The following is a 72089-nucleotide window of genomic DNA, read 5'->3' on the forward strand; positions in this document are numbered from 1 at the left end:
TGTCGTATCCTTGCCTTGTCTCTTTCTTTTCCCACATGCACAGTTGCAACAGGCACTCTGTTTAGCTTGAAATGGTGGCCTGTATTTACCAACGGTAGGTTGATTAGAAGCAACAGATTTAGAGTTCAAGGGGTCGTTTGTTTGTTCAGAAGAACTCTCCTTGTTCTTATCCTCTGTTACTTTGCCTGCACAAAAAGTAGCATCATTAGTATCTTCAATATTAATAACTCCGCCTGACACAAATCCAGCTCGTTTGCCATATCGAAGATGTGCCTCCCTGTCAATTTCTTCATGTATCATAGGTATGGATGTGAAGTTATAATTGAAAGGTGGAGGAACACTATCATACCCGAGACCCATGTTTTGATTATCTTTAAATTTTAATTGGGTTTCAAATAAGGACTCGACTGTTTGACTTGACGCAGTATAATTTTTGAAACTGACATCTGTTTTTCCACACTTAATTTTTAAAGCGTCAAGTTCTTCAGTTACAGCAGCAAGTTGTCTCTTAATATTGTCATAATTTTCACACTTGTTGCTATACTCTTCCTGAAGTTTCCTAAAGTCCTTGGTTTTTGCTTCTAATTCAGCCTTCAATGGTTTCTGTCCTTTCTTAAGTTGATATCCTTCATATCTCAGGTCCTCAACTTCTCTTTTAAATAAATCAATTTGTTCCCGAAGAAATTTAAACGTAGCTTCACAAGCTGGAGTACATGTAACTTCAGTGACCGGAATGTTTTCAGAACTCATTGTTTTTCTACACTTCAAAGCATCAAACTCTACAATTACATCAGCAAGAATAAGATGATTGAGATCTTTTGTCTTCTTGATGATAGTCACGTTCATATCCCACGATTTCAGAAGTGAATTCAGTAGCTTTTTGTTTATCTCAGATTTGGTCAAGAAGATCCCAGCTATATTCATCTCAGTAGTAAGTGTAGTAAATCGCTGTAACTGAGTTTCGAGGGTTTCTCCAGGGATATAATCGAAAATGTTGAAATTTTGTCTTAACATATCCTGACGACTCTCTTTCATGTTTTCAACTCCCTCGTAGACCTTAAAATTAAAAAGCACAACTAGAAGCTAAGATAAAACTTAAACGTCAAATTTAAAAATGCCTTTTTTTTAAGTCAACCTTAAAAGTCAAATTTAAAAGGTCAAACTCAAAGTCAAACTTAAAAAAAGTCAAACCGAAAAGCTAAGTTTGAAAATTTAAAAGTAAAACGAGAAAGTCAAAATTTAAAATCAAAGGTCAAGCCTGAAAGTCAAAACTATACGACCCATGACCTAGAATTGGGAGCCGTGGTCTTTGCCCTGAAAATTTGGAGGCATTACCTTTATGGTACGAAGTGCACCATCTTCACGGACCACAAGAGTCTCCAGCACATCTTGAACCAGAAAGAGTTGAACATGAGGCAACGAAGATGGGTTGAATTATTAAACGATTACGAGTGTGAAATCAAGTACCACCCATGCAAGGCCAACGTGGTAGCTGACGCATTGAGCCGGAAAGAGTACTCTAATCGTCGTACGAAAACTCTCTCAATAACCATTCAATCTCACCTAACCACTCAAATTGCAGTAGCCCAGTCAGAGGCCATGAAGACGGAAAATAGAGCAAGCGAAGCATTGCGCGGAATGGAGAAGAACCTAGAGGCAAAGGAGAAAGGAGTATACTATTTCATGAACCGTATTTGGGTCCCTAAATTCGGAGGATTTAGGGAGGTAGTCATGAAGGAAGCTCACAAGACGCGATACTCCATCCATCCCGGCTCAGACAAGATGTCTTCGGATATCAAACAACACTATTGGTGGCCTAACATGAAGGCGGAAATCGCCACCTATGTTAGTAAGTGCCTTACGTGTGCCAAGGTAAAGGTGGAGTACTAGAAGCCCTCAGGGTTATTGCAGCAACCGATAATCCTTGAGTGGAAATGGGAGGGGATTTCTATGGATTTCGTGACCAAGCTACCCAAGACGTCGGATGGACTAGACACCATATGGGTAATAGTCGACCGACTGACGAAATCTGCCCATTTCCTGCCAATAAAAGAATCCTACAAGATGGAGAGATTGACACGTTTATACATTCGAGAAATCGTGAGACTCCGCGGAGTACCAGTGTCTATCATCTCGGATAAAGACAGTAGGTTCACTTCACGTTTTTGGCAATCACTCCAAAAAGCACTAGGAACTCATCTCGACATGAGCACCGCTTATCATCCACAAACGGATGGTCAAAGTGAACAAACCATTCAAACGCTCGAAGACATGCTTCGCGCATGTGTGATAGACTTTGGGAAGTCTTGGGATACCCATTTACCCTTAGTCGAATTTTCGTATAACAACAGTTACCATTCGAGCATCAAGGTCGCTCCTTTCGAAGCACTATACGGGCGTAAGTGTAGATCACCGTTATGTTGGGCTGAGGTGGGTGATATCCAACTAGCAAAAGCACATACGTCGGACAAGGCGCTAACGGGACCGGAGATCATTCGTGAAACCACGGAAAAGATCGTTCAAATCAGAGCTCGATTACAAGCATCGCGCGACCGACAAAAGAGCTACGCCGATAAACGGTGAAAGCCCTTAGAATTTCAGGTCAGGGATCGAGTACTATTAAAAGTCTCACCCTGGAAAGGAGTTATTCATTTCGGAAAACGGGGAAAACTGAACCCACGATACATTGGACCTTTCGAGATCGTCGCCCGAATAGGTCCAGTGGCGTATAAACTGCAACTACCCGTAGAGCTAAACAGTGTACACCCCATGTTCCATGTCTCTAATCTAAAGAAGTGTCTATCGGATGAAACACTCATCATTCCCCTTGACGAGATCGAAATCAACGAGAATCTCCTATTCGTTGAAGTACCGGTTGAAATCATGGACAGGGAGGTGAAGCGTACTAAGCAAAGTCGCATCCCGATCGTGAAAGTACGGTGGAACACGAAGCGTGGGCCAGAATTCACGTGGGAACGCGAAGATCAAATGAAGCAAAAGTACCCTCACCTATTCTAGCATTCTCAAATCTAGCTTTCAAATAGAATTTCGGGACGAAATTCCCTCTAACGGGGGGATGATGTCAAAACTAGAAATTTTGTGCCTTGTAACTACAACAATTTAGTAAAAATTATGAATCAAAGTCTTAAGAGCATGTATGATGCTTACTTTATGACAACAAAATTTGCAATCTAATACTCCATACAAGCATTACGAATAGTCAACAAGCAAATGGGAAACCCTAGAAGTTCTTGTTTAGGTCCACTTTGGACTAGGACTTCCTGATTGGACCCAATGGACCAATAAGCTTCCAATTTGACTATCTTGGGCTTAGAATCCTTAAATGGGCTCTAATTGGACCCACTTTCTTTTATTTCAACATTTTGGGCCATATTGGGCCTAGAATGAAATACATTCAATATTATGAAGCACTATGGACCATAATTAACCTAAACTAGCCTAACAAAGTATAAAAATCACACTCATATTTTTAGGGCCAACAATCATTCAACCTAACTCTAATGTGGGCTTAGAGGCAATAAAGCCCAAATTTCTCCTTATTCCTCTCCATTCTCGGCCCAAGGCAAACCCAAGAAGAAGGGTTGACTTATGCTAGCCACCTCATTATTATGTTGTGGGTATCTAAGTTATTAGTCATCATACATCCAAGCCTTACTCACATTCCCATGCACACTCTCTTCTCCCTCTTTTTCCTTCGGCCAAGAGCAAGAAAGGAACACACACACCTCACAAAACTTTCTCTAAATTACTCAAGGATCATCCCCTCTCTCCATCCAAAAATCTCGAAAATTTGGCTTGAAGCCTAAGGATCTTCATAAAGAAATTCATCATCTAAGGTAAGTTAATGTCTAACTTATGATCTAACTCCCTCCACTTCATCAAAATCTCTTCTAAATTCATTCAATCTTGTGATCTTTCACCTTAGAAGCTCCTTAAATTCGAGATCTTCCAAGGAAAGGTTGCTAGGGCCGAAAGAGCAACGAACTCTTCTCTTTTCTTCTTCAAATCAAAATCACAACTCAAGGTGAGCTTCATACCCTCTATTTTTCGGTTTTTATAAGTTTTGTGGCGGGGAATACAAGCCAATGTGTAGATCTATGAGTATATGTATGCTTTGTATGATTTCTATGTTTATTTACATGTTCTATTGTGATTATGGTGTTGGATCTAGTCCAAAAGAACTCAAAACCGAGATCTACCTTATGTTGAATGAAATAAGTATAAATCATATTATTTCATACAAATCAACTCTAGAAAAATAACCAAGTTGGTTAATATGAACTCTTTGGGCTAAAAATCCCATTTTAGGACTCAAAATGTTAAAAATATAAGGTTAAAGGGCCCAAAATGAAAAAATACAAATTATGATGGATGAAATGAGTCAAAACAGTTTCAACAATGTATTTTCTGGAAATATTCTCTTTTGAAGGATTAAAATGTGAAATTTTAAGCATAATGGGCCAAAAATGAACTTTTCGGCCCAATAAAGCCCAAATTGCGAGATTTTCAAATTAGAGGGGCTGAAACTGTATTTTTCTGTAAAACAGGGGACTACTAGTTCCCCAAGTCCATTTCAAGGGTTAAAAATACTTTTCATATTTAAAAGGGACCAAAGATGCAAAAAATTTCTATTTTGGGCCAAAAGTGTAAAAATTGCGAAAATAAAGGTTTCAGCCGAGAAAATTTCATTTTGAGGGACTAAAACTGTTTTTCAAATAACTTTGAGCTGAAAAATACCTTTTCTACAAGTTGTGATACTAAAGTGTCAAGAAAAATGGTTTAAGGACTAAAATAGAAATTCTTTTATACAAAGGGTCAAAAGTGTAAATTTATCCAAAAGAAAGGGGCTGCAAAAAGTAAAATTCTAATGTTTTAAACAGTAAATCCGACATGATGAAATACTAGTACCTCGACTATTGGCGAAATATAATACACCTTCAACACCAAAATCGTTATCAAACGAATTGATTCGGTCTCGAATCAATAACGAATCCGAAATTAATAACACGACGATACTTCAATACACACACGGAAATCTCGGGAATTCAATACACATGCGAAAATTTCGGGAAGTCAATACACACGTGGGAATACACCAAACGTCGATACACCGTCTTTGGGCCCGAAAGTTTCAAATCGTGCTTGTTGGGCCTAGCTAGCCCAATGACATGATCTTTAGGCCCGAAGGAAACTCGCTTACATGTAGTTGGGTCTTATATGACCTAATTCCGTGTAAAAGGACTTTCACAGGCTTTGTGCTGTTGGGCCCCAAGGGTCCTCTGGTACTGCTAGTAAAGTCGAGAATTCACCAAATGCGAGTCGGGCTAAGGGCCCTTCGCATTCACGATAGCCTTGAACGACTTATGGAAATACCGGGCGCTTCGCACCCTCTTTTTCTCCTCGGTTGTGGGGCTATGAGAAGTCAGGGTGGTTCGATTAATTGAATAGTACAAACGACACCTAGGGGATCGTTTGTATAGTTGTAAACTAGTCGTTTTCATTAATGCGTGTTTATAACAATTCACAATCCATAATTAATCCAATGTCACCTGGACTCATCAAATACACACGTCGTAACGGTATAACAAAATATAAAACACTTGATTCAAAGTATTAGGAAGACATCGGGTTTTCCTAGGGTTTTCAATTAATACACCTACGAAATGCATACCGAGTTTACAAATTGTACTTTTACATTTATAGAAACAAACAAGCATACTTACGGATCTTCACACTTTTTATACTATGCTCTTTTCCGAAAATATCGGATTTTCTGGTGATTTTCAAAACAATACAAACCACTATATTTCAAACATTACTTATGAACTCACCAACATTTCATATGTTGACGTTTTTCAAAATACTTGTATTCTCAGGTAACAGGTAAATCGAAAAGGAAAAATGTACTCAGTAACGTCTTGCTGTTGTTTTAATTAGTATCGAACAATTTACTTTTGGGCATGTCATATTATGGATCAATGTACCGAATGTAAACGCTACCAGTTGTAATATTTCAATGCTTGGTAATGTATGATGTTATGTTTCACGTATATTCATTGTGATGGTATTCAATTGAGTCACAATAGCCCTCGGACGTTTCCACCATATGGTTCGGGGGTGTGACACAACACGGTTAGTAGGAGAAGGACTCCGCGAGTCTGTGCCATGACTCGGCGAGTCCAGTCAACTGGAAGTTGATTTTGACCCAGGAGTTGACCTTGGACTAGGGGTGGGTCAGTCATCTGACCTAAGGGTATTTATGAGTGCCTAATCTATGTTTATGATTTATGGCCGTAGGATTACCGGTTCAGCAGTCAGGCGCTTAGCAAGCAAACTTTCAGCAGCTACTTTTCGAGGTGAGTTACCTTCCAGTAGCAGTGGGTCTACGGCCACAATGTCGGCCCACCAGTAGGAGTTGTATGATTAGATGATTGTCTCTATGATATTCATCTAGGATTGCTACTACCTGTGATATGTTTATCTGCTAGTATGATATGATGCTATGTGCTAGTGATAGTAGGGGAGATAGTCCACAGATTACCGGTCGATAGGGCCGAAGGGGAAGTCATGCCCAGCCATGCTAGATAGATTATGCGATATGTGTTATGTGGTAATAGTAGGGGGTGAAATAGTCGCCAGCATCCGGTCGAGAGGACCGAAGGGGAGACCAGCACCCAGATATGCTAGTCAGCATCCGGTCAAGAGGACCGAAGGGGAGACCAGCACCCAGATATGCTAGTCAGTATCCGGTCGAGAGGACCGAAGGGGTAGGTCGGGCACCCAGATATCCCTGACAGTATATGTATGTTATGTGGTTATATGGTATGTGGTACATTGGGGGTACTCACTAAGCTTCGTGCTTACGGTTTCCAGTTGTTGTTTTAGGTGCCTCTTCAGCCAAGGGGAAGGAGCTGACACGGTAGCGGCATATCACACACACTCTCTTTGTTTTCCGCACTATGAGATATTCTAGGATTTGTACTCTGACAATATTATGTTTTACGTTTTGGTTTACAGTTACGAGACATGTTTTTATTAAATGATATGATCATATGGCATTTTGTTACAAACGTTTTGCAAATCACTTAAATACAAAATGAAATTTTTGGCCCGTATTTTGGGATGTTACAGTAACTCACCTCGAAAAGTAGCTGCTGAAAATCTGCTTGCTAGATGTCTGACCGCTGCACCGGTAATCCTCCGGCTGTAAATCCATAAACATAGATTAGTCACTCATAAATACTCTTAGGTCAAATGAATGAACTACCCCTGGTCCAAGGTCAACTCCTTGGTCAAAGTCAACTTCCAGTTGACTAGACTCGTCGAGTCATGGCATAGACTCACCGAGTCTCTCACCTACTATCCCAGTACTAACTCACACTCTTAACTCACTTCTTGGGATGATTAGACCGACTCGCGATCCGACCCGCCGAGTCCCACGAGCAGATCTCCTACTCGCTTCCAAATCCTCACCAGAGCATCTATCTTGAGGATTTGGGTTTCTGGGACTATTGCTACACCTTAAATTGCTAACTTCGCGTGTAGCTACAAAGGGTTGGACCATCTACACTTAAACCCTTCTTAACTCAGTAACAGTTCATATGACTCGCCGAGTTTGAAGACCAACTCGTCGAGTTCCATGCAATCTTCATAGGACTCGTCGAGTCGTTCATCCAACTCGTCGAGTCTAAGACCATGTGTGACAACCCGAAATTTCCATTCTGAACAAACCATATCAAGCCATTAGAGGTTAGAACAGTTTCAATGAAATTCCAGACTTCGGGTATAAGTTTAGCAGTTTTTCAGGATTTACACTTAAGAAGATATCAGGAGAGTGGTTGCACTAGGTTTTTGTGCAACACTGTTATTCCAATACTCGGGGATATTAGAGTTCATTCCGAGAATAAAATATTTTCTGCCCAAAAATCTCAGGACTATATATAGAAATCTAAACCAAATAATTCATTAGTTACATTTCCAATTAGAGAAAAGCCAAATTCTCTCTCACGGATCTTCGGGTTTTTATCCCAAATCATGAGTACTTCAATCTATTTGTATTATATAGCTTAGATTGTAGTTAATAACATCAAAATAACGACAAAACAGCAAGATCTGTGAGTTTACTCCCCAAGAACACCTTGGAGAGTAAACTACTTTTCAAAAGCCAAATGATGCCTAGTCCTTCCTTAAGCCATGAAACTAGTTTGGACTTGTACACTAACGAGTTTAGGGACAGAAAACAAACTCAAAGCAACAAGATTTGAGAGTTTACTCCCCAAGAACATCTTGGAGAGTAAACTCCATTTTAAGGGCCAAAAGTGTCCCAATGTCCCTAAAAGCCTTGGAAATGAACCTTGAGACTACCCATGACATGTTTAGACATCCAAAACAAATAGAATCAAGGGTTGAAAGTGAGTTCACGGCCAAGGAAGTTCTTGGGCCGTGAACTCCATGTTAGGGTGTCAAAATGCCCTAAAAGCCACCCTTAAGCCAAGAGACTAGCATAGCTTTTTACCTTGATGTGTCTAAGACTCAAAACATCCAAAATACCAACACCCACAAGTGTTTACGGCCGCAAACACATGACCAAATGGTCTATGGGCCGAAAACTCAAGTTAGGGGTGTTTTGGTGCCACAAACACTTCCTAAGGCTTAGGCATGAATTTAGAATGCTTCCTTATGACCTTTAAGACCCTCATAAACATATTTGGACATGAGTTTACAGTTGTAAACTCATTTGGGCCGTGAACACCCCAAAAGTGCCAAAAGAAGTGGTCTTTCTCATCCTAGGCTAAAGCTAATGTCCCTAAATCATTCCCTAGCATTCATACTTGCACTAACCCATGAGTAACCATGAGTTTACGGCCGTAAACTCCCTTGGGCCATGAACTCATGGTAGTAAACTCATATGTGTGCCTTATACCTTCCTATGTTGAATCGCATGTGATTCCAACACTTGAGCAAGGTGTTTCCTAGTCCCGGAAGGTGTTATCTTTCATATAGTTGTTTATAAACACTATATTCATGTCATTATGTGTCCTTAAATATCATTTAGGACTTATTGTGTCTCGGGACTTCATTCATGGAACTTCTCATCCATACACGTATACCCGCTAGAACCACTCACAACAGGTGAGTTCATACCCCCTTAATCAATGTTTTAAATGATTTTAAATGCTTTAATGGGGGGAATACAAGCAGAAAACAGTATGTTATTAATTCAATCTTATGTATTTTTTAACTGTGTTTTCACTCATTAGATTTCACATATTTCAAAAGGTGACACATGAAATGGTTTTCTATCTTAAAATTCCTTGATAACAAAAGTATTAGTTTTGAAATGTTTATTAAAATGACATCAAGTCACTCTTAATTATTGTTCAAAACTCCTAGATATCTTGCAAAACCATTATTTTTACCTTCTTGAACAAAACTACACTTATACGCATATGTTCTTATATATGTATTGATGTTATAGTTTCCATCCTTCGTTCAGTTTCCCACACCCTGGTGTATCGAGGGTGCATAAATCTACTTGAACAACCAATTACTTTCCAGTTAATTATCATAGGGATAGTTAGAAGAAACAAAACATTATTGCTATTACAAGGAATCACACAAGAGTCAGTTCATTCATGAGTCTATACCAGTACCTTACATGATACATGAGTACAATTACTTAGGATTACATGATACATGAGTATGTTTACATAGCTACATTTATCTGAATACGCTTACATGAATACCATACAGGAGTACTATTACTTAAATACATTATTCGATATTCACTTACCTGGATACTTGTACCTAGAGTTATTAGGAAGATTTATTCGTACCTTCTGTGTAAATTTTCCTGCCTATCCCTGTTCGACGGGATGTCTAGACGGGACTAACCATTCCGGAACCCAGCTGTTAGCAACACTGGGTGATGAACATCTACGGATGTCTAAGGTTATCACTTATATTAGGAAGATTTATTCGTAAATTCTGTGTAAATTTTCCTGCCTATCCCTGTTCGACGGGATGTCTAGACGGGACTAACCATTCCAGAACCCAGCTGTTAGCAACACTGGGTGATGAACATCTACGGATGTCTAAGGTTGTTACTTATATTAGTAGTCAGTTACGGGACTAACCATCCCTCCATCCTGCTGTTGCAACAGAGGATGAGATGAAAATCTTCGAATGATTATTAGGTTAACGCTTGTATTAGGAGTCGGCCACGGGACTAACCCTTCCTCCAACCTGCTGATGCTACAGAGGACAATTGGACAATCTTCGGATGTTCATTAGGTTATACATGACGCTTTCTGCGATGGCGTGTTAGTCCTGATAACCAGGGATAACACTTACATGGTTATATTTTTCCTATATACTTTATTTTGTGATATATTCACATAAACGATGAGTTAGACCAAGTCCTTTTATTACTAGTCAATAGAAAGGAAAAACTATCATTTTACTTACAGAACATTTAGGTCTTGGTAGAAGACTATCATATCATTTTTCCTATTTACTTTATTTTGTGAGATATTCACATAAACGTTGAGTTAGACTAAGTACTTTTAGTACTAGTCAATAGAAAGGAAACACTATCATTTTACTTACAAAACATTTAGGTCTTGGTAGAAGACTATCATATCATTTTCCTATTTACGTTATTTTGTGATATATTCACATAAACGATGAGTTAGACTAAGTACTTTTAGTACTAGTCAATAGAAAGGAAAAACTATCATTTTTACTTACAAAACATTTAGGTCATGGTAGAAGACTATCATATCATTTTCCTAATTTACTTTATTTTGTGATATATTCACATAAACGATGAGTTAGACTAAGTACTTTTAGTACTAGTTAATAGAAAGGAAAAACTATCATTTTACTTACAAAATATTTAGGTCTTGGTAGAAGACTATCATATCATTTTTCCTAGTTACTTTATTTTGTGATATATTCACATAAACGATGAGTTAGACTAAGTACTTTTAGTACTAGTCAATAGAAAGGAAAACTTATCATTTTACTTTGTCATAACAAAACATTCGGGCCTTAGTAGAAGACCACATTTCATACTTATATCAACTGTTCTACTTAAAGATTTATACGACATTCTTAACAGCATTCCAAAACAGGACAATAACACCTAAATACTTATGAATTCACCAGCTTTAAAGCTGATACTCGCTTTCAAAATAACTTGTATTCTCAGGTCATCAGTTAGACAAGTGCGATGGCCAGGTTTTTGAGAAGATGGAGCACAGACAAAACTCGCCTTATTTTGATTATTCATTTTAGTGTTGTACATTATGAAAGAACACACATGTATTAAAACTTTACTTTTAATGCAATGGATGATGTTGTTGCTTGTTTACTACTTTACACTGTTATGATACCTCACATGACGTCCTCCACCCCGGAACGTTTCCGCCGTTCTTGGTTTTGGGGTGTGACAGATTGGTATCAGAGCATTGTTTATAGTGAATTAAGTATATCAACCCATAAAAGATATACTAACTATAAACACATTGAGATTTAAACACTCTATCTAAAAGTTTATACTTTTAAATAATAAAACATTTAACAAAGTATACGTGCCTGCATTCATACTAAAATCTGTGTCACAATGACAAGAACAAAAGTATTGAGATTGTTGAATATCACAGGTAAACTCGGGGATGTATGGTCAGTCTTGGGAGTGGCATAGCCTGATCAACTATGATGTTCCGAGGAGTGATTAGCACATGCCCAAGAATAGTTGTGATATGGCAACAAATCTAAAAACTTACCATCATTACCACAATGAGAACATTATAACAGAACCTAAGTCTAAAAGACCATAGGGGTGTTTTGTGTTACTATAATTACTTTATACTTGAGAACTAAAATGGAATCTTCATTCCTAAGTTGATAATTGCTAAGTGGATACGCTAAAGTTATATGTAACTAGGATGTTATAGACTTAGAATCGGTGAAATTTTTGATTTACCCCTATTCCTTGTGAATTTGGAGTTGAGGTCACTTATTTGAAGGCCTATCATGTGTTGATTACATATAACTGGTATGCACTTTAAAAATAGCGATGGAACTAATGAAGATTTCCTAATTAATTATCTAGATAGTTCGTCTAAATATTTATTTTCTTACCCCAAATTCTCGCATAGATAATATGGCTGGATTCCATCCCCACGACAACCTGTTCCTTCCGAATGCGGTTATTGCTGGATGGTTTGGAGAAGAACCAGTTAATGATCATCCAATCCCTCTGAATGATCACCATGTTGAAGACCTTTCAGACGATGCCATCTCCGAACCCAAGGTTGAGAACCTACCCCAGGCAGCTCCCTTTCCGATTCCTAACCCTCGTCCGGCTTTTCATGGCCCGACGCCTGAGTGGGTGGAATGTTTAGAAACATGGAGCCAAGGACAAGATCAGTCCATGCCATTTAATGCTGACCGAAGCTTCTATGACCTGAGCAATGGGGGCTCAGCAGACAGAATCATGCCAATTCTGATCCGAAGAGTTGCCCGAAACGAAATCCAGGGCAGGACAGCTCTATAACGTATCGCAGAAGTTGATACAAATAGAGGAATGCATATGCTTCGCACCAGCCGCCTGGAACATGCTCGTGAGAGGTCTAAGAGAGACCATGAAACCCTGCTGCAAGCACTGGCTGAATCACGAGCCGAAGTCATGGAACTTCGAGTACGCCAGAGAGTGTACGAAAGGCACCTACTTGATGTGGAACGCCAACTGGCTGAACTGAGAGTTCACCAGAGGGATGACCGTCGCTAGTAGTAGATACTTCACTTTATATTCCTTGTTAGAAAGGAATCGTGTTCCTGTCTATGCCCGATGAGGCATTTTCTATGAAACTATCTTGTACTTTAAGTACTTTAGTTAGGTCTTTATACTTAGGAACTATCCTCTGTGGATATGATGTAAGACCTTTTTACAAGGTCATTTTCCCGAACTTGTACGTCATGAATATCAAAGATATTGACAGTCAGCTAACTTCTGTGTCGTTCTTTATTCGAATACTCTTATCATACTTTCATTAGATTCTATTTGAAACATGCACTAGTCAAGTCATTGGACTATAGCAATTTAACTCTGGAGACATCTCCGAGTCTCTTTTAATGGTTGGATCACGTTATTCGCCAACCAACGATACCTCGGCTAGAACGACAAACATCTTAAGACCATTGCATGAACTTACTTCCAATCTTTGCTAGGACTGCATCATAGGGATGTAGGTCAAACCTTCGTGAACATACATCCATTCCGTACTAGGACTGCATCATAGGGATGTAGGTCGAACCTTAAAGAACATACTTCTATTCTTTACATGAGCGATCGAACTACGTCTAGGTTCAACCATTCTCTCTCACAAATTCATTTTCTTTCGGTGTAACAGAATCATGTCACCCAAGAAAAACGATCAGCCCATCAACCAAACACCAACTCTTCAGATTGATGCAGCTACCTTTCAAGCTGCAGTCTCGGCTGCCGTGTCAGCTATTCTGACCCACCTGAACACTAACAACGCAAGTTTTAGCGGGATTGTTAACAATCATTCCAATCCAAGTAACAAACGGAAGTCTTGGAATAAACCTAAGGACAAGTCGCTTCGAAGGGCGAACAAGAAACAACCACCAGTAACAACCTTCACAGCCACGACATCAGCACCTCCAACTACCATCCCTTCGGGCATCCCAATGGTCCCTAAACCAGCCAAGCTTTATGCTGGAAATCTCCCAAAATGCATTAAATGCAGTTTTCACCACCATGGACCTTGTAGGGAGATGCAGTTCTCACACTGCAACAGGAAGGCGCATACAGCCCGTTACTGCAAGACTCCAACAGCTCAGCCTGCCCAAGTGCCAAACACCAGTGTGAACCAAACTTGCTACGGTTGTGGCAAGGTAGGTCATTACAAAAGGAACTGCCCAAAGGCAGCAAATGCTGGCACACACGGCAGTATGCTACCGACCACCGCCGCAGGAGAGTCTACTCCGGACCCACATTAATGTAATTTAGGCGTTTCGTTGTAACTGACTTATGAACCATCCCAAAGCTAGTGCAACCAGAGTCTTATCTTTTGCGAGATCCCGTCCGTTTAAGAATGCTCGTGCTGCGTATACTTGTCTTTTGTAGTATACCTTGTTTGCAGCAATAGTCTTGTAGTAAATCCTAAGTTCAGTAACTCTGTTAATGGTTGCACTGTTTTGTTTTGTCTGTAACGCCTTATGTTCAAATCTAATGTCTTTAGTTTCCATATGTTTCCAACTTTATCAAACGACTCGAGTAAATTTGATCCTCGCAATACCAGCTCCATACGTGCACCTCTTTCTCAGTAAACGTCTTTTAGTGAAGCCGCCATATCAGAACTCCGAGGTACTCGTGCATGAAGTACCTATTAGTTCCTTTCCTTTCCGAAGGAATCCCCACAGTTTACTCATGCAATACGTCAAGTTCAATTCCAGGATTCATGTGATTGATCTATCACTGAAGAATGTATACATGAGAGTGATATATAATCAATGTTCTACAGGTTTAGAATTGATGATTCCACTTTAACTTCTTTTCCCTCGATGGGATGTGAGATTAAGGAAGAATCAGTTATTCGACTACCTTTTCAGTCTTAATTATATACGACTCGTATACACGAAATTGTGATCATTGAATCACGTATGAATTCTAATATGAACTTTAGGACAGAGACTGTCCAGGAGTACGAGTAATTACATTGGCATAGGAACAAACTTAGAACCCAGTAGGACTCTTATAACCAGATCGCCTTCAGTCTAAACACCTACGGAAGATCCAAGAAAAGCCCGGACAACACAACGAACTAGTCGACAATAGAATTAGAAGACCAGGCTTCTCACCCTTGAGAGCTCCGGTCTTATTATTACCAGAAGTCGACGGAGTGCATCTTATGTACCTCGACGACCGGAGACTTCATTAAGATTTCCTTAGAAACCGTTGTCTCTTCCTCGCATAGACGAGTTGATTGAGCAACCACAGGGAGAGTGTTACTTTCAGAAATGCACCTGAGATCCGAATATCACCAGTTCGAGTGTTAGGGAAGGATGTCCTAAAGACTACCCTCCGAACTCGATGCGGACACTTCGAGTCCGTAGTGATACCCCTCGGATAGGACCAATACACCCATAGTATTCATGAGCTAAATGAGTAGAGTACGCCTTTCTTACTGGGATCAGTTCGTCATTTCTCCATGAATTGACTTACTTATCTACCCTCGTAGTAAGAAAGAACCCATGGAAACATTAACCTCGGAGATACTTTTCGCAAAGTTCTCTGAACATGAGTTTTAGAATTAAGAGTCAAATTTCTTGAGACACACTATTAGTGATGTGGAAATTCTTGAGTACTCTGACAAGTTATCCAAAACCGTTGGGAATTTGTCGGCACCGTAGTCACCGACGGAAAATTCGCCAAATTCTAGGTCTTAGAGACCTACTATCATAGTCCATTCGGATAGACCTACTATCATAGTCCATTCGGACAGACCTACTATCATAGTCCATTCGGAACTCCCCACAAACTTTAGGAACCCTTTCGACTTTGACCCAGCAAGGGATGGCCCTTGACTAGGAAGTAAGCGAGAGGAAGAACCTTTGGAATTCCAAGTGAGAGACCAATTTTTTTAGGAAACCTCACTCTGGGAACGACTTAATACGCTTCGTAAAGTGTGGAAAGCTAAATCCAATATAGTTAGGACCTCCGAGATTCTTACCAGAATCGGTCCTACATCTCACAAATTAGACCTACTCCGCGAACTCAATAACGTACATTTTCCCCTTCGTGTCTCGAACATGAAACAGTATCTTTCCGTTAGGACTTTCGTAATCCCTCTCGAAGAGATCGAGATTTACGAGATCCTCACCTTCGTATTAGAACCGTAGTGAAACTCGACCGAGTGGCCAAGCGGACGAAGCAACGCCGTCGCCCATTAGTGAAGGTTCGTTGGAATACCAACTGAGAACCCGATTTCACTTGGGAGCGCCATAGCAAATCGATTAGGAAGTTTTCACCTAACGACTCGATCATTTATACCTACTTCCTTATCTAAATTCTAATTTCGGGACAAAATTCCCTTTAACAGGGGGATGATGTGACAACCGGAAATTTCCATTCTGAACAAACCATATCAAGCCAATAGAGGTTAGAACAGTTTCAATGAAATTCCAAACTTCGGGTATAAGTTTGGCAGTTTTTCAGGATTTACACTTAAGGAGATATCAGGAGAGTGGTTGCACTAGGGTTTTGTGCAACACTGTTATTCCAATACTTGGGGATATTAGAGTTCATTCAAGAATAAAATATTTTCTGCCCAAAAATCTCAGGACTATATATAGAAATCTGAACCAAATAATTCATTAGTTACATTTCCAATTAGAGAAAAGCCAAATTCTCTCTCACGGATCTTCAGGTTTTTATCCCAAATCGTGAGTACTTCAATCTATTTGTATTATATAGCTTAGATTGTAGTTAATAACATCAAAATAACGACAAAACAGCAAGATCTGTGAGTTTACTCCCCAAGAACACCTTGGAGAGTAAACTCTTTTTCAAAAGCCAAATGATGCCTAGTCCTTCCTTAAGCCATGAAACTAGTTTGGACTTGTACACAAACGATTCTAGGGACAGAAAACAAACTCAAAGCAACAAGATTTGAGAGTTTACTCCCCAAGAACATCTTGGAGAGTAAACTCCTTTTGGAGAGTAAACTCCATTTTAAGGGCCAAAAGTGTCCCAATGTCCCTCAAAGCCTTGGAAATGAACCTTGAGACTACCCATGACATGTTTAGACATCCAAAGCAAATAGAATCAAGGATTGAAAGTGAGTTCACGGCCAAGGAGGTTCTTGGGCCGTGAACTCCATGTTAGGGTGTCAAAATGCCCTCAATGCCACCCTTAAGCCAAGAGACTAGCATAGCTTTTTACCTTGATGTGTCTAAGACTCAAAACAACCAAAATACCAACACCCACAAGTGTTTACGGCCGCAAACACATGACCAAACGGTCTATGGGCCGAAAACTCAAGTTAGGGGTGTTTTGGTGCCACAAACACTTCCTAAGGCTTAGGCATGAATTTAGAATGCTTCCTTATGACCTTTAAGACCCTCATAAACATATTTGGACATGAGTTTACGGTTGTAAACTCATTTGGGCCATGAACACCCCAAAAGTGCCAAAAGAAGTGGTCTTTCTCATCCTAGGCTAAAGCTAATGTCCCTAAATCATTCCCTAGCTTTCATACTTGCACTAACCCATGAGTAACCATGAGTTTATGGCCGTAAACTCCTTTGGGCCGTGAACTCATGGTAGTAAACTCATATGTGTGCCTTATACCTTCCTATGTTGAATCACATGTGATTCCAACACTTGAGCAAGGTGTTTCCTAGTCCCGGAAGGTGTTATCTTTCATATAGTTGTTTATAAACACTATATTCATGCCATTATGTGTCCTTAAATATCATTTAGGACTTACTGTGTCTCGGGACTTCATTCGTGGAACTTCTCATCCATACACGTGTACCCACTAGAACCACTCACAACAGGTGAGTTCATACCCCCTTAATCAATGTTTTAAATGATTTTAAATGCTATAATGGGGGGGAATACAAGTAGAAAATAGTATGTTATAAAATCAATCTTATGTATTTTATAACTGTGTTTTCACTCAGTAGATTTCATATATTTCAAAAGGTGACACATGAAATGGTTTTCTATCTTAAAATACCTTGATAACAAAAGTATTAGTTTAGAAATGTTTATTAAAATGACATCAAGTCACTCTTAATTATTGTTCAAAAATCCTATATATCTTTCAAAACCATTATTTTTACCTTCTTGAACAAAACTACACTTATACGCATATGTTCTTATATATGTATTGATGTTATAGTTTCCATCCTTCGTTCAATTTCCCACACCCTGGTGTATCGAGGGTGCATAAATCTACTTGAACAAACAATTACTTTCAAGTTAATTATCATAGGGATAGTTAGAAGAAACAAAACATTATTGCTATTACAAGGAATCACACAAGAGTCAGTTCATTCATGAGTCTATACTAGTACCTTACATGATACATGAGTACAATTACTTAGGATTACATGATACATGAGTACGTTTACATAGCTACATTTATCTGAATATGCTTACATGAATACCATACATGAGTACTCTTACTTAGATACATTATTCGGTATTCACTTACCTGGATACTTGTACCTAGAGTTATTAGGAAGATTTATTCGTACCTTCTGTGTAAATTTTCCTGCCTATCCCTGTTCGATGGGATGTCTAGACGGGACTAACCATTCTGGAACCCAACTGTTAGCAACATTGGGTGATGAACATCTACGGATGTATAAGGTTAACACTTATATTAGGAAGATTTATTCGTACCTTCTATGTAAATTTTCCTGCCTATCCCTGTTCGACGGGATGTCTAGACGGGACTAACCATTCCGTAACCCAGCTGTTAGCAACACTGGGTGATGAACATCTACGGATGTCTAAGGTTGTTACTTATATTAGTAGTCAGTTACGGGACTAACAATCCCTCCATCCTGCTGTTGCAACAGAGGATGAGATGAAAATCTTCGGATGATTATTAGGTTAACGCTTGTATTAGGAGTCAGCCACGGGACTAACCCTTCCTCCAACCTGCTGCTGCTATAGAGGACAATTGGACAATCTTCGTATGTTCATTAGGTTATACATGTCGCTTACTGCGATGGCGTGTTAGTCCTGATAACCAGGGATAACACTTACATGGTTATATTTTTCCTATTTACTTTATTTTGTGATATATTCACATAAACGATGAGTTAGACCAAGTCCTTTTAGTACTAGTCAATAGAAAGGAAAAACTATCATTTTACTTACAGAACATTTAGGTCTTGGTAGAAGACTATCATATCATTTTTCCTATTTACTTTATTTTGTGAGATATTCATATAAACGATGGGTTACACTAAGTACTTTTAGTACTAGTAAATAGAAAGGAAAAACTATCATTTTACTTACAAAACATTTAGGTCTTGGTAGAAGACTATCATATCATTTTCCTATTTACTTTATTTTGTGATATATTCACATAAACGATGAGTTAGACTAAGTACTTTTAGTACTAGTCAATAGAAAGGAAAAACTATCAATTTACTTTGTCATAACAAAACATTCGGGCCTTGGTAGAAGACCACATTTCATACTTATATCAACTGTTCTACTTAAAGATTTATACGACATTCTTAACAGCATTCCAAAACAGGACAATAACACCTAAATACTTATGAATTCACCAGCTTTAAAGCTGATACTTGGTTTTAAAATAACTTGTATTCTCAGGTCATCAGTTAGACAGGTGCGATGGCCAGGTTTTTGAGAAGATGGAGCACAGACAAGACTCGCCTTATTTTGATTATTCATTTTAGTGTTGTACATTATGAAAGAACACACATGTATTAAAACTTTACTTTTAATGCAATGGATGATGTTGTTGCTTGTTTACTACTTTAGACTGTTATGATACTTCACATGACGTCGTCCACCCCGGAACGTTTCTGCCGTTCTTGGTTTTTGGGTGTGACTCCATCTTCATAGAACTCGCCGAGTCCACTTTGGAACTCGCCGATTCCCTTCAACCCTCCTCCCATACAGACCAAATCTGATACATGCAACGGTTCCAAACCATAGATCTTAGTTCCTAGGGCATGCTTATCACGTAAAGTTGCAAACTTTACGTGCATGCATGGCCCTATGAGCTCTAAAAGGCAATTCCAAGCTCTTTATGAGGTCATACACTCAATAGGGACCTCAATCACTTCAACCACAGAGACTTTACACTTCTAAGATGTCTATAAGGTCCAGATCTGAAGTCCTTTCAGAACATAGATCATAACACATGGAGTTTGAGGTTTTAGGGCTTGAAAACCACCAATTAGGGACAAAAAGGGGATCTAATGAACTAGTGATCAAGGTAGGAACTTTTCTACCTGAATGGAAGCTTCTCACAGGGTAGATTTCGGATCTACTTCCCCTCCTTGCACTCTTCAACCCCCTCGTTCTTCTTCTAAGCCCCAAACTTCCTTCACAAAGCCAAAAATCACTCACAAGAACAATATGGGGGCTAGGGTTTCGCTCTACAGTCCTCTGGAAGTGTTAGGGACAATGGAGGACGAGTTAGAGTGTTTAAATAGGGTGCAAACACCCGGGTTAGGGTTTTACTGATCCAGCATGGATTCGCTGAGTCTGTGACCCGACTCGCCGAGTCCCTCACTTAAATCCCGTGCCAAAATCGCTCCTACTTGGCGAGTCGGGCCTCCAACTCGCCGAGTCCAAGGCAAAATGAGAAAAATACATAAACAGGAATCATACCAGGAATCCGGTGTTACAAATTTAAATATTCAACTAATTAATTAATAACAAATAATTATAATCTAAATATAATTAAGGGAATCAACTTAAAAACCATTGAATTAAAATGGTTAAATACATAAAATCTAAAAAATAATTGACAATTTGATATATATAGATGTGCAATAGAAACTAGTAAAAATAATTCACTAATCCAATACTACTAAAAAATATATAAAAAAAATATTAACAAAAATAAACTCTTAGGTTCGAGATGCTCTTATATAAACACTAGGTTATAGTCCGTGAAAACTATGATTATAAAAACAAAAACAAAATTATAGTAATAACTCATAATTATTAATCATTTATTATCAATAAATTATTAATTAAGAGATTTATGTTTTTCTATTTATATAAAATTATAATCGTTGATTCATATATGAGACAATTTGTATTTGTGAATTAACTTGGTATATGGCAAATCAGAAAATTAAGTTGTTGAAATTAATTTATATGAAAAATATAACAAACTACAAATGAAATATAACAATAAAGTTTTATTACAAATAATAATAAAAGAAGTTATAATAAATAATCTTCTATAAAAAGATCTTATTTTACAAAGTAGGATAGTATAAATTATAGTTTCCAAAAAATAAAATGTTATAAAAGAAATTTTATTTTCTTTAATTTTCACTTCAGGTTCAAAAAATAAAAAATAAAATAAAATAAATAGAAAGTATAAAAAATCGTAATATTTTTTAAAAAATGAACCATATTTATTTTTAAATACTAATGGATGTCATTTTGTAAATAATATAGTGGTTACACATACAATTACTATATTATAAGATACTTAAATAGAAATAACTTGTACGATGAAAAAATAAAATTTGTTAGAATAAATATAAGTTGCATAAGAAAATGATAGCATAATCAGTGTAAAATGTTGCAAATAAACAACGTAATATTCTTACTTTTTCAATAAATTATTAATTAAGATTTTTATGTTTTTCTATTTATATAAAATTTTATTTTTCAAGATATATAGATATATGAGACAATTTGTATTTGTGAATTAACTTGGTATATAGCAAATCAGAAAATTAAGTTGTTAAAATTAATTTATATGAAAAAATATAACAAACTACAAATGAAATATAACAATAAAGTTTTATGAGAAATAATAATAAAAGAAGTTATAAGAAATAATATTCTATAAAAAGATGTTATTTTACAAAGTAGGATATTATAAATGATAGTTTCCAGAAAATGGAATGTTATAAAAGAAATTTCATTTTTCTTTAATTTTCACTTCAGGTTCAAAATCCTCAAAAATATATATATATATATATATATATATATATATATATATATATATATATATATATATATATATATATATATATATATATATATATATATATATAAAGCCGTAATATTTTTTAAAAAAATGAATCATATTTAATTTTAAATACTAATGGATGTCATTTTGTAAATAATATAGTGGTTACATATACAATTAATATATTATAAGATACTTAGTAAATAGAAATAACTCGCACGATGAAAAATTAAAATTTGTTAGACTAAATATAAGTTGCACAAGAAAATGATAACAGAATCAGTGTAAAATGTTGCAAATAAACAACATAATATTCTAACTTTTTCAGTTTTGATGAATACTATTATTTAAAAAAGTCTCTGCAAATCAATATTGGGTTTACATTACTCATAATCCAATATTGTATTTCAACTATTAAATTATATGTTAAAATCTTCATTCTTGGCCACCATTTGATGCTTCTTCCTCCATTGGATTTTTCTCACCTTCTCCTTTTCCGCTCACTTATTTGAAACAAAAAAGTATTCAAAGCAAAAAATTAATAAATAATGCTTAAAACAAATTTGAAACTTTATATAACAAGTTTTTTTTGTCACCTTTTTTATTTTTCGTCTTCACACGTAAATCTAACCATGCTTTGATTTCTGAGTCATCAACCGTTTTAGGTGGTTACAACTCTTAAAAGTGTATGACAAGTTATTCGGTCCATTATATTGAAGAATAGATCTTAACTTATTGAAGTTAATAATCTGCGTTTGTGATCTGATCCATTTGACATCAAAACAACCATTAATTTTATATGCACTACAAAATAACTGCACCATGGATAAAAAATGAACTCTTGTCCGACCAAAAAAAAAGTAAAAAAGACATAAATGGCCTTATAATTGGGTTAATTATGGGGTAAAGTTTGATGAATTATTTTACCATGATTTTCATGAAGAATAGGGTATGGATGTAAAAGCTTGTGGTAATTAGTAACCAACCATGGCATGGAATGGAATATTGAATTCCAATTTCATTGGAAGAAAAAAAAACAAAAACAAAAACAAACAAAAAAAAAAAAAAACAAAACAACGTTGCTATCTACTATGCATCTGACTATATCAATTGCATTAACTTCATTCTTCTCGATCACTGCATCATCCACTCTTATTTCGGGATTTGGAACACTTACTATTACTTTTTCCCCATCTATCCAAGTCATTATCTATGTCCTCTCCAATCCATAACCAGATCTATAACCTGTACTCGTCAATGTAAACATACTTTTACAAAGAAATAAACAAATAGTACTCAAGTATTAGAATGACTAAACTGCACAAATGGTCCCTGTGGTTTGCTCAAAATTGTCACTTTGGTCCAAAAAGGTTTGGACTAGCGCCAGTGGTCCAAAACTTTCTATTTGTTGCGTTTTTGGTCCAATCTATTTTGATTTTTTTCAAAATGACGGATTTGCCCTATTAATACGTTTTTCTCTTTTTTATTATTTGCTTATGATTTTCAAATTAAAAAAAAAACAAGAAAATAAAAATAAAATAAATCTCTCTCTCTCTCTCTCTCGTTTTCTTCTTCCCCACTATTACTACATCGCCACCCACTTTGCACGGAAACACCATCGGCCATCTCTCCAGCCACCAAACAGATCAGAAGATGAAGAAATAAACAGAGATATCTTCATTTTAGGGTTTCAAAATCAGATGAGCTACATATCGGGGTTTCAGCACTACCGCCATCTCTCTTTCTCCGATGTGTCGCTAACGTTTGAAACATCATGTTCATCGTACCAGTAGATATGGGTTTGTTCGTTGATTGTTTACCAAGAGAAGAGAGAAAAAGCCGGCAGTGGAGGGAGTTCCGACGCCACATCCATGATCTTCTCGATCTATCTATCTCTCTCCATTGTCGAAACGTTCTTTTCGCCTAATCTGTTCATCGGTGCAGCCGCCCTTCGCTTACAAAAAACCACCGCCACAACCTCTATTTCTTTCTTCGACCAAGGCATCTGTTTCTTGCAGATCTCAAGCACCACCACTGTGTACCTCGAACCACAAAGTACCACCGAAACTAGGGTTTTTAGAGCTACCGCTACTAGGGTTTGCAGCGGTCGTTTGGGAGGGATGACAACAAGATGGTGGTGTTCCAGAAGGCACAGGTGATGCGAAGGGAGATGCGATGTTGATCGAACAGACAATAAATGGTGGTGGTCGGAACCCTCTCTGCCAGAACCAGTCACCAGAAGCGAGTGGTGGTGGTGGTATTTTTGTTTTCTGAAAATCATGAAGATGGAGATGGTTTTGTGAAGAGAGAGAGAGAGAGAGAGAGAGAGAGAGAGAGAGAGAGAGAGGAAGATAAGGGTAGGGGTGGTCTCCGGTGACTAGGATAGGCCAACAAGTGGCGATGGTCCGGCAGGTGACACTGATCTATCAAATGGTGGTGGTCCAACAACGATGGTCGGCGAGAGGTGGTGGTTCGGCAGCAATAGAGAGAGAGAGAGAGAGAGAGAGAGAGAGAGAGAGGTGGTATTAAAGTTTCTAGAGGTATGTGAGTGGGGTAGGATATGGTTGTACATTTTTTTTATTTAATTTTAAATAAAAAATTAAATTAAATTAAAAAAGAAATAGAAAAGGAAATTGATAAGGGCAAATATGTCATTTGAAAAAAGTTCAAAGCAAATTGGACCAAACTCACAACAAAATAAAAAGTTTGGACCTCTGGTGCTAGTCCAAAACTTTTGGACCAAAGTGACAATTTTAAGCTAACCACAAGGACCATTTGTACAGTTTAGTCTATTAGAATTGTATAAAAGTAACATATTCATTAAAAGAAAAGAAAGATTGAAACTACCTTCATCAACAGCTTCAACATCATCAACTTGGAGACCAAAAAACATAATGTTACCTAATGGTGTCATCCAACCTAACATACAAATGACAGCCGGATTAATCTCCATCATGTGTACCCAACCAAAATGATGAAACGTGATTAGTCTAAGTGTAACTTAAAACATCTATTACAAACAAAACAAATGCCCGTTAGACATAAAAATCATTTTTATAGAAAATGAAAAAAGAGGGTCAGATCGATCTAACCTCCAAATTTCAAGGAGTTGTCCCATCAATCTTCTATTCCACTTAACCAAACCATGTTCATCTTTTGGTGATAATCAAGGAACATTATCAAATTGTGCAACTTCAAAATCCTAATAAAATCAAAATAGATATTGTTAGTTAGGAACATTGATGATGATATAAAGATGAATATTACTATATATGGGGATGAAGAAGAAAAGCAAAAATATGGTCAACATGAATATAGAATGATTTAAAGGTTATATGTTTTACGTTCCCATAATTCCCATAATGCACTTTTCAACATTCAACATACCTTTTCATTAAAAAAATGTCCTTTGTACCATGGCATATGTGACCTGACACAAAATATTTTTGGTCATCAAAATATTTCGGAATATTGTTCCAATTATAGCATTATAATTAGTTATAGGGGGTTGACATTTTCATAAATAAACACAAAAAAGTTCAAATAAAAGTTATTTCTTATCTAGATGATTCAGATCTCCATGTACATCCTAATTGAAGCCTTGAAGGATTAATTGATTATATTTACTGCCTTTCTTGACCTACATTTAAGACATGGGTGTAATTGGATCAATGATCGCAAGAAAAGGATGTATTTAGTTTTTTCTTATTCAAATGACTTAAAAAAAAAATAATAAATAAATAAAACATAACCAAATATCATAATTAGAGAAGAAAGAAGCAAAATACACAAACCTGTGTAGCTAAAAAGTATTCAAAGTTAATCATTTAACTCCTAAAGGTAAATTTCTGGTATTACGTTTCTCATTAACAACTACATGTCTATAAAATAGCTTTGCAAATCCAATGACCTCTTCTTGTTTGATAAAGTAGGTGTAGGCTCTTGCATATGATCGTCACTTGAAAGTGCAAACAGACGCAATTAAAATTGTTAAAAATGTATGTAAAAAATGGATGCTTTTAACAAATATATTGATTCTATAAAATGTTTTTACCTTTTGCTTCACAAATCTGGACAAAGAATATGATTGACTGCATCAATTTTATACATTGACACACGTGCGTAGAATTTTAGTCATTTTATATACTCATGAACTACATCCATCTTTCGACATATGATCTGCATCAGATTTTACACACACGGATAACAAAAAAATCAAGTATTAAAGTGAGAAAGTGTGCTCGAGTTCTTCTAGGAATATTGATCGAGTGACACAAAGATATGTGATGGTTGCCGATGTAGGGTTCATCTATGAGAGAGAGAGAGAGAGAGAGAGAGAGAGATTAAATGGAATCATAAATATTTTTAAGCAATTTACTCTTAATCAACTGTTCAAGCAATAAAACACTGAATACCATTACATAAAAGCCCATAGTCTTATGTATCATTTCACTATTCTAAATCAACATTTCGTTAATAAAATCCCTGGAATTCGATGGTGTCAATGTTGATTTATGATGGAGAATAGAGATGAATGTGAGAAATTGGGAACAACGTGGTGTTAGCCGATATTCAATTGATGATTTTTGAAAAAGAAACCATAAGTGACAATAGTAGTGAAAAAAGGGTTACCTTATAATAGAATATATTTAATATTGATATTCTAAAAATATTATAGTCCAATACATATCGATCGAAGGCAAACGGGCAACAAGCTGCGCCGCTAGCCTTTATAATTGGAAAGTAAGATGAAAAAATTGACACCAAACAAATGAAATCGTTTTCTGTAGAAGACGATGAAAAAAATCAATTTCAATTGTAAAATTGTAGATACATAAGCCATAAAGGAATCAAAGAATATATCAAGCCGAGAAGATTCATAATTGCATAAGATTTGTTCCTAATATTATGAGACTAGTTTATAACCCGTGGGAATCACCGTTATAAAATTAATTAAACTATTATAGTGAGAACTTAAAATTATCAATCAATTATTTCAAATAAATTATTAAGTAAAAGATATTTTTTAGTTATATAAAATTATAATCGTTAATTTAAATAAATATGTTAAATTATATCACTTTATAATTTGTATTAATTTTAATTTAATTTTTATTCTAATATAATTAAATTAATGTAATTAGAGTGAGAAATTTAAATTTTAAAATTTAAAATTTAAAATTGAGAATTAATAGGTTGATAAATGACATGTATTAATGAAGAAGCCTAATAGGGTGACACGTGGCAAAAATAGAATAAAATATACATTAATTAGGAGGCTTAATAGGATGACACATGTCAAAAGGAGAATAAAACTATTCTTTTATTAGAATAGGAGAGGAGATTTGGATCTACATTGATTTGAATATGTTTTTATGATAAAAGGAAACCGAATGAGGAGAAAAATCAGGCAAATAAACTGGTTAAAATGCTTGGAATAATAAGTATTGGTTTGGGCAGGAAGAATTTTTTGAGAGAATAGGAGAAAATGAAATGTGGAATGCTGGTGTTTATAAGAAGGACATGTGTCACTTTAAAGAAATTTTTATTAGGAAGTGAGATTTTTCTGCATTAAAACAACTATTCATTATTATGAAAATTGTATAGGAATATAAATGCCAGCTTTTGCATAAGATAAACTTATTTCAACAAAACCACTAGGGTTTCCTCATTTCCACTAAGTGACGTATACAAGCATCAATATAATGATCATTCTTGCTCACATCTCCAAACTCTCGTTTCATTTCTCTTGCATTTGCCCTCAACACCTCTCCTTCTTCACTCACCATTGCCACTATTATCGACTCGGCCAATGCCTCACTCGTAAATGATCCGTCTGTCTCGATTCTTGGAATCTCAACTCCAAGTTTCTTTCCGCTTAGCAACCTTGAGTTCAAACCTTGGTCGTTCATAACCGGAAAACATATCAATACGCGCCCAAATGCAAGTCCTTCGATTACCGAATTCCAACCACAATGAGTCAAGAACCCACCAATAGCAAAATGACTCAGAATCCTAACTTGTGGAACCCACCCCGCATAAACAATCCCACGGCCCTTGACCCTCGAAAGAAACCCATCAGGAAGGGTTTGAATTGAATCGGTAATTGACTTTCTTATTACCCAAAAGAAAGGCAAACCCGAACGCTCCAACCCTAGAGCCAACTCAGTGAGTTCGGCATCACTTAGAACCGCCTCGCTTCCTAGCGCGACAAAAACAACCGAGTTAACTTGCTGTTCATCTAACCACCGAGTTAACTCACCGATTTCGACATCGCAATTTCCATAATCATCTAACTCGTGGTTTTCTAGTGACGGAGGCAAAACACCAACCGGTATTACAGGCTTTTGATAAAGCTCACAAACGAGTTGGAACCACAGAGGTTCGAACTCGACACTTGTTCTGAACAGAACCAAATCACAACCGTCGATCGAGGAAAGAAATCGTACGGTATCGGAGACGCCTGATTCGTTACCGACCGCACCCTCGCTGTACTTCATGATCTCGTGGGGCCGGTAAACGATATTTGAGTCAGGTGGGACCCATTCTGGCACCCGGCAAAAATCCTCAACCGTTGACCGTTGTTTGACTTTGTCATTCAACAGCTGTGATGGAGGTCCAAGGAAAGCCTGTGTTGCAGCAGTGAAGAGGCTAAAGTAACCCGTGGACACACCAAGTTTGGATGCAACTGAGGGTAGCCAATGAGAAGCATAGTCAAAGATGATCCAGTCAGGCTTCGGTGTTGTGCTTTCAAGAAAAATGACCAGAGGTGACTCTAGCAGATCAAATGCTATTTTTAGAAACTGGGCTTTTTGGTGAGGTATGTCCATGGAAGACTCCGCATGTTCTGGTAAACTTTCCACGTTTGGAAAGGGAAGCGAGACTAGTTTGATGTTATGGGTTAGCTTTGGGGGTATTTTGGGAATTCTACTTAAATTTCTTGGAGTGGATATATATGAGATCTTATGGCCTTTTTCAGCCAAGATTTTGGACAAGTGAAAGAACGGTATGAGATGGCCCATGGCTAGCCATGGGAACATCACTATGTGTAGAGTTTTAGGGGTATTTTGGAGATTCTCCATCAATGGTGTAGATGACTTAGAAGCTCAAAGAAGATGGAAGTGGCAGATATGATATGACAGAAGCTTTGCAAGCAAACATATAACAAGTGAACCAAGCAGCCTTTCTTGACTCTGATGAACCTTTACAGAAACAACAATAAAATAAACAAATGGGAAGGAAATAAAATTAATAAATCTATCCACTTCAGTGGTCAAGAAATTAAACCTGTCGTGAGTAGATACAATACGTGCTGTGAGACTACATGATCAGCTTTTCCCTTTTAACTTTTTTTTATTAAGTAGGTATATTTGGGTGTTAAAAAATGGAATCGAGTGGTTCATACGCTATAATTTAATAAGAAAACAAAACAAATAACAGAGTATATTTGGTGTATGTAACCAAAAATCGGGAAATAAAAAGTAAGCCAATTTTTTCTGTCCTAAAAACCAAGCAAAATAGACCCATGAGGTTTCATGAGTGAAGACATAGTCACATAGAGGAGCGTTGATAGTGGCCAATTCGAGGAAAGGAATAAAACGAGAATACAAAGGTTGGCGCAATTTTGTGGTTCATCTCTACTTACATCCATTAATTCATGAAATACTAATAAAACATGATGAAGTGGTAACTAAAAACTAGGAAAACTGGGTCACTGCTTCCCAAAGGAAAGCCTAACACTTAACTTAGGTAAATATATTTTGACTGAGTAATCTAATTAAAATGCACGTGGTTTTTAATTATTCTTGTAATGGTATGTTCTTGACTTGATGCTTTAGCATTGGGTACCTGATTTTGTCATTGGATTGGGCTGCAATTTATCAAAGCATAACTAATGAACATTTATGACAGCTCCATTTATCATTTTATTATTATAAATAAAATAAAAGTTAGATGTCTAAATTTTTTGTTCATCCATGTTAAGGTCAAGGATTGACCGAAAGAGAGATGGCCATCCCTTGGAGAAAAGAAAATGGCCAGCCTCAATCATGTCATTCAAGTATTGAAAAGCTTCATTTGGTCTCCCATGATCACATAATCCGCAAATAAGTCTCTCATATGATGCTCCATCCACCACCATTTTGCTCTTCAACATCTCTTCAAACACCACAATTGCTTTCGATACATCATTGTGACTACAATATCCATTCAACATGATTCTACACGTCTCTACGTTATGCTTCCCACACAACCGATATCTCTCAAACAAGACCTCCGCATCTCCCACCCTACTTTGTTTCCAATAACAATCCAACATAGCATTAAAAACTAACAAATCATTACACCCAATCTCTTCAAAAATCCTCAAAGCATCATCGGCTTTTCCCTTCTCACAAAGCCCCATAATTACATATCTACCTATCTCATCCACATGAACGAACCCCTTTTTCTTTTGAACATTAAAGAATTTCATAGCATCCTCATCCCTACCCCCTCGAAAAAGGGCTCTTACAAATGAACCATAAACACAAATCTCAGGCAACATTCTACCACTTGTCATCTTCTTTAACAAAATTTCGGCCTCTTCAAGTTTCCCATAATTACACAAAGCACGGAAATAAGATTCATAGCACATCATTTTTGGAACAACACCCTCACAATTCAATTGAAAGATTGCTCTTCTACCCTCCTTCAACACCACTCCTCTCTCTCTAGATACTTTTGGTTTTATCAACTTTTGGAACAGCTTATTGGCTTCACGATGTTTGCCCCACTTGCAAAGACCATGAAGAAAACTTCCATATATACAAATGTCAATGGTGAATCCATTTTGTACAAGTTTTCTCAATACCAAATCGGCTTCATCAAAATTCCCATTTCTACAAAAACACTGGAACATCAAAAAGTATGTCCAGTTATCAACAGCAATACCTTTATCATACATTTGCTTCACAAGATTTTTAGCCAAAAATCCCTCATTCACATTACATAAAGCCGCAGATAAAGCAACATAGGTTTGTATCTCTAAGATACTCGCACCACCCATTGAAATTCTCTCATAAATATACTTAATTTCATCAACGCCACCAAATTTACACACTAAAATCACGTAATTTGAGAAATTAAAGCTTTTTACTGGACCACAAATTTCTTCCCATACATTCTCGACATCGTTAATTGTACCATCTTTAACTAAAAAATCAGATACTAAACTATAGAGAAACGAATCACTTACTTTTCCTCTTGATTTTAAATGTGAAATTAGTCTTTTGCTCCTCCCAAGCTTCTTTATCTGAGACAAGTAATCAATTAAGACGATAGATGTTGCAGAATCCAACAGATGGGGTTTGGCTAATAATGAATCTAGAGCGGTAATAGAAGAATAACTTTGTGGATTTTTAAAGAGAAGTTTGATTTGATTGAGTACAGATTGCAGGTACATAGAAGGAGGCGAGAAAGATAGAGATGGGTACAAAGAAAACGGCGGCGTCAGGGAGTTGATTTCGGTAGCGATAGAGGCCGAGAGGAGCGAGGAGAGCGGTCGCCGGAGGTGTAACGCTACTGGTGAGTATAGCTTCATCAAGAGGGAAGTATCTGGATTAAATTTGTTTAGATTAAATTATACGGCCTAATGAAAGAAAAAACAATTTTTGGTTAATTTAAGGGAAATTGAATAATCCAAGTATCCAACCCTTAAATGACATTTTTGATAAAAATACCTAATTTTTTTTCTTTTTTTTTAAAAAAAAAAATAACTGTATTCTTCGGAACACATTCTTTTGGAGAGGTCTTCGGAATTTCGGTGTACGATTCTAAACCATAGTTCCATAATACATTTGATTTGTTTTTTCTAATGTGTAACATGTATGTTTTTCTTAGTATAAGTTTTGATTTGATATAATATATAAGTTTTGTTTTCATAAACTGTATAACTTTTGGTTTTATAAAATATAAAATGCAATTGAAATCAACAAACTAATAAATACATAAACTAAATAAAGAACATGTTTGTAGGTCATACTACAAATATGATGTTTAAATTACTTTTTTCCTTGTACCTCAAAAAAAAATTCCGCTAGTCATTTTCGATAACCCATAGCCTGTAGATCGGTTTACCCTCTATGGAAATTGATTTTCTGGTGATCAAAGCCTCCAAGAACCACACAAAAACACATCACAATCCCCTTTGGTGTCAATCTGTTATTGTACGTCTGGGGCCTTTTCGAGGGTCATCTTGAAGCTATCAAGTGGGATTGAATCAATTGGTTCAGTACCCCAGTAGTTGATTCCCACTAGCGATTTGTAGATGCGGGCTCTCATACGTATAAATCAATCCTCATTTTCTGAACAATAGCCGCCCTTCTAGTGATTCTCACATATAGTCGTTTTGAATGTCTTTAAATCCAAAACACCCAAAAACCAATGATCATGTGGTATATTGATTGGGGTGTAAAGCTACAAAAAAAATGTTAGAAATAATTCATTAGTATATAAATACTCAGGTAATGTAATCCAAACAAAATTATATGGTATCACACTCTCCTCAAGTTGGGTAAACGGATCTGTCATCAATGTCACTCTAATCAAATGTGTCAGTGTTGAAAGCTGACGACACAACCGTCCACCAAACATCATCGGCTCTATGCTCTAGCAGTAATGAGATCCACATCATGATATGTTGCCAATTTTATATATATATATATATATATATATATATATATATATATATATATATATATATATATATTGTTATTAGAAGTGTAGTATGTAATGAGAAAATAATTATGTTACTTACATCACATGACAACCATCCTCCATGACTATCCGTAGATAACCATGTCGAAAATTCAATCGTAGCAAAACCTGTCAAATAATTGTGACCAAACAATAGTTAACCATTATGTTCTTTATATACACTATGTACGGTAGGTTCTAAAAGATTGTCCAACGATGCTGGTTGTTGCCGTGTGACACTTTTCCTCTTCATTTGTATCCATGGCGACTTATAACATATGGACATAACTTTTTGGCGCTTAGAACACCTAAGAGGTGCTAGCGATAGTGTTTTTTTATTCATCTACCGAAATCTCTTTTACATTCGACGATTGAATAACTAGAGGCGGCAGCTCAACACCGTTATTCAGCGGCTGTTCCAGGTATTTAAGATATAATTATGCTCCCATAAGTCATTGTCATTATAGTATCCCTGTATGGTTCAATAATGTATACTTGTAAACGATGCAAAAACATAATGACCATAAACGATGAAATAATTAAAAATATACCCCCACCCCTTCGAGGTATCAACATCGCCTCTGGGAGTCTTATTGATAAGTTTTAGAACCATGGCCAAAGTAGCGTTATGCTTGGCTAAACGCTCATAAGACCTCAAATGCTCACGACATTCACAGACCTCATTTTTCAAATGACAGATCTCGTTTTGCATGTCACTAATAATTTGGTCCTTGTCACTTGATGGGTCAGCGGTTGGCGGTGGTGGTGGTGGCGGGTGTAATGGATCATCTGTCAGTGCCTTTTTTCTTGAGGCTCATGGGTAGGGGAATTGTAACATCCCAAAAAAATCAAGGTAAAATTTTCATTTTTCAAAACCAACCAAAAACATAAACATTTACAAAACATATTTTCTGAAGTGTCAAAATCACAAATTAGAGTATCCTAAGATCAATTCTCATGAAATCTGAAGGATATGCACGATCAAGCCTTCGCCTAGCCCCGATCATCTAATGTAGCTGGAACCATAAAATCAAATTGGCAGCACGAATCTTAGTGAGTTCCCTCAAAGTACCACACAATAGAAGATATATAAATAATACATGATGGGTTAACAACCTCTCGATTAGATTACCCTGGCCTGCAACCTTTCGGTTGGGCCACACATATTACATACTAGGTCGACAGTCTCCCGGTTGGATTACCCCTGGCCCACAACCTTTCGGTTGGATTGTCCCGACCCACAACCTCATGGTTGGATTGCCGTTTCTAGCCTACAGCCTCATGATTGGATTGTCACTTGCCCACAACCTTCTGGTTGGATTACACGAGTTTGTTGTATGATAGCACAAAGCAATACAGTCTCAACTCAACCACACTATGGTCGACATGTAAAACAAATAAACACATAACAGAAACAAGATAGTCATACATATCTTAATAGTTCACTACAGTATATCAACATTCTAAATCAGAATATACAATCTACTGGGTCGGCATTGGTGCCTTCGACCCACAAGTACAGTAGGGAAAACTCACATCCCAGCCTGAACAAATAGCAAGAAAAAACCCTGCTCCAACAGATGCCTCTAGCGGTCACCAATATAAATAACAGTGACCTAAACTCAATCTACCACTCCAATTATCCAAAATGGACCTAAGTCAAACTTGGTCAACTCTTGGTCAAAGGTCAAAGTTCGCAAGACAAAAAGTCAAAGATGGTCAAACCAACTGAATATGCCCACTGTACCCAGTTTCTACGCTAAGCGTAGTCGACACTTAGCCAAAGTATAGGACTCTAACACAGTACACGCAACGTACCCTTTGGTACGCCCAATGCACTTCATCATGGTTGCACTCTCCTCACTAAGTGCTTAATTCTCAAGGACTTTCCGTCCATACTTAGATCTAGCCCCAAGACATTGTCTTATGTCATAAAGTTTCCACCTTTATGACTTTCCATGGCTATAAAAAGTCCAAAAGATAAAACTCTCACTTAATATTCCACCAAAACATCATAACTCTTGCATGGAAGGGATAGAATGACCAAGATCACATCTTATGGTTCCTAATAGCTTCATAATCGATAAAATTTTCAACTGTATCCATTAGGATGGTCCAAACAACCAAGATCTAGTCTTTCAGTCTCAAATGGACCAAAAATGCATCTTTCTCAACTTAATCCATTAAGTCCAAGTCTCCAATCTTCATATCTAAATCAATATGATGTTTAGATGGATAAAGTTTCCAACTTTATCCATAATAATCTCACAAACTTTCAAAATCTAAGCTTTATGCACTAAAGTGACCAAAAAGTGACAAATATGACAATTAACAAGGTCTATGAAACTAACGATCAAGTTTGAAGCTTTTTAGTCACAAAGGTCCAGAAATGATGTAATCTTGCTAGATCTATGCTTGAATCTCTCTTCCATATACTTTGCCACCACCTTGTTCATCAATATCCCACCTTCTAACGGAGAATTAAGCTCATAAATGATTCCAAGGCTCAAAATAAGTGAAAGGAGTTAGGGTTTTGAGTTAGAGGCTCAAGATAGTAGAGACTAATGATAGGAAGGACCCCTAAGGGGTTAGAGACTTTAAATATGGATCAAAACTATGAGATTAGGGTTTTAACACTGCGGCGGTACGCCCATCATAACATCCTAAAAATGCGTCCCTTCAGCTTAGTATGCCCAATGTACTACCCAGTGTACGCCCAACATACTGCCAGACTTCCTTTTCCATCTTAACATCAAACAACCATAACTTCTTCGTTTCAACTCCGCTTTTGGTGTTCTTTATATGCACAGAAAGGTATTAAAGAGCCCTACGATCCTTTCTAATTACTTTTAATTCAACACACACCAAACTAAAACTCTTAATTCACGAAAGAAGTCTAAAACATCGTTTTTCACATTTTACCCCTTTGACTCCAAAATAGAAACTAAGAGCTTGGATCACATAACCAATATTACCCAAATCCAATAGGGTCTAAACCTTACTCCTTAAAGCCCAAGGCCTTCACTTGATCCATTTACTGCCCAAAATCCTGATATACAAACTTCTAGAAACAGGATCTTACAATTCTCCCCCACTTAAACTGGATTTCGTCCTCGAAATCATTCCTTACTCCTTCCTCTTCAACCCTAGTCGATCTTGCCCAAACTTCCTAAATTCCGTTTTAGACTGAAGATTCATCCCATACCGACAACCACTTCCCAACCCTGCCATCCAAACCCTATCTTAGTAGGAATCACTTATCCCTCTGAAAGAATGAACCTTAACACTCTCCCCTCGACTAATGAAAGAAACCCAATTGCTCTACCTGAGAACTGAAACAACTACCTTACCCTTCCTAACTGGAAGACACCAAATCATAGCGACAACACTCAAAGCAGGAAACTTCTCAAAAAGTGGAACCCATTAATTTAAACCCCAAAAATTATTCCTTAAGATTGCTAATCATTCATTCGTCGTACCCGAACCTAGTCCTTGACTAGGAACACCACCCAACCATGCAGAAGGAATACCCAAAATATACCGATCATGAATTTCACCCAATCCCAATTGGGAGATTATGCCCAACAACCTTAAATACTGATGCGTGTATGGGGGCTATTTTCGGATGGAAGAGAGAGAGAGAGAGAGGTAGAACACGAGATTATGAGGGTAGAGAAGAGGATAGGGTTAGTTCTTACTTCAAGACCTATTGAAGCAAGAACTAGGTTGAATGTGTAACATCCATAAATTTTACGCCAAATTTAAACTTTTTCAATCATAAATAAAAACCAAATAGCATTGTTTACAAAATGTTTTCAAATTATTTTCCATCAGAGTGTCCCAAAAATCATAACATAAGGATGAGGAGCGGTACGGTCATGCCTTTGCCTTTCCATGATCTCCTGAAGTACCTGAAACAATAAACTGAAAACTATAAGCCTGAGGGCTTAGTGAGCTACCCCCAAAATACCAATACCACACTGACAATACCATATCAGTAATAATGAATCAATCATCATGCATACTGCGCCTTCGGCCTGACTGTACCGCCCTACCGGGCCTACAGTCTGTCTGAATCTATCTCGAGCCTTCGGCATGAGTGGTCTGCCACGTGGGCCTACAGTCTCGCCGGACCGCTCATAGAGTATATTGGCCTTTAGCACAAAGCAGGACCGCCTCAGCCCAACCACCAGCAAATAACCATGTGTTCATACTATCATATACATGCATATACAAACATCAAACATATTTGTCACACTGTTCATCAATCATAGAATTCTCCTGTAACTAGAGTACCGGCCTAGCAGGTCACTAACATACCAATCCCTACAGATCATAAGAGCATAACATACTGTCTACCCCGATTTCGATCCAACAGATCATAACCACATGTAGCATACCATAACAATAACAACTAAAGGGTTGGCCTTGGTGCCGTAGACCCCATCGATATAGTGGGGATAACTTGCCTCACAGATGTCGACATGAAAGGTAAACTCTAACTCTCAGATCACTTGACACAGGTTCCACCACCTATCATCATAGTACATCATACTCATAAGTCCTTAACCTTATAAGGTACTCCATAACCCACTAGTCAACCCCTGGTCAAGGTCAACAGTCCATGTTGACCTTAACTTGCCGAGTACCCTTGGCTACTCGTCGAGTTCCCTGAAGTATATTCCAACTCGCCGAGTCATCGGAGCGAGTCGTCGAGTTCCTTTGATTCTCGATCAAACTTAAGGTCACCCGTCGAGTTCACTCCTTGAAACTCGACGGATACACACTCATACATATCCCAGAGAAAACTCATCCGACTCGCCGAGTTGTTTTTCAACTCGTCGAGTCTTATGGCGATCTTCATCGGACTCGCCGAGTTGTTCATCCAACTCGTCAAGTTCACGGCCATCTTCATGTGACTCGCCAAGTCACTTTGCGACTCGCCAAGTCCATTCAGTCCTTTTCCTCCATACATACATATTTAGAGCCATGCAACGGCTCCAACTCATAGATCCAAGCTTCTAGGGCATGCTTATCATGTAAAGTTGCAAACTTTACGTGCATGCATGACTATAAAGGCTCTAAATGTCTATTTTAAGTTCTTAATGGAACTTCATGCTCAAGAGGGACCTTAATCACAACCAAGACTATGACTTTATGCTTCTAGAATCCAAGGAAGGTCCAGATCTGAAGTTACAACTTCAAATCTAGCCCATAGCTCATCATACCAACTTGAAAATCAATAAAAAGCCCTAGAAACTCAACAAAAGGGAAAAAGGGAAGTAAGAATGGCACTTTGATACCTCCAAAGGATGCTAGCTGAGGTAAATCCTGCTTCCCACTCCTTCCTTGCTTCAATTTCCTTTGCACTCTTAGCTTTCTTCCTCCAAGATCCTCTTTTCCAATCTTCAAACACCACACCAAGGCACACACACACACGAATTAGGGTTTTAAGGGGCTCTCAAAGACTATAAAGAGGCCAAAGGAGGCTAAGGCTCCTTTAAATAGAGGTGCAAACCCCGGGATTTAGAGTTTCGACTGCCAGCTCCTACTCGCCGAGTCCCATCATGGACTCATCGAGTAGGTCACTTAACACGCGATCCCACCCCGCTGCTACTCGACAAGTAGGTCAACCAACTTGTCAAGTAGAGCTTAAACAATAAATCTTATTTAAGAAATACCTGAGAATCGGGGCATTATAGAATGCCAAGACCTATTGACACACAATACAACACACGATAAGAGACATATCTTATGTGAGAAATAGAGAAAATTGTAACAAGTTCAAGTGATGATTTATTCATAGAAATCGGCCCTATATATAGTTGATAGGAGCCATGAGTTACAAAAGTGAAAAGGCTCATCATTAAGAGATTTTATTTAACTAGTTCATTAACTACTAGCTAATAAATACTAGAAACTCCCAAAAACTCTTGAATTTTTGTCCATGCCACACACAAGACAATGAAATGGTTCAAATTTCTTCCATGATCACCAACAAGACCAAAACAAACGTGGTCACAACTTCCATGTAACCAAAACAAATCGGCCCACCCCATTTCAAACCCAAATCCACGAAATCAAGCACACTCCAAAACCCAACTCCTTGGCAAGTAATCCATTTTTAATTGGGCTATCTAAGTCCAAAAATATATCAAATACATACTTAATTTCCTAATAAGTCATCACCAACCCATTGATCCCATAAGCATAAGGATGGTCAATCCAAAATTTCTCATGTTGTATCCAAATCCCTTTTCATCTCAGGTGTACCTCCACCTGACAAATCACTCAAGACATTCATAATAAACTTCATGACTCGAGATTTCATAACCGATACCCAACATTGGTAACCAAACACCTGATAAACATCATAACTCTTGTATGAAGGGGATATAAGGACTAAGATCACATTTTTATGGTTCCTAATAGCTCCATAATGGATAAAGTATCCAAGTTTATCCATTAGGATGGTCCAAAACACCAAGATCTAGTTCTTAAGTCTCGAAGGGACAAAAATGCATCTTTCTCAACTTAATCCATTAATTCCAAGTCTCCAACCTTTAGATCTGAATAAATATGATGTTTAGATGCATAAAGTTTCCAACTTTAACCATAACAAGGTCACAAACTTTCAAGATCTAAACTTTATTCACTAAAGTAACCAAAAAGTGACATATATGAAAATTAACAAGATTTATGAAACTAATGAGCAAGTTTGAAGCTTTTTACTCACAAAGGTCCATAAATGATGTAATCTTTCAAGATCTATGTTTGAATCCTTCTTCCATACACTTTATCACCACCTTGTTCTTCAAGATCCCACCTTCTAATGGAGAATTAAGCTCATAAATGATGTTGAGGCTCAAAGTAAGTGAGAAGAGGCTAAGGTTTCCGTAACATCCCAAAAATTACAAGGTAAAAATTTCATTTTTAATTCGATCAAAACACTAACTATGTTATCCTTTTTCTAATTATCTAAAAGTATTTCATGAGAAAACAATTATCAGAGTACAATCCAAAATCATCATAATGCGGAAACATGGGTGGATGCGCTGCGATCAAGTCGGGCCCTTCCCTTTCGAACCAGAAGTACCTAAAAATGTAACCATAAAACCGTAAGAACGGAGCTTAGTGAGTTAGCTAAAATACCACATACCAAACAAACATACAACCAAATAATTATGGGTGATTCGAATCCCTTTCGGTCTATTTCAACCGAGTGTCAGGTCTATTTCACCCCTACCACTATTATACATATCAAACATATAGTGGGCCCCGCCTGACATCGGGCCCGACATGACATCGAGCCCCGCTCGATATATAGATTTGTCAGTCCTCAGGCCCCACCTGGTATTGGGCCCTGCCCAGTATACATATAAACATATAATCATACAAACACATGCGATAATCATAAAGATAATATCATACAGTACAGTCATCGGGCCTTGCCCGGTAAGCATACTAACACATAACACATGCAAGAGTAACACAGACATCTAGCATCCTAACATAATAAACCATGGACCAACATTGGTGCCTTTGACCCACTAAACACAGTGAGGAAACTCACCTCAAGCTGCTGAATCACTCGAATGAATCTCTGGCCACTGGTCTAGAAAATCCTTACGCTATCAATATCAATATCATCCAATTATAAATTGGGTCTCAACTCATAAATAGAGTCTAAAATACTTAGCCCATAACCAGACTAAACGACCATTTTACCGATTATCTATCTTGGCCTAAATTGAAAGCCAGACTTAACTATTCAAAAGGCCCAAATCCTAAATGACAACCCAAGGCCCAAATATGGCACAATCTTCCAAATTGGGCCTAAAACTCATCATGGCCTAAAATCCAAGGAAGCCCAACATGCCAGTCAAAATCATAAAGTAGAAGTCTAAAGGCCTAACAAGGCCAAAACTTACAAACCTAAACATTTTCTCAATACCAAAAATGTCAAGCCCAAGGCCCATCTGCTGAGTACATAGGGCGTACTAACCTTGTACACGTACTCTTTCCAGGTCTAGCATGCGAACGTACTAGCTGGGTACGCCTAGTGTGCCATGCCACTCCATTAAGCACTTAATTGGTTAAGCCTTTCCTCCAAACTCATAGATATGATCCCTAAAGGTGACTTATCAAGTAAAGTTGGCAACTTTACATACATGCATGGCTTAATGGGGCTCAATATCTCAAAAAGTGCTTAAAAATGTGTTAATACATGCATGGGTCCAAATACTCCATAAGGTTGACATTTTTATAAACATGAGGACTGATTGGAGCTACGATCTAGCAAACATTGCCTCTATAGTAGATCAAAAGCTCACCTTTATCATAAAGGGCTTAAAAAGTACACAAAATGCTCCATGAACTAGATCTAACATATAAGAGCATAAAGATGTAAGCTTTTTACCTCAAAACCTGGAAAATGTGGAGATGATCCTGGATCCACAAGCTCAACCAATTCCCTTCAAGTGTTTCTTTTATTCTTCGCCTTTACAAACCACCAACAAACACTCTTCAAGCTCAAAACTCACCAAAACACTCAAGGGTTTCATTTTCTAGGAGAAGGAGAGGTGGAGGTTGGTTCAACATGTCCAAATAAGGATATAATGAGGTTTAAATAGGGTGCAAACCCTAAAAATTAGGGTTTGCCTCAACCTCACGTACGCCGTACGTACTCTATGTACGCCTCGCATACGTGGTTAAGACTCGCGATCAAGAAATGAGCCTTTACGCCCATCATACTCCACCTTTTATGAAGTTGGAAAATCTTCCACCTAGGGACCAATTATGCAAAACATTAACACACCAAAGGTCTAAACTAAAAAGCACTTTAAATCGGGCGTTACTGTCACAACTAGAAATTTGGATATTTGTAACAACAACAATTATATCAAATGTGAACCAAATATGTGAGAGCATGTATGATTCTTATTCAATAACAACAAAACTTCCATCAAACACTTTATACAAGCACATCAATTAGCCAACAAAAGGTTGGAAACCCTAAAAATCCCGGTTTAAGTCCATTTTGGACTAGGATTTCCTTATTGGGCCTAATGGACCAATAAGCTTCCAATTTGACTACTTTGGGCTTAGAGCTTTTTAATGGGCTCTAATTTGGACCCACTTTCATTTATTTTAACGTTTTGGGCCATATTGGGCCTAGAATGAAATAAAATACCCTAATGGACCTTATTGGGTCACAACAAATTTATATAGCCCTAATGGGTCATAAAACTCATTCCTTGATTTATTTGGGCCGAAAATTACCTAATTAAGTCATAGTATGGGCTTAAAAACAAGAAGCCCAATATTCTTTCTTTCCCTTCTCCTCTTCTTGGCCCAACAACCCAACATGGAAGAGAGTTGACTTCCATTTGCCACCTATTTATTACTTCTTGGATTTCCATGCAATAATTCATGTTCCCATGCACACATCACTTCACTCACTTCTCTTCCTCTCTCTCTTTTCTACCCTCGACCGAGAACCACAAAGAAACACACACACATTTCACTTAAACAGTCTCAAAGAAACTCTCTCCATTCTTCATCAAATTTTCGAGATCTAAGGGCTTTTTCAAGGAGATTATTCCACAAAATTCATCATCTAATGTAATTTGATGTTTAATCTATGATCTAACAACTTCATTTCATCAAAACCTCTTCCTAATCTATTCAAACTCATGATCACCATCTTAGAAGCCTCTAAGTTTGAGACCTTCCAAGAAGGCTTGCTAGGGTCGAATCTTCTTCATTTCTCTCTTCAAAAACCAAACCCACAACTCAAGGTGAGCTTCATACCCCTCTCTTTTCAGTTTTCATAAGTTTTATGGGGGAGAATACAAGTAAAATGTGTAGATCTATGTGTATGTGTATGCTATGTATGATTTTATGCATGTATGTGTGATTTTATGTGTTTTTGGGTTGAATATGTAAACAAAAGAGAAGAAATCTCAAGATCTATGTCATAAGAAGGAAAAAAACATGATCTAAGTTATATTACACTAACAAGTTAAGAATATTAACTTATAAGATTGTGATAAACATATTTTAACATAAAACCCATTTTTGGGCTTAAATTGTTAAAAATACAAAAGTTGGGTTAAAAGTTGCCAATCATGTTTTCTTAAAGGTCAAAAGAGTCAAAACAGTTAAAATAGTTGTTTTTCTGAACATTATGATCTTCAAAGGACTTATAATGTAAATATTAGCTTAATGGGCTTAACTTTGGGTTTTTCTGCCCAATAAGCCCAAAAATTGCGAAAATATGACATTTAAAGGGGCTGATATGGTAAATTCGTCAAAACAGGGGATAAAAAGTGTAACAAAACTATTTCAAGGGTTAAAAATGCTTTTCTTTTCCAAAAAGGATAAAAAATTGCAAAGTTTTTAGATTTTGGGCCGAAATTGTACAAGTTGCAAAAGTTTGGGTTTTAAACCGAAAAACACTCTCCTGGAAGGGCTGAATCTGCCAAAGAATAAACTTTGAGCTAAAAACATCATTTAAACAAGTCTATGATGCAAAAGTGTCAACAAAATGTTTTAAGGGCTTAAAATGACTTTTCTTTTATACAAAAGACTAAAATTGTTATTTTATAAAAAGAAAGGGGCTAAAAAGTTTAAACAACTATTTTTACACCCATTTATTTTATTTATAGAACATTGAGTCAAAAATACTAATCTATGGCTTACAACAAAAACATCGAAAGACAAATACAAGTATAACTCCAAATATCGTTATAAACAAATCACTCAGTCTCGAGTCGATGCAAAAATAACAAATCATACAATCATATCCTTCAACCATTATACAATACCTAAGACAAGTAAACATTCCAAAGACCTTGGGCTAAAAGCCTCAGATCATGCTTGTTGGATCCTAAACTCCATTAACATGACCTTTGGGCCCAAGGGGATAATGATTATATGTTATTGGGCCTCTATGACCCAATTCCGTATAAAGGGACCTTCAATGACTTTTAAGTGCTATTGAGCCCTAGTGTATTGTCATAAGGTCAAAGTAATCAAATGTGAGATGCGCCAACGTGTTTTCGCATCCCCGACAGCCTAAAATAACTCACGGAAGTAGCAGGACTTCGTACTCCTCTTCTCCCCGTTTGTTAGGCTTATGAGTAATCAAAGTAGACAAATTCAGGTTGTTAATCAATGGTAGACAAGGTTTTTTGGATTAAGTGAGTGATAACGGGCGACGCCTCTAAGGATCGTTCGTAAACTGTAATTATAACTACTCATTACTAATGCATGATTATAACAACTGACAAACCTTAATCAATCCAACACCACCCGAGTAATCAAGGAAGAGTAATAAAAAAATCATTCTTTGTGGCGGTATCACCATTTGTGAAATAACTGTATTTTATGTTTTTTGAAAACATCGGGTTTTCCAGGAAAGTTCAACATTTTCCACTTACGGTTAATACAAAGTTTTTCAATTATACACGTGTTGAAATCATCATGCATATATTTACGGATCTTCACACCTTTTTTATAAACAATGGTCTTTTCAGAAAATATCAGATTTTCTAGGTTTTACAAACTACACAAATCATTTTTATCACAACATTGCTTATGAAGTCACAAACATTCCATATGTTGACCGTTTTCCAAAATAACTTGTATTCTCGGGTAACAGGTAAGCCGAGGAATGAGTACCAAGTATGTTAGCGTGTTTTGTTATTGAAAACTATCAAACAGTTTATGTATGGATTTGTAACGTTAAAACAATGTACTTGATGTGAGCAACTCCAGTTGTAATATATTGATGCATGGTGATGTTTATGTTATGATTCATGTGTATTCATTGTGATGATATTCAATTTAATTCACGTGAACCCTCGAACGTTTCCGCCGTCTGGTTTGGGGGTGTTACATGTTGGTATCATAGCTCTGTTTATAGTGAACTAGCATATCTAACCACACATTGATATGCAACTATAAACCAAAGAGGGACAAAACAACTCTGAACAAAACAAAAAAATAGAACACAATGATAAAAACACTCCTACTCGTAAGACACAGGAAAAATAACGTAATCCGAAACCAAACAAGATAATGCTAGCATCTCAGTTAAGCTGGGACTGTTCATAGTCGTATTAAGGAGTGAATGAAGCCTGATCAACTATATTTCATGTTCCGAGGAAATCGTGATGGTAGGTAAACCTAAAAACATACCCCTTTATCACCTTGAAAAGAACATCAAATCAATCTATACAATAATTAAAGCGTCTTAGGAGTAATGATAGTTTATTCGTATACCTCCTCTCAGTCACCATGGAAGGGGAGCACCAGGGCATTCAGTTTCATCAGGTCTTAGTGGCTCACGGGATGATCGAAGATGAGCCTGAGGGAGATAAGGGGGGAGCACACGACGTGGGGCCTGACGAGTACACGGACACTGACTACGGGTTCGATGAGACCGAAGACGACATGGAGGAATTACAAGACTCCGACGAGGACTATGCCACATCACCTGTCAGCAAGGCGCAGCAGGACCACCCCTCCCCACCAGTGAATCCCGCAAGGGATAATCGCTCCCCAGAAGCTGAGATTGCCGCTCTGCGGCAACAGCTATTCGCCATGGAAGCCCCCGGGAATGGAGGAACAGGAAGAGTGCTGACCAAGGGTCAGGGAGAAACGGTTTAGGATCCCGCTGTTGTCACTGGTACGTTTCTCCTAAACCACACTTATGCATGCATCCTATTTGATACCAGAGTAGAACGAAGTTTTGTGAGCAATAAATTTAAGCACTTATTAAAAGAACAACCCCAGAAGTTCAATGAAACATTTATGGTGGAAATGGCCAATGGGAAAACATAATCCACTCGGGAAATCTATATCAGATGTACGCTGTCCTTGAACTAACACGTCTACCGAATAAACTTAATGCCTGTTTCCATTAGGAGTTTTGATGTGATTATTGTCATGGATTGGTTAAGCCCCCACCATGCTGAGATTATGTGTCACGAGAAGGTCATTCTCCTTCATCTTCCAAATCATGAAATCCTAGTTATTTATGGAGACAAACCCAACACATAACTTCATCTTATCTTGTGCGTTAAGGCACAGAAGTATCTGTGAAAGAAGGATTTGACGTTTCTGGCTCATATAGTGGATAAGTCTAAGGACGAGGTCAACATTCTAGACATTCCAGTAGCTTGTGAGTTCCTAAATGTCTTTCTTGAAGATCTTGTGGGGATACCCCCAGAAAGTCAAGTCAAGTTTCAAATTGACCTTGGGCCAGGAGCTACTCCCATCGCTAAATCACCTTATAGATTGGCTCCTGCGGAGATGCAGGAATTGTCCAGCCAACTCAGTGAACTTATGGACAAGGGATTCATCCGACCCAATTTCTCACCATGGGGAGCTCTAGTTCTCTTTGTTAAGAAGAAAGATGGATCTTTTAGGATGTGCATTGACTACAGGGAATTAAATAAGCTCACTGTCAAAAATCGATATCCACTCCCGCGAATTGACGATCTATTTGACCAACTTCAAGGCACAAGCCACTTCACTAAGATAGATCTGCGATCTGGGTACCATCAAATCGAGGTCCGTGAAGAGGATATCCCCAAAACCGCTTTTCGAACTCGTTATGGACATTATGAATTTGTCGTGATGCCCTTTGGTCTAACAAATGCCCCTGCCGCATTCATGGATCTAATGAATCGAATCTGCCGACCATTCCTCGACAACTTTGTCATCGTTTTCATTGACGACATTCTAGTATACTCTCGAAGCAAAGAAGAGCATGGCCGACATCTTCAACAAATCCTGGAAACCCTGTGAACCGAGAAGCTATACACAAAGCTCTGTAAGTGTGAGTTATGGCTCTGTAGTGTGAAATTTTTGGGTCATGTTGTCAGTCAAGAAGGGATACACGTGGATCCTTCTAAGGTCAAAGCCATCGAAGGATGGGAAGTCCCAACAACACCCACAGAAATTCGCCAATTTCTAGGTCTCGCAGGTTATTATAGGAGGTTCATCCATAACTTCTCTAAGACAGCCAAGCCATTCACCATCCTTACCCAAAAGGGCGTACCCTTCGAATGGACGGACAAGCAAGAAGCTGCATCCTGAACCCTAAAGCAAGCACTATGCAGTGCGCCAGTGCTATCACTACCAGAAGGAATAGAAGACCTTATAGTTTATTGTGATGCGTTAAATCAACGTTTAGGCTGTGTACTCATGCAGTGTAGAAAGGTGATAGCTTACGTGTCCCAGTAACTAAAGATGCATGAGGTAAATTACACCACTCATGATCTGGAACTGGTAGCAGTGGTCTTCGCCTTGAAGATTTGGAGGCACTACCTTTATGGTACCAAATGCACCATCTTCACCGACCACAAGAGTCTCCAACACATCTTGAATCAAAAAGAGTTGAACATGAAGCAACGAAAATGGGTTAAACTGCTGAATGACTATGAGTGCGAAATCAAGTACCACCCAGGCAAGGCTAACGTAGTAGCTGATGCCTTGAGTCGGAAAGAATATTTGAATCGTTGTTCGAAGAATCTATCCATAACCATTCGATCCCACCTAAGCTCTTGAATCAGGGCAGCCCAGTTCGATGCCATGAAGGCAGAAAACAAAACAAGCGAAGCGTTACGCGGAATGGAGAAGAACTTTGAAGTGAAGGAAGATGGAACATATTACTTCATGAACCGCATATGGGTCCCTAAACTTGGGGGATTGAGAGATGTAGTCATGAACGAAGCCCACAAGACGCGATACTCCATCCATCCAGGTTCAGACAAGATTTACTTGGATGTTAAGCAATAATATTGGTGGCCCAACATGAAGGCAGAGATTGCCACCTATGTTAGCAAATGCCTTACTTGCGCTAAAGTAAAGGTGGAATATCAGAAGCCCTTAGGATTATTACAGCAACCAATAATTCTTGAGTGGAAATGGGAAAGGATTACTATGGACTTTGTGACCAAATTACCCAAGTCAACAGATGGATTAGACACCATATGGGTAATAGTCGACAGGTTGACGAAATCCGCTCATTTCCTGCCAATAAAAGAATCCTACAAGATGGAGAGGTTGACGAGAATATACATCAAACAAAATTGTGAGACTTCACGGAGTGCCAGTGTCTATCATCTCAAATAAAGATAGTAGATTCACTTCACGTTTTTGGCAATCACTTCAGAAAGCACTAGGAACACATCTCGACATGAGAACATCTTATCATCCACAAACGGATGGTCAAAGCGAACAAACCAGTCAAACACTAGAAGATATGCTTCGCGCGTGTGTGATAGACTTTGAAAAATCCTAGGATACCCACTTGCCCTTAATCGAATTCTCGTACAACAACAGTTACCACACGAGCATCAAAGTTGCTCCTTTCGATGCGTTGTATGGACGCAAATGTAGATCACCGCTGTGTTGGGCTGAGGTAGATGACACCCAACTAGCAAGGGGGCAGATACCATGCGGTGCGTTAACGAGACCAGAGATCATACGCGAAACAACGGAGAAAATAGTTCAAATCAGGGCTCAGCTACAAGCATCACGCCACTGACAGAAGAGCTACGCTGATAAACAGCGAAAGCCCTTGGAATTTCAAGTCGGAGATCGGGTGTTGTTAAAAGTATCTCCCTGGAAAGGGGTTATTCGGTTTGGAAAACGGGGAAAGCTAAATCCACGATACATTGGACCTTTCGAGATTATTTCCCGAATCGGTCCAGTGGCGTATAGACTACAGCTGCCCGCTTAGCTCAGCAGTGTACACCCTGTTTTCCATGTTTCAAACTTGAAAAAGTACTTATCCAATGAAACCCTAGTCATTCCCCTCGAAGAAATAGAAATCAACTAGAATCTCCTGTTCGTCGAGGAACCAGTCGAAATCATGGACAGGGAGGTGAAGCGTACTAAGCAAAGTTGCATTCCGATTGTGAAGGTACGGTGGAACGCGAAGCGTGGGCCAGAATTCACATGGGAACGCGAAGACCAAATGAAGCAGAAGTACCCTCACCTATTCTCTCATTCATGAACCTGCCTTTAGAAAGAATTTCGGGATGAAATTCCCTCTAACGGGGTGATGAAGTCACAACTAGAAATTTGGATGTTTGTAACAGCAACAATTATATCAAATGTGAACCAAAAATGTGAGAGCATATATGATGCTTATTCAATAACAACAAAACTTCCGTCAAACACTTTATAAAAGCACATTAAATAGCCAACAAAAGGTTGGAAACCCTAAAAATCCTGGTTTAAGTCCATTTTGGACAAGGATTTCCTTATTGGGCCTAATGGACCAATAACCTTCTAATTTAACTACTTTGGGCTTAGAGCTCTTATATGGGCTCTAATTTGGACCCACTTTCATTTATTTTAACATTTTGGGCCATATTGGGCCTAGAATGAAATAAAATACCCTAATGGACCTTATTGGGTCACAACAAATTTATATAGCCCTAATGGGTCATAAAAATCATTCCTTGATTTATCTGGGCCGAAAATTACCTAATTAAGTCATAATATGGGCTTAAACACACGAAGCCCAATATTCTTTCTTTCCCTTCTCTTCTTCTCGGCCCAACAACCCAACATGGAAGAGAGTTGACTTCCATTTGCCACCTCTTTATTACCTCTTGGATTTCCATGGAATAACTCATGTTCCCATGCACACATCACTTCAGTCACTTCTCTTCTTCTCTCTCTTTTCTACCCTCAGCCGAGAACCACAAAGAAACACACACACATTTCACTTAATCACTCTCAAAGAAACTCTCTCCATTCTTCATCAAAATTTTGAGATCTAAGGGCTTTTTCAAGGAGATTATTCCACAAAATTCATCATCTAAGGTAAGTTGATGTTTAATCTATGATCTAACAACTTCATTTCATCAAAAACCTCTTCCTAATCTATTCAAACTCATGATTACCATCTTAGAAGCCTCTAAGTTCGTGACCTTCCAAGAAGGCTTGCTAGGGTCGAATCTTCTTCATTTCTCTCTTCAAAAACCGAACCCACAACTCAAGGTGAGCTTCATACCCCTCTATTTTCGGTTTTCATAAGTTTTATGGGGGAGAATACAAGTAAAATGTGTTGATCTATGTGTATGTGTATGCTATGTATGATTTTATGCATGTATGTGTGATTTTATGTGTTTTTGGGTTGAATATGTAAACAAAAAGGGAAGAAATCTCAAGATCTATGTCATAAGAAGGAAAACAAACATGATCTAAGTTATATTACACTAAAAAGTTAAGAATATTAACTTATAAGATTGTAATAAACATATTTTAACATAAAACCCATTTTTGGGCTTAAATTGTTAAAAATACAAAAGTTGGGTTAAAAGCTGCCAATCATGTTTTCTTAAAGGTCAAAACAGTTAAAATAGTTGTTTTTATGAACATTATGATCTTCAAAGGACTTAAAATGTAAATATTAGCTTAATGGGCTCAACTTTGGGCTTTTCGGCCCAATAAGCCCAAAACTTGCGAAAATATGACATTTAAAGGGGCTTAAATGGTAAATTCGTCTAAACAGGGGATAAAAAGTGTAACAAAACTGTTTCAAGGGTTAAAAATGCTTTCCTTTTCCAAAAAGGATAAGAAATTGCAAAGTTTTTAGATTTTGGGCCAAAATTGTAAAAGTTGCAAAAGTTTGGGTTTTAAACCGAAAAACACTTTTCTAGAAGGGCTGAATCTGCCAAAGAATAAACTTTGAGCTAAAAACATCATTTAAACAAGTCTATGATGCAAAAGTGTCAACAAAATGTTTTAAGGGCATAAAATGACTTTTCTTTTATACAAAAGACTAAAATTGTTATTTTATAAAAAGAAAGGGGCTAAAAAGTTTAAACAACTATTTTTACACCCATTTATTTTATTTATAGAACATTGAGTCAAAAATACTAATCTATGGCTTACAACAAAAACATCGAAAGACAAATACAAGTATAACTCCAAATATCGTTATAAACAAATCACTCAGTCTCGAGTCGATGCAAAAATAACAAATCATACAATCATATCCTTCAACCATTATACAATACCTAAGACAAGTAAACATTCCAAAGACCTTGGGCTGAAAGCCTCAGATCATGCTTGTTGGATCCTAAACTCCATTAACATGACCTTTGGGCCCAAGGGGATAATGATTATATGTTATTGGGCCTCTATGACCCAATTCCGTATAAAGGAACCTTCAATGACTTTTAAGTGCTATTGAGCCCTAGTGTATTGTCATAAGGATCGTTCGTAAACTGTAATTATAACTACTCATTACTAATGCATGATTATAACAACTGACAAACCTTAATCAATCCAACACCACCCGAGTAATCAAGGAAGAGTAATAAAAAAATCATTCTTTGTGGCGGTATCACCATTTGTGAAATAACTGTATTTTATGTTTTTGGAAAACATCGGGTTTTCCAGGAAAGTTTAACATTTTCCACTTACGGTTAATACAAAGTTTTTCAATTATACACGTGTTGAAATCATCATGCATATATTTATGGATCTTCACACTTTTTTTATAAACAATGGTCTTTTCAGAAAATATCAGATTTTCTAGGTTTTACAAACTACACAAATCATTTTTATCACAACATTGCTTATGAAGTCACCAACATTCCATATGTTGACCGTTTTCCAAAATAACTTGTATTCTCGGGTAACAGGTAAGCCGAGGAATGAGTACCAAGTATGTTAGCGTGTTTTGTTATTGAAAACTATCAAACAGTTTATGTATGGATTTGTAACGTTAAAACAATGTACTTGATGTGAGCAACTCCAGTTGTAATATATTGATGCATGGTGATGTTTATGTTATGATTCATGTGTATTCGTTGTGATGATATTCAATTTAATTCACATGAACCCTCGAACGTTTCCGCCGTCTGGTTTGGGGGTGTGACATGTTGGTATCAGAGCTCTGTTTATAGTGAACTAGCATATCTAACCACACATTGATATGCAACTATAAACCAAAGAGGGACAAAACAACTCTGAACAAAACAAAAAAATAGAACACAATGATAAAAACACTCCTACTCGTAAGACACAGGAAAAATAACGTAATCCGAAACCAAACAAGATAATGCTAGCATCTCAGTTAAGCTGGGACTGTTCATAGTCGTATTAAGGAGTGAATGAAGCCTGATCAACTATATTTCATGTTCCGAGGAAATCGTGATGGTAGGTAAACCTAAAAACATACCCCTTTATCACCTTGAAAAGAACATCAAATCAATCTATACAATAATTAAAGCGTATTAGGAGTAATGATAGTTTATTCGTATACCTCCTCTCAGTCACCATGGAAGGGAGCACCAGGGCATTCAGTTTCATCAGGTCTTAGTGGCTCACGGGATGATCGAAGATGAGCCTGAGGGAGATAAGGGGGGAGCACACGACGTGGGGCCTGACGAGTACACGGACACTGACTACGGGTTCGATGAGACCGAAGACGACATGGAGGAATTACAAGACTCCGACGAGGACTATGCCACATCACCTGTCAGCAAGGCGCAGCAGGACCACCCCTCCCCACCAGTGAATCCCGCAAGGGATAATCGCTCCCCAGAAGCTGAGATTGCCGCTCTGCGGCAACAGCTATTCGCCATGGAAGCCCCCGGGAATGGAGGAACAGGAAGAGTGCTGACCAAGGGTCAGGGAGAAACGGTTCAGGATCCCGCTGTTGTCACTGGTACGTTTCTCCTAAACCACACTTATGCATGCATCCTATTTGATACCAGAGTAGAACGAAGTTTTGTGAGCAATAAATTTAAGCACTTATTAAAAGAACAACCCCAGAAGTTCAATGAAACATTTATGATGGAAATGGCCAATGGGAAAACATAATCCACTCGGGAAATCTATATCAGATGTACGCTGTCCTTGAACTAACACGTCTTCCGAATAAACTTAATGCCTGTTTCCATTAGGAGTTTTGATGTGATTATTGTCATGGATTGGTTAAGCCCCCACCATGCTGAGATTATGTGTCACGAGAAGGTCGTTCTCCTTCATCTTCCAAATCATGAAATCCTAGTTATTTATGAAGACAAACCCAACACATAACTTCGTCTTATCTTGTGCGTTAAGGCACAGAAGTATCTGTGAAAGAAGGATTTGACGTTTCTGGCTCATATAGTGGATAAGTCTAAGGACGAGGTCAACATTCTAGACATTCCAGTAGCTTGTGAGTTCCTAAATGTCTTTCTTGAAGATCTTGTGGGGATACCCCCAGAAAGACAAGTCGAGTTTCGAATTGACCTTGGGCCAGGAGCTACTCCCATCGCTAAATCACCTTATAGATTGGCTCCTGCGGAGATGCAGGAATTGTCCAGCCAACTCAGTGAACTTATGGACAAGGGATTCATCCGACCCAATTTCTCACCATGGGGAGCTCTAGTTCTCTTTGTTAAGAAGAAAGATGGATCTTTTAGGATGTGCATTGACTACAGGGAATTAAATAAGCTCACTGTCAAAAATCGCTATCCACTCCCGCGAATTGACGATCTATTTGACCAACTTCAAGGCACAAGCCACTTCTCTAAGATAGATCTGCAATCTGGGTACCATCAACTCAAGGTCCGTGAAGAGGATATCTCCAAAACCGCTTTTCGAACTCGTTATGGACATTATGAATTTGTCGTGATGCCCTTTGGTCTAACAAATGCCCCTGCCGCATTCATGGATCTAATGAATCGAATCTACCGACCATTCCTCGACAACTTTGTCATCGTTTTCATTGACGACATTCTAGTATACTCTCGAAGCAAAGAAGAGCATGGCCGACATCTTCAACAAATCCTGGAAACCCTGTGAACCGAGAAGCTATACACAAAGCTCTGTAAGTGTGAGTTATGGCTCTGTAGTGTGAAATTTTTGGGTCATGTTGTCAGTCAAGAAGGGATACACGTGGATCCTTCTAAGGTCAAAGCCATCGAAGGATGGGCAGTCCCAACAACACCCACAGAAATTCGCCAATTTCTAGGTCTCGCAGGTTATTATAGGAGGTTCATCCATAACTTCTCTAAGACAGCCAAGCCATTCACCATCCTTACCCAAAAGGGCGTACCCTTCGAATGGACGGACAAGCAAGAAGCTGCATCCTGAACCCTAAAGCAAGCACTATGCAGTGCGCCAGTGCTATCACTACCAGAAGGAATAGAAGACCTTATAGTTTATTGTGATGCGTTAAATCAACGTTTAGGCTGTGTACTCATGCAGTGTAGAAAGGTGATAGCTTACGTGTCCCAGTAACTAAAGATGCATGAGGTAAATTACACCACTCATGATCTGGAACTGGTAGCAGTGGTCTTCGCCTTGAAGATTTGGAGGCACTACCTTTATGGTACCAAATGCACCATCTTCACCGACCACAAGAGTCTCCAACACATCTTGAATCAAAAAGAGTTGAACATGAAGCAACGAAAATGGGTTAAACTGCTGAATGACTATGAGTGCGAAATCAAGTACCACCCAGGCAAGGCTAACGTAGTAGCTGATGCCTTGAGTCGGAAAGAATATTTGAATCGTTGTTCGAAGAATCTATCCATAACCATTCGATCCCACCTAAGCTCTTGAATCAGGGCAGCCCAGTTCGATGCCATGAAGGCAGAAAACAAAACAAGCGAAGCGTTACGCGGAATGGAGAAGAACTTTGAAGTGAAGGAAGATGGAACATATTACTTCATGAACCGCATATGGGTCCCTAAACTTGGGGGATTGAGAGATGTAGTCATGAACGAAGCCCACAAGACGCGATACTCCATCCATCCAGGTTCAGACAAGATTTACTTGGATGTTAAGCAATAATATTGGTGGCCCAACATGAAGGCAGAGATTGCCACCTATGTTAGCAAATGCCTTACTTGCGCTAAAGTAAAGGTGGAATATCAGAAGCCCTTAGGATTATTACAGCAACCAATAATTCTTGAGTGGAAATGGGAAAGGATTACTATGGACTTTGTGACCAAATTACCCAAGTCAACAGATGGATTAGACACCATATGGGTAATAGTCGACAGGTTGACGAAATCCGCTCATTTCCTGCCAATAAAAGAATCCTACAAGATGGAGAGGTTGACGAGAATATACATCAAACAAAATTGTGAGACTTCACGGAGTGCCAGTGTCTATCATCTCAAATAAAGATAGTAGATTCACTTCACGTTTTTGGCAATCACTTCAGAAAGCACTAGGAACACATCTCGACATGAGAACATCTTATCATCCACAAACGGATGGTCAAAGCGAACAAACCAGTCAAACACTAGAAGATATGCTTCGCGCGTGTGTGATAGACTTTGAAAAATCCTAGGATACCCACTTGCCCTTAATCGAATTCTCGTACAACAACAGTTACCACACGAGCATCAAAGTTGCTCCTTTCGATGCGTTGTATGGACGCAAATGTAGATCACCGCTGTGTTGGGCTGAGGTAGATGACACCCAACTAGCAAGGGGGCAGATACCATGCGGTGCGTTAACGAGACCAGAGATCATACGCGAAACAACGGAGAAAATAGTTCAAATCAGGGCTCAGCTACAAGCATCACGCCACCGACAGAAGAGCTACGCTGATAAACAGCGAAAGCCCTTGGAATTTCAAGTCGGAGATCGGGTGTTGTTAAAAGTATCTCCCTGGAAAGGGGTTATTCGGTTTGGAAAACGGGGAAAGCTAAATCCACGATACATTGGACCTTTCGAGATTATTTCCCGAATCGGTCCAGTGGCGTATAGACTACAGCTGCCCGCTTAGCTCAGCAGTGTACACCCTGTTTTCCATGTTTCAAACTTGAAAAAGTACTTATCCAATGAAACCCTAGTCATTCCCCTCGAAGAAATAGAAATCAACTAGAATCTCCTGTTCGTCGAGGAACCAGTCGAAATCATGGACAGGGAGGTGAAGCGTACTAAGCAAAGTTGCATTCCGATTGTGAAGGTACGGTGGAACGCGAAGCGTGGGCCAGAATTCACATGGGAACGCGAAGACCAAATGAAGCAGAAGTACCCTCACCTATTCTCTCATTCATGAACCTGCCTTTAGAAAGAATTTCGGGATGAAATTCCCTCTAACGGGGTGATGAAGTCACAACTAGAAATTTGGATGTTTGTAACAGCAACAATTATATCAAATGTGAACCAAAAATGTGAGAGCATATATGATGCTTATTCAATAACAACAAAACTTCCGTCAAACACTTTATAAAAGCACATTAAATAGCCAACAAAAGGTTGGAAACCCTAAAAATCCTGGTTTAAGTCCATTTTGGACAAGGATTTCCTTATTGGGCCTAATGGACCAATAACCTTCTAATTTAACTACTTTGGGCTTAGAGCTCTTATATGGGCTCTAATTTGGACCCACTTTCATTTATTTTAACATTTTGGGCCATATTGGGCCTAGAATGAAATAAAATACCCTAATGGACCTTATTGGGTCACAACAAATTTATATAGCCCTAATGGGTCATAAAAATCATTCCTTGATTTATCTGGGCCGAAAATTACCTAATTAAGTCATAATATGGGCTTAAACACACGAAGCCCAATATTCTTTCTTTCCCTTCTCTTCTTCTCGGCCCAACAACCCAACATGGAAGAGAGTTGACTTCCATTTGCCACCTCTTTATTACCTCTTGGATTTCCATGGAATAACTCATGTTCCCATGCACACATCACTTCAGTCACTTCTCTTCTTCTCTCTCTTTTCTACCCTCAGCCGAGAACCACAAAGAAACACACACACATTTCACTTAATCACTCTCAAAGAAACTCTCTCCATTCTTCATCAAAATTTTGAGATCTAAGGGCTTTTTCAAGGAGATTATTCCACAAAATTCATCATCTAAGGTAAGTTGATGTTTAATCTATGATCTAACAACTTCATTTCATCAAAAACCTCTTCCTAATCTATTCAAACTCATGATTACCATCTTAGAAGCCTCTAAGTTCGTGACCTTCCAAGAAGGCTTGCTAGGGTCGAATCTTCTTCATTTCTCTCTTCAAAAACCGAACCCACAACTCAAGGTGAGCTTCATACCCCTCTATTTTCGGTTTTCATAAGTTTTATGGGGGAGAATACAAGTAAAATGTGTTGATCTATGTGTATGTGTATGCTATGTATGATTTTATGCATGTATGTGTGATTTTATGTGTTTTTGGGTTGAATATGTAAACAAAAAGGGAAGAAATCTCAAGATCTATGTCATAAGAAGGAAAACAAACATGATCTAAGTTATATTACACTAAAAAGTTAAGAATATTAACTTATAAGATTGTAATAAACATATTTTAACATAAAACCCATTTTTGGGCTTAAATTGTTAAAAATACAAAAGTTGGGTTAAAAGCTGCCAATCATGTTTTCTTAAAGGTCAAAACAGTTAAAATAGTTGTTTTTATGAACATTATGATCTTCAAAGGACTTAAAATGTAAATATTAGCTTAATGGGCTCAACTTTGGGCTTTTCGGCCCAATAAGCCCAAAACTTGCGAAAATATGACATTTAAAGGGGCTTAAATGGTAAATTCGTCTAAACAGGGGATAAAAAGTGTAACAAAACTGTTTCAAGGGTTAAAAATGCTTTCCTTTTCCAAAAAGGATAAGAAATTGCAAAGTTTTTAGATTTTGGGCCAAAATTGTAAAAGTTGCAAAAGTTTGGGTTTTAAACCGAAAAACACTTTTCTAGAAGGGCTGAATCTGCCAAAGAATAAACTTTGAGCTAAAAACATCATTTAAACAAGTCTATGATGCAAAAGTGTCAACAAAATGTTTTAAGGGCTTAAAATGACTTTTCTTTTATACAAAAGACTAAAATTGTTATTTTATAAAAAGAAAGGGGCTAAAAAGTTTAAACAACTATTTTTACACCCATTTATTTTATTTATAGAACATTGAGTCAAAAATACTAATCTATGGCTTACAACAAAAACATCGAAAGACAAATACAAGTATAACTCCAAATATCGTTATAAACAAATCACACAGTCTCGAGTCGATGCAAAAATAACAAATCATACAATCATATCCTTCAACCATTATACAATACCTAAGACAAGTAAACATTCCAAAGACCTTGGGCTGAAAGCCTCAGATCATGCTTGTTGGATCCTAAACTCCATTAACATGACCTTTGGGCCCAAGGGGATAATGATTATATGCTATTGGGCCTCTATGACCCAATTCCGTATAAAGGGACCTTTAATGACTTTTAAGTGCTATTGAGCCCTAGTGATCCAATTGTATTGTCATAAGGTCAAAGTAATCAAATGTGAGATGCGCCAACGTGTTTTCGCATCGACTTCGTACTCCTCTTCTCCCCGTTTGTTAGGCTTATGAGTAATCAAAGTAGACAAATTCAGGTTGTTAATCAATGGTAGACAAGGTTTTTTGGATTAAGTGAGTGATAACGGGCGACGCCTCTAAGGATCGTTCGTAAACTGTAATTATAACTACTCATTACTAATGCATGATTATAACAACTGACAAACCTTAATCAATCCAGCACCACCCGAGTAATCAAGGAAGAATAATAAAAAAATCATTCTTTGTGGCGGTATCACCATTTGTGAAATAACTGTATTGTAACAACGCAAATTTTCAAACAAATTTTTCATTTTTAAAATATAATTATTTCCATTCAAAACAAGGCATAAATAGTTTAAGTATTCTGTCAAATACAAATATTCAAAATCCCAAGATCATAAAAGCATTCTTCAGTGTGTATCGATCACGCCGGCGCCTTCCCACGGTCCTCGCTAGTACCTGAAACGCATACATAACAACTGTAAGCATAAATGCTTAGTGAGTTCCCCAATATACAACTTACGCACATACGCCTTTCCAGGCCCTGACCTTCCGGTCATCAACACCACGCCTTCCGGCCCATAACATATTTGCCTTCCGGCCCATAACATATTGCCTTCCGGCCCACATAACATACATAGCACGCATAACAAATATCTTACCACATATAGCATACATATCACATATCGTATCTGACCTTCCGGTCACACAGTCAAACCCTTCCGGGTACAGTATAGTGAGAAGACTCACCTCGTGAATGCTGAAAGCTAGCAAATCCTGAAATCACTCGTGCACAATCCGACGAGCTACAACCTCCCTATAACATCACATATCTCATTAACACATATATCTTCTAAGTGTGACTATCCCTAAGAAGTCAGACTTAGGTCAACTCTGGTCAACGGTCAACGGTCAACTCGACCGGACTCGGCGAGTACCATGGCGACTCGGCGAGTCTAGACGTCCTCCAACTCTCTGGGATTCCCTATCTACTCGTCGAGTATCCTCCTTGACCCGACGAGTTACTCCTGGAAGAATCGCGGGGCCACCCCGACTCAACTCGCCGAGTCTGAAGAACAACTCGACGAGTCCTAGTAAATCTTGAAGCTACTCGCCGAGTCTGATCATCGAACTCGGCGAGTCCATGCCATGCAACCGCTCAAACTGCATCCTAAGGTCAGAACTGCTTCGACCATTCCTAGGTCTGGCCTTCCTAGAATGATCTACCACGTGAAGTCCTCATTTCAGTGCTCATGATACACCATGTGATTCATAATTTACATTTTGACCTAAGGCATAAGGATTCCAATCCAAAACCTTCATCAATTTCCGAAATGCATAGACATGGGACATTCTGGACCTCCAAGGGTCTCAATACAGGTTTACACTCGTTTAGGGAACTAGGGTCACAGTCAATCTAATCACACAAGGGTTCCATAAACCCTAAATCCATAAATACATCAATATAGCAGAGCATACACGAATTCTTACCTGGATGATGTATTCTCTGTGTCCCTAATCCTCAGAATGTGACCCCCTTGCTGCTCCTTTAGCCAATCTCTTCTCTTCCTTGCACAATCACTCTTCTATAATCAATAATGGCCTATGATCCTTGCTCCAGATGCACCCAATCGATTTAGGGTTCTTCTCAGAAGGCTAAAATGAATAATGACGGCCAATAAGTCTCCTTTATACGTCCCAAATCTGAACGGTTAGGGTTTTCGCTAAACAGCGTCGACTCGACGAGTCCATATCTGGACTCGTCGAGTCCAGTCGCGATCCCGCGACCAAGTCTGCGATCCTACTCGGCGAGTCTAGGCTCCAACTCGCCGAGTCCCCCCTTAATTCACCCCAAAACATAATTTAATAATACCTGAGATTTCGGGCTGTTACAACTCTCCCCCACTAGGATTAGACTTCGCCCTCGAAGTCTCACTCTGCAAATAGTTCCGGATGCTGTTCCCGCATCTCACGTTCCGGCTCCCAAGTCATTTCCGATCCCTTACGGTGTTGCCACTGAACCAACACCAGAGGTACCTCCTTGTTCCTCAGAACCTTGATCTTCCGATCCCTGATGGCCACTGGTCTCTCAGCATAATTCAGGCTCGCATCCACCTGGATATCCTCCAATGGAACCACTGCCGACTCATCGGCTATGCATTTCCTCAATTGCGACACATGAAACGTGTCGTGGATCTGTCCCAACTCCGCTGGCAACTCCAACCGATAGGCTACCCGACCTATCCTTGCAATCACACGAAATGGCCCAATATACCGGGGCCCCAACTTGCCCCTCTTCCTGAATCGAATCACTCCTTTCCAAGGAGAGACCTTCAGGAGAACGAAGTCGCCGACTTGAAACTCAAGCTCGGATCGGCGCCTGTCTGCATAACTCTTCTGTCGGCTCTGGGCGGTCAATAACCTCTGTCTAACTTGTTGAATCTGCTCTGTCGTCTGAAGCACGATCTCTGTGCTACCCATCACTCTCTGTCCCACCTCTCCCCAGCAAATGGGGGTCCGACACCTCCTACCATACAACAGCTCAAAAGGTGGCATACCAATGCTCGAATGATGGCTGTTGTTGTAGGAAAACTATGCTAAGGGTAAATACGCATCCCAGCTACCCCCGAAGTCTAATACACATGCTCGAAGCATGTCCTCCAGCGTCTGAATCGTCCGCTCGCTCTGACCGTCTGTCTGGGGATGGTATGCGGTACTAAAATGCAATTTAGTACCCAGCTCCTCATGAAATTTCTTCCAGAACCTGGAAGTCAAACGCACATCACGGTCTGAAACAATCGAAATCGGTACCCCATGCCGAGATACCACCTCTCTCACATATATCTCCGCCAACTTCTCCGCTGAAGAACTCTCACTGATGGCAAGGAAGTGTGCACTCTTCGTCAACCTATCCACAATCACCCAAATTGCATCAACTCCCCTGGCAGTCCTCGGCAATTTGGTGATGAAATCCATAGTGATCTGTTCCGACTTCCACTCAGGGATCTCCAATGGCTGTAACTTGCCATGCGGTCTCTGGTGCTCGACCTTAACCCTACGACAGGTCAAGCACCTCTCAACGAACCATGCGACGTCCCTCTTCATACAGGGCCACCAATACTCTTTCCTCAAGTCCAAATACATCTTCGTAGCACCGGGATGGATCGAGAATTTCGATCTGTGAGCCTCTTCCATCAAAGTAATACGTGTACCGCTCACGAACGGTACCCAAATCCGGCCCTGAAACGTCATAAGCCCTCGACCATCCTGAACGAACTCTGAAATTAACCCCACAACCCGCTCTTTCTTCTGCATTTCTGGTCGCACCGCTTCGGCCTGTGCCCCACGAATAGCATCCAATACAGGAGTCATCACAGTCAGTCTCAAGCATACATCTCGCAATGGAGTGCTCTCCGCCTTGCGGCTCAACGCGTCGGCTACCACATTAGCCTTACCTGGGTGGTACAGGATCTCACAATCATAATCCTTGACCACATCCAGCCACCTCCTCTGACGCATATTTAGGTTGGGCTGATCCATCAAATACTTCAAGCTCTTATGGTCCGTATAGATCGTACATCGAACCCCATACAGGTAGTGACGCCAAATCTTGAGAGCGAACACTACTGCTCCCAACTCTAAATCATGCGTGGGGTATCTCGCCTCATGAGGCTTCAGTTGCCTCGACGCATACGCTATCACATGACCCCTCTGCATCAACACTGCACCCAGTCCCGAAATCGATGCGTCACAATATACTACAAAATCTTCCATCCCTTCCGGGAGAGCTAATACCGGGGCTTCGCACAACCTTTGGCGAAGTGTCTCAAAGGAGGTCTGCTGCTCGGGCCCCCATGAGAATGCAACACCCTTCCGGGTCAATCTGGTGAGTGGCACTGCTATCTTGGAGAAATCCTTGATGAATCTCCGATAATACCCTGCCAACCCAAGGAAGCTCCTGATCTCAGAAGGTGACTTCGGCACCTCCCAACTCATCACCGCCTCAACCTTGGCCGGATCGGCCAATATCCCTTTCTGATTGACAACATGTCCTAGAAATTGGACCTCCCGCAGCCAGAAGTCACATTTGGAGAACTTTGCATAAAGCTTCTCCGACCTCAATACCTCGAGGACCTCCCTCAAATGCTCCTCATGCTGCTCTCTAGATCTAGAATACACCAGAATGTCGTCGATAAATACAATCACTGACCGATCCAACATCGGTCTGCATACTCTATTCATGAGATCCATGAACACAGCAGGGGCATTGGTGAGCCCGAAAGGCATCACCACAAACTCATAATGCCCATATCGCGTCCTAAATGCTGTCTTCTGGACATCCCCATCCCGTACTCTCACCTGATGGTACCCTGACCTCAGATCGATCTTGGAAAACCAAGACGCTCCCTACAACTGATCGAATAAATCATCGATCCTCGGTAACGGGTAACGGTTCTTGACCGTCAACTTGTTCAACTCCCGGTAATCAATACACATCCGGTGTGAACCATCCTTCTTCTTGACGAACAGAATAGGTGCTCCCCACGGCGAGCTGCTCGGCCGAATGAATCCCTTCCCCAGCAACTCCTGGAGCTGCGAGGACAACTCTTGCATCTCTGGAGGTGCAAGACGATAAGGCACCTTAGCAATAGGCGCTGCCCCCGGAACCAGGTCAATACCAAACTCTACTTGCCTCACAGGAGGTACTCCCGGCAACTCCTCGGGGAAAACATCTGAAAACTCGCGCACCACAGGAACCTCCTCAACTGATTTCGGTCTCTCGGAAACCTCCCGCGTATCCATCACATACGCCACAAAACCCTTACAGCCCTGCTGTAGACACTGCCTCGCCCTAGCGGCCGAACAAAAAGCTGATCCCGAACGGGTACCCTCGCCGTACACCGAAAGAACTCCCCCACTATGGTCTCGTATAGTCACCAACTGACGCTCACAGTCGATGACAGCGCTGAATCGGCTCAACCAGTCCATGCCCACGATGACACTGACGTCACCCATCGCAATAGGAATCAGGTCAATCGGAAACCCAACCCCGAAAATCTCTAGCACACATCCCCGAAGAACCTCTGTGGCATAAATCGATTTCTCGTCAGCTATAGAAACTCTCAAAGGTCGACTCAAAGACTCACGATTTACGCTGATATGCTGACTAAAGGCTAAAGATACAAAGGACCTACTCGCACCCGAGTCAAATAACACTAAGGCAGGCACAGAGTTCACAAGGAAAGTACCTACGCATATAATAACATAAGCATAACATCTCGACATCAAAAATAAATACATGAATTACAACATACCTGCCACAACATCGGGCGCAGCGCGGACCTCCTCCACAGTCAGCTGAAAGGCTCTCCCACGAGCCCTCGGGGCCTCGACCTTCACCGGTCGGGTCTCAGTAGTCCTGGCAGTAGGTGCAGATCCCTGACGAAGCTGAGGGCACTCGGCCTTCCGATGGCCGGTCTGGTTGCAATGAAAGCAAACCGTAAATCCCTTGGGACACTCCCTAGCAATGTGCCCCTCCTTGCCACACTTGTAGCAAGCACCGGCTCGGCACGCCCCATCGTGACCCTTGCCTCACTTTCCGCAAGTGCGGATCTTCGAACCTCCCGTCCTCGAATCGGCGGACTTGATCCGCTTGGCTGTCGGCTGAGACTGAGCCGGCCGCCGGTCTGCCTGTTGAGACTCGGCCTCCTCCCTGGCCTGAGTCTCTAACTCGATCTCACGCTTCCTGGCATTCGCCTGAAGCTCAGTAAAAGTATGGTAAGTGGAGTTTGACACAAACTCCCGGATCTCCCTCCTCAGAACACCTAAGTACCGGCTCATCCGAGCCTGCTCTGTGGCCACCAGCTCGGGGCAAAACATCGCCCTCTCATGAAACTTCCGCGTGATCGCCGCCACCGAGTCAGTACCCTGCTTAAGGGTTAAGAACTCCTGAACCATTCGTTCCCGCTCCACTGGGGGAACGTACTCATCCCTGAACATGGCAGTGAACCCCTCCCATGTCACTGCCGTAGTTTCTGCCAAAGTGAAGTTCGCCGTCACGAACTTCCACCAGTCCTTCGCTCCCAGACGGAGCTGGTTCAAAGCGAACCGTACCCTCAGGTGCTCCGGGCATGAACAAGTGTAGAAGCACCCCTCTATATCTGTGATCCACCTCATCGCAGCAATCGGATCCTGCGTCCCATCGAACTCTGGTGGCTTCGTGTTGCTGAACTCTCGGAACAGCAACGAGTCACCCCCCTGTGGCCTAGCAGCGGCCACAGCTGCGGTAGCTGCAGCGGTTGCAGCCTCAGTCAATGCGGCGTACCGCTCATCGAACGTCTCCATCAGGGTGGTCTTAATAGACCCAAACATCTCCGGAATCTCAGCCCGGATCGCCGCCGCTACTTCCTCGTGAATCATCTGACGAATCTCCTCGTCACTCACACCGCTCGAACTCACTCCGTGGCGTGGTCTAACCATGATGTCTCTGAAATACAACATAAACTATCAGAGACTCCAGCGAGTGAAATCGCACTCGATAACGCAACCCTACTCAGTCTCCGATATCCAGGGATTCTTACTTGGGCCTCCAACTGACCCGGTGTTCTCGGTAGTACGGGCCCAATACTACCGACCACACCGCATCAGCGTTCATCCCAAGTCTTCCTCCCCAAACTCCGGATAGTGAGTACTCTACTTCTGATATGCACTATCTACCCGCATACTAGCAAAGCATCTCATATAGGCAAACTTCCCTAGACTAAGGTATCACAAATCAGGCCACCCCTGTCCTATCATGAATACCTAGTCTTCTTGCATGCATAAGAATTCATATCATATAATATTGTAAGGTATTTTGGGGATCTTTACCGTTTGGGCGCTGACTGATCGTACACACTGCTTCTTTCTTGCTTACCACAAAACCATTTACAAAAGTTTATGCCTTTATTTAAAAAGTTTCCTCAAATCCTCGGTTTGAGTTCAGTTAGCCCCGAAGGTGCACCCGAATCCCTCAAACCAAGGCTCTGATACCAATTGTAACAACGCAAATTTTCAAACAAATTTTTCATTTTTAAAATATAATTATTTCCATTCAAAACAAGGCATAAATAGTTTAAGTATTCTGTCAAATACAAATATTCAAAATCCCAAGATCATAAAAGCATTCTTCAGTGTGTATCGATCACGCCGACGCCTTCCCACGGTCCTCGCTAGTACCTGAAACGCATACATAACAACTGTAAGCATAAATGCTTAGTGAGTTCCCCAATATACAACTTACGCACATACGCCTTTCCAGGCCCTGACCTTCCGGTCATCAACACCACGCCTTCCGGCCCATAACATATTTGCCTTCCGGCCCATAACATATTGCCTTCCGGCCCACATAACATACATAGCACGTATAACAAATATCTTACCACATATAGCATACATATCACATATCGTATCTAACCTTCCGGTCACACAGTCAAACCCTTCCGGGTACAGTATAGTGAGAAGACTCACCTCGTGAATGCTGAAAGCTAGCAAATCCTGAAATCACTCGTGCACAATCCGACGAGCTACAACCTCCCTATAACATCACATATCTCATTAACACATATATCTTCTAAGTGTGACTATCCCTAAGAAGTCAGACTTAGGTCAACTCTAGTCAACGGTCAACGGTCAACTCGACCGGACTCGGCGAGTACCATGGCGACTCGGCGAGTCTAGACGTCCTCCAACTCTCTGGGATTCCCTATCTACTCGTCGAGTATCCTCCTTGACCCGACGAGTTACTCCTGGAAGAATCGCAGGGCCACCCCGACTCAACTCGCCGATTCTGAAGAACAACTCGACGAGTCCCAGTAAATCTTCAAGCTACTCGCCGAGTCTGCTCATCGAACTCGGCGAGTCCATGCCATGCAACCGCTCAAACTACATCCTAAGGTCAGAACTGCTTCGACCATTCCTAGGTCTGGCCTTCCTAGAATGATCTACCACGTGAAGTCCTCATTTCAGTGCTCATGATACACCATGTGATTCATAATTTACATTTTGACCTAAGGCATAAGGATTCCAATCCAAAACCTTCATCAATTTCCGAAATGCATAGACATGGGACATTCTGGACCTCCAAGGGTCTCAATACAGGTTTACACTCGTTTAGGGAACTAGGGTCACAGTCAATCTAATCACACAAGGGTTCCATAAACCCTAAATCCATAAATACATCAATATAGCAGAGCATACACGAATTCTTACCTGGATGATGTATTCTCTGTGTCCCCAATCCTCAGAATGTGACCCCCTTGCTGCTCCTTTAGCCAATCTCTTCTCTTCCTTGCATAATCACTCTTCTATAATCAATAATCGCCTATGATCCTTGCTCCAGATGCACCCAATCGATTTAGGGTTCTTCTCAGAAGGCTAAAATGAATAATGACGGCCAATAAGTCTCCTTTATACGTCCCAAACCTGAACGGTTAGGGTTTTCGCTAAACAGCGTCGACTCGCCGAGTCCATATCTGGACTCGTCGAGTCCAGTCGCGATCCCGCGACCAAGTCTGCGATCCTACTCGGCGAGTCTAGGCTCCAACTCGCCGAGTCCCCCCTTAATTCACCCCAAAACATAATTTAATAATACCTGAGATTTCGGGCTGTTACAACTGTATTTTATGTTTTTGGAAAACATCGGGTTTTCCAGGAAAGTTCAACATTTTCCACTTACGGTTAATACAAAGTTTTTCAAATATACACGTGTTGAAATCATCATGCATATATTTACGGATCTTCACACCTTTTTTATAAACAATGGTCTTTTCAGAAAATATCAGATTTTCTAGGTTTTACAAACTACACAAATCATTTTTATCACAACATTGCTTATGAAGTCACCAACATTCCATATGTTGACCGTTTTCCAAAATAACTTGTATTCCCGGGTAACAGGTAAGCCGAGGAATGAGTACCAAGTATGTTAGCGTGTTTTGTTATTGAAAACTATCAAACAGTTTATGTATGGATTTGTAACGTTAAAACAATGTACTTGATGTGAGCAACTCCAGTTGTAATATATTGATTCATGGTGATGTTTATGTTATGAGTCATGTGTATTCGTTGTGATGATATTCAATTTAAGTCACGCGAGCCCTCGAACGTTTCCGCCGTCTTGTTCGGGGGTGTGTCAGTGACAACTCTCCCCCACTTAAATTGGATTTTGTCCTCAAATGCATTCCTTACGATCCCAGGTGGCTTTGGATTTGATTCCATTACCAAAGGATGAGTTGGTTCATAAAGATGCAAGTGATAAATTGAAATCCATGATGAAATTACACCAACAAGTTCATGAGAAGATTGAATCCATGAATGTGCTGTACAAATAGAAGTCCAACAAGCATAGGAAACCCTGTGTCTTTCAAGATGGTTACTTGGTGTGGGTGTATATGAGGAAAGAACGTTTTCTTAACAAAAGGAAATACAAGTTGATGCCAAGAGCTGAAGGTCCTTAGAAAGTGGTGTCACGAGTCAATGATAATGCTTATAGGGTGGATTTGGGAGGAGACCAAGGAGTACATGCTACCTTTAATGTGGGAGATCTTTCACCTTATCTTGATGATGATGGCCTTAATGAATTGAGGTCGATTCATTTCAAATGGGGAGTGGATGATCCATGCATGGGTCATGAAAGCCCAAAAGGTGATGGATTAGTGGTTACTAGTGGTCTAGAAGGTGGTTTGGGCTCAATGGCTGGGTTGTGCATGGTAACCAACATATTGAATTATGGTTGCATGAAGGTTCGGGCAACGTTTTTAAGGCATCTTTAATGCTAAAAACTGTTACTTTTTCTTCATAAAGCCTCTTAGCCGTTTTTGACACTTTTTGGTGGATTGGAGTTGCATTTTAATGCATCTTATGGCTCCTTAACGAAGCATGGACATTTTTTTTCATAATCAAGTGCCTTGTACATTTTTTTTATGTTGTTTCAAGAGTTTCCTTAGTTTTCATTTAGTAGTTTTAATGAGTAGTTGGTTGGTTGGCTTGTAACCACCAACTTTGTAATAAGGGCTCCATATAAAGCCAAGTTTATGCATGGAAAAGTGATAGACGAATTTTTAATAAAGGAACCCTTTTCTTCAATTTGAATTATTGTCATAGTTCACAAATTATCATCTTAATTTTGTACATAATCCGTGAGTTGATTGAATTCAAACTAATAGGCCTTAGTTTTTCTTCAGATTTATAACTATAGGGCTAGTTTGTTTATCAAATTTATCTGTAACAACCCGAAAGCCAGGTTAGCTTTATGACCCTTCTATTTTGGAGAATTGACAAATTAGTCCCTTAAAGATTGAAAGGTGGATTTGGTGAGTATGCTAGGTGTACAGGGGGTACGCTGCGCGTACTCGCGCGCTTATTTTGTACGCGGGTCCATCTGGGTACGTTGGGCGTACCCAAGGTTACGCCGGGCATAACCGGCTCAGATGCAAAACCCTAATTCCTGGCCTTGCACTATAATAGGAACATGTAGTCCTTTGCCCTAGCCACCATACACCCTTGAGTGAGTCCTTGGAGAGATGAGATTCGTGCTTTGGCTTGTGTGTGTGTTTTTGAGCTTGAAGTTGTCTTTTCAAGGTGAAGAAGGAGAAGAAGGAGCCATTGTTGGAGCTAGAAGTTGAAGAAAAAGTGTATATCCGAGCTCTAAAGTGGTTGGAGATCCTTCCTGAGGTATAAAGCTCAAAGCTTTCCTTGTTCTTCATAAGTTTTTCCTGTTGGACCATTTTTAGGGTTTTTGGTTCAAAGTTGGAGACTTTATGTGCAAAGAGTCTCCATAAGCTTAGATCTGACCTTTTCTAGTGTAATATGTGTTGAGGAGTCATAAAAATCTAGTCTTGGACGTGGATCTTGTGTCATGCATGAGTTATAGCCTCATTATGGAAAGATGAAAGGTGTTTTGAGCACAAAATGACCCTTACAGCCATGCAAAGGCTTAAAGGTTTCAACTTTATGGATTAAGACACATTAGAGGAGTCAGAGATGAAGTTTGGTTGCAAGTCTTAGCCGATTAAGACCTGAGTGTGTTGGATAAAGAAACTGGGCATTACGCTGGGCGTAATCCCAGTACGTGCTGCGTAGAGGGTCGCGTACCCCGTTTTTGGAAAGAAAGGGTACGCCCTGCGTACAGGATCTGGTACGCCCCGCGTACTGCTTGCTGTTGACTTTTGTTGACTTTTAGGGTCTTAGTCAACATGTGGATTTTTGGGTCAGGGAGGGGTAAAATGGTCTTTTAGCCTTCTGTGGAATTTTAGAAAGGAAAATAGTATAGCCTTGAGAGCCGTTAATGATTTGGAATAATTATTTGATGTGATTAGGCGAGGCTGGGTTGTTGTTGCGAGATTCAGAGATTTTGAGCACGTGAGACACTAGACATCATACGAGGTGAGTCTTCTCACTATACCGTACCTAGAAGGGTGCCTATGTGTGACCGGAAGGTCTGGTATGTTATGAGATATATGCATCGTATGAGTTGCCTGTTTCGTATGCGCTATGTATGTGATTTGTATGCCATGTTGATATGGGCCGGAAGGCATTATGTTATGGGTTGGAAGGCATTATGTTATGGACCGGAAGGTCGACACGGGTAAGACCGGAAGGTTTACTGGGTTGGGACAGAAGTCCCCTGAGACACATGGACCGGAAGGTCATGACATGGAAGGGCGTATGTGTGTAAGTGGTATATTGGGGAACTCACTAAGCATTTATGCTTACAACTGTTGTGTTATATGTTTCAGGTACTAGCGAAGACCGTGGGAAGGCGCCGGCATGACTCGTACACACACCCGCAGGCGGATTTGGATTTAGTTGATCTTGGGATTTGACATGTTTTGTATCATGACTATGTTACATTGGATTTTTATGGTTGGTTTGGAATGAAATCATGTTTAAAAAAATGAAAAATTTGTTTTGAAAATTACGTTGTTAAAAGTTGGTATCAAAGCCTTGGTTTGAGGGACTCGGATACACCTTTGGGCGTATCTGAACTCAAACTGAGGATTTGAGAAATTTTCAACAATAAAAACTAAATTTTCTAAAAGAGTAAGAGGTTTTGAGACAACCAGAACAGAGCAGTGTGTACGGTCAGCCAACGCCCGGACGGTGAATCCCCAATGTACCCTTACATTATGTGTTATGAGATATGCTATGTTATATTATGCATGCTAGATTAGGCTATGTATTCATATTAGGACTAGAGTGGCCTGATTTGTGATGCCTTAGCCAGGGAGATTTCTGCTACTGAGTTGCCTTGAGAGCGATTAGGTAGCAGTTAGGAGCTCATGAGAGGTCTATCGGAGGGTAGCCAATGCATAGCGAGAGTAGAGTACTTGCGATCCGGGATCCAAGGAGGAGGACTTGGGGTGAATGCTGATGCGGTTTGGTCAGTAATATAGGGCCCGTACTACTGAAGACACTGGATCAGTGGGCAATCCAAATAAGAATCATTTGTACATCGAAGGACGAGTAGGGTTGCGTCATCGAGTGTGAGTATGCTCGATCGAGTCTCTGATATTTATATGTTGTATTTCAGAGGCATCATAGTTGGGAATCGACACACACCTGAGAGCAATGGTGTCAACGATGAGGGGATCCGTCGATTGATTCATGAGGAGGTGGCTGCTGCCATCCGGGATGAGATTCCAGAGATGTTTGGGGACATCAAGACCACATTGATTGAGACCTTTGATGAGCGGTATGCAACTGTGACTGAGGCTATGGCTGCTGTAGCTACTGCTGTTGTTGCTGCTGCCAGACCTTAAGGAGGTGACTTGTTGCTGTTTTGGGGGTTCAACAACACGAAGCCACCAAAGTTCGATGGGACGCATGACCCGATTACTGCAATGATATGGATCTCTGACATCGAGGGATGTTTCTATACATGTTCTTGCCCAGAGCATTTGAGGGTACGGTTCGCTCTGAACCAGCTCTGCTTGGGAGCGAAGGATTGGTGGAAGTTCGTGACGACGAGCTTTACTCTGGCAGAGATTTATGAGGTGACCTGGGAGAGGTTCACCGCTATGTTCAGAGACGAGTATGTTCCCTCGGTGAAGAGGGAATGGTTTATTCAGGAGTTCCTGAACCTCAAGCAGGGTAATGATTTGGTTACTGTGGTTACCCGGAAGTTTCATGAGAGGGCGATGTTCTGCCTTGAGCAGGTGTCTACTGAGCAGGCACGGATGAGCCGATATTTGGGCATTTTGAGGAGGGAAATTTGAGAGTTCATGCCGAACTCGACGTACCATACATTTGCTGAGCTTCAGGAAAATGCCCGGGAACGGGAGATCGAGTTGGAGACTCAGGCCAGGGAGGAGGCCGAGTCTCAGAGGACGGATCGACGACCGGCTCAGTCTCAGCCGACAGCCAAGCGGGCCAAGCCTGCTGATTCGAGGACTGGAGGCCAGAAGGGCCGCACTTGCGGGAGGTGCGGCAAGGGTCATGAAGGATCTTGTCGATCGGGTGTTTGCTACAAATGTGGCAAGGAGGGGCATATCACCAAGGATTGCCCCAAGGGATTTATGGTTTGCTTTCATTGTAACCAGACTGGCCATCGGAAGGCCGAGTGTCAACAGTTGCATCAGGGGTTAGCATAAGGATCTGCCCCTGCTGCTAGGGTTACCGAGGTTCGACCGGTGAAGGCCGAGGATCCGATGGCTTGTGGGAGAGCTTTCCAGTTGACTGCAGAGGAGGTCCGCACAGCGCCTGATGTTGTGGATAGTATGTATTATGTATTTATCTTTTCTTTCTAGATATTGTGCTTATATGATGATTTGCGTAGGTACTTTTCTTGTGAGTTTTGTACCTGCTTTGGTGTTATTTGACTCGGGTGCGAGTCGGTCATTTGTTTCCTTGGCATTTAGTCAGCACATTAGTATCCATCGAGAGGTGTTGGGTCGACCTCTGCGAGTTTCCATAGCTGATGAGCGAGCAGTGTATGCTACGGATGTGATTCGAGGATGTATCCTTGAGATCTTCGGTGTGGAGTTCCCGATAGACCTGGTCCCGATTGCGATGGGGGATGTGTGTGTTATAGTGGGCATGGATTGGTTGAGCCAAAATGGAGCTGTTATAGACTGTGAGCATCAGTTGGTGATGATACGAGACCCTTGTGGGGGAGTACTTACGGTTTTCGGTGAGGGAACCCGATGTGGGTCAGCATTTTGGTCGCCTGCCAGGGCGAGACAGAGTTTGCAGCAAGGCTGCAGTGGATTCGTAGCTTGTGTGATGGA

The 72089-nt window shown here is 39.6% G+C and overlaps 1 protein-coding gene across 2 annotated transcripts; it reads right to left on the minus strand.

The window, feature by feature from the left end:
- Positions 1 to 22615: 22615 nt before the first annotated feature.
- On the minus strand, positions 22616 to 31141 carry LOC111899207 (UDP-glycosyltransferase 91C1). Of its 2 annotated transcripts, XR_008226213.1 has the most exons (5): positions 31003 to 31141; positions 25155 to 25407; positions 24860 to 24969; positions 24615 to 24686; positions 22616 to 23012 (listed from the first exon to the last, which is right to left on the minus strand). XR_008226213.1 is itself a non-coding variant. In XM_023895076.3 (2 exons), exon 2 carries the CDS (start codon positions 28847 to 28849, stop codon positions 27425 to 27427), a length of 1425 nt encoding a protein of 474 aa, XP_023750844.1. In that variant the 5' UTR covers positions 28850 to 28969; positions 31003 to 31141; the 3' UTR covers positions 27367 to 27424. The 2 variants fall into 2 exon arrangements, 1 of the variants encoding a protein (XP_023750844.1); XM_023895076.3 differs by lacking the exons at positions 22616 to 23012; positions 24615 to 24686; positions 24860 to 24969; positions 25155 to 25407 and adding an exon at positions 27367 to 28969.
- Between the last annotated feature and the right edge of the window lie 40948 nt (positions 31142 to 72089).

This window comes from Lactuca sativa, chromosome 9, assembly GCF_002870075.4.
Source record: "Lactuca sativa cultivar Salinas chromosome 9, Lsat_Salinas_v11, whole genome shotgun sequence".
NCBI classification, from domain to species: Eukaryota; Viridiplantae; Streptophyta; class Magnoliopsida; order Asterales; family Asteraceae; genus Lactuca; species Lactuca sativa.

What these genes read in the sequence shown, in the direction of transcription:
- LOC111899207 (XM_023895076.3), bottom strand. Translation starts at nt 28,849, where the DNA reads ATGGAGAATCTCCAAAATACCCCTAAAACTCTACACATAGTGATGTTC.